At 45.2% G+C, this 60,948-nt stretch overlaps 3 protein-coding genes and 1 long non-coding RNA gene across 11 annotated transcripts in view; 2 read left to right on the top strand and 2 right to left on the bottom strand.

Annotated features, from left to right (window-relative positions):
• Positions 1 to 406: 406 nt before the first annotated feature.
• On the top strand, positions 407 to 38,157 carry TMC6 (transmembrane channel like 6). Of its 5 annotated transcripts, none has more exons than XM_077328092.1 (20): positions 407 to 510; positions 5,355 to 5,639; positions 10,694 to 10,827; positions 13,429 to 13,557; positions 13,949 to 14,107; positions 14,811 to 14,916; positions 15,087 to 15,180; positions 16,113 to 16,367; positions 17,314 to 17,507; positions 17,748 to 17,892; positions 19,820 to 19,975; positions 20,238 to 20,410; positions 22,161 to 22,242; positions 24,639 to 24,736; positions 26,303 to 26,398; positions 28,593 to 28,668; positions 30,012 to 30,145; positions 31,727 to 31,903; positions 33,538 to 33,616; positions 36,697 to 38,157. In XM_077328092.1, exons 2-20 carry the CDS (start codon positions 5,596 to 5,598, stop codon positions 36,790 to 36,792), a joined length of 2,427 nt encoding a protein of 808 aa, XP_077184207.1. In that variant the 5' UTR covers positions 407 to 510; positions 5,355 to 5,595; the 3' UTR covers positions 36,793 to 38,157. The 5 variants fall into 5 exon arrangements, with proteins under 5 accessions (XP_077184207.1, XP_077184209.1, XP_077184210.1 ...); XM_077328094.1 differs by lacking the exon at positions 407 to 510 and adding an exon at positions 1,650 to 1,849; XM_077328095.1 differs by lacking the exon at positions 407 to 510 and adding an exon at positions 4,774 to 4,918.
• Positions 22,222 to 35,038, bottom strand: LOC143832942 (uncharacterized). The gene is made up of 3 exons (XR_013229458.1): positions 34,984 to 35,038; positions 26,396 to 26,465; positions 22,222 to 22,313 (listed from the first exon to the last, which is right to left on the bottom strand). It is a non-coding gene; the product is annotated as an uncharacterized LOC143832942 (long non-coding RNA).
• Positions 38,158 to 41,912: 3,755 nt separating the features above from the next.
• On the bottom strand, positions 41,913 to 46,347 carry ARL16 (ARF like GTPase 16). 2 transcript variants are annotated; one of them, XM_077328090.1, is made up of 5 exons: positions 46,206 to 46,347; positions 44,973 to 45,031; positions 42,979 to 43,092; positions 42,469 to 42,584; positions 41,913 to 42,175 (listed from the first exon to the last, which is right to left on the bottom strand). In XM_077328090.1, exons 1-5 carry the CDS (start codon positions 46,291 to 46,293, stop codon positions 42,004 to 42,006), a joined length of 549 nt encoding a protein of 182 aa, XP_077184205.1. In that variant the 5' UTR covers positions 46,294 to 46,347; the 3' UTR covers positions 41,913 to 42,003. The 2 variants fall into 2 exon arrangements, with proteins under 2 accessions (XP_077184205.1, XP_077184206.1); XM_077328091.1 differs by lacking the exons at positions 44,973 to 45,031; positions 46,206 to 46,347 and adding an exon at positions 45,807 to 45,983.
• A 50-nt stretch (positions 46,348 to 46,397) lies between these two features.
• The window catches only part of HGS (hepatocyte growth factor-regulated tyrosine kinase substrate), a 16,756-nt gene continuing 2,205 nt past the window's right edge, over positions 46,398 to 60,948 (top strand). The window contains exons 1-19 of one of the 3 annotated variants that reach the window (XM_077328086.1): positions 46,398 to 46,567; positions 52,372 to 52,456; positions 53,354 to 53,429; positions 53,625 to 53,717; positions 54,767 to 54,890; positions 55,797 to 55,849; positions 56,337 to 56,405; positions 56,555 to 56,679; positions 56,909 to 56,987; positions 57,086 to 57,184; positions 57,604 to 57,699; positions 58,069 to 58,107; positions 58,201 to 58,344; positions 58,669 to 58,879; positions 59,469 to 59,641; positions 59,791 to 59,931; positions 60,196 to 60,373; positions 60,499 to 60,625; positions 60,872 to 60,948. The exon at positions 60,872 to 60,948 is cut by the window's right edge and continues 56 nt beyond it. In XM_077328086.1, coding sequence (XP_077184201.1) covers positions 46,531 to 46,567; positions 52,372 to 52,456; positions 53,354 to 53,429; positions 53,625 to 53,717; positions 54,767 to 54,890; positions 55,797 to 55,849; positions 56,337 to 56,405; positions 56,555 to 56,679; positions 56,909 to 56,987; positions 57,086 to 57,184; positions 57,604 to 57,699; positions 58,069 to 58,107; positions 58,201 to 58,344; positions 58,669 to 58,879; positions 59,469 to 59,641; positions 59,791 to 59,931; positions 60,196 to 60,373; positions 60,499 to 60,625; positions 60,872 to 60,948 — 2,026 coding nt within the window. In that variant the 5' untranslated portion in view covers positions 46,398 to 46,530. Of the gene's footprint in view, positions 46,568 to 52,371; positions 52,457 to 53,353; positions 53,430 to 53,624; positions 53,718 to 54,766; positions 54,891 to 55,796; positions 55,850 to 56,336; positions 56,406 to 56,554; positions 56,680 to 56,908; positions 56,988 to 57,085; positions 57,185 to 57,603; positions 57,700 to 58,068; positions 58,108 to 58,200; positions 58,345 to 58,665; positions 58,880 to 59,468; positions 59,642 to 59,790; positions 59,932 to 60,195; positions 60,374 to 60,498; positions 60,626 to 60,871 lie in introns of all 3 variants that reach the window. The other 2 variants (XM_077328087.1, XM_077328085.1) reach the window with 2 other exon arrangements.

Raw genomic sequence — 60,948 nt, 5'->3', positions numbered from 1 at the left:
CCCTTTCTCCCCGTCCCCCTCGTGGGATGCTCCACCGTGCACGAGGCCTGGCCCAGCGGCCGCTCCACTTCAAACCTTCCCTCCTTTGGGTTAAAAAGGCTGTGCTATCTGCTGTTATTTTGTTTAGAAACATTAGTTACTGCAGAGCTCTGAAGGTTAGTGTTACCTCCAAAGATGCTCAAGGATGTTGTCATAGAAATGCAGCAGACTATCAAAATAGTCTCCCTTGAGACAACCTAGCTGTAGATCTACTAGAAAATGCATTTGAACACATAACATTGTTGTTCTGTATGAAAGCATTATCATTTGTCCTTTTAGTAACGTCTCTAATAATCCTAGTTTACTGCAGGAGATTGCTTCATAAAAAAGGACTACAGCTCCCAGCATCCTTTGTAATACAGGTAAGGCACAGGGTGTGGTCTGATTGCAAGCAGGAAAGGAATTTTGAAGAAGTTTCGGTGGCAGCATTAAGATTATTTAGTTTTGTGGCAAAACTCTAGAAGTTACAAGGTCAGTGAAGCTTGAGAGTGTGGGATATTTATGGTGGGTGGGATTATGAAACAGCTATGTCTTTTATAAACTTTGAAATATTATGTTGTTTTGCCATTTCCTGTGTCAGATCAGCGACATGCAGCTATGTCCTGAATGAGGGTTGGATACCCTATGTGGGGCTGATTCTCAGTACCATGGCCGAGATTGGTTAATACAGTATAACTGTGGAGTAGGCAGAAAGAGTCAGATTGCACTCAGAGGACCCCGCTGTAATAAGCAGTGTAGTGACCTGCAAGGCTTTTCTTACCACCAGATTGGGAAGAATGCAGCTCTACAGTGCCCGCATCCATCTGGTTCTTGATGGATTAAAAATGCTGTTGGTTTATGCAAGTGGTATAATGTGCAGTTGCATCTCCTTCCCTTTTCCCTGCTAAAAGTTGAGTTAAGCTTCTTGGGGTTCTAAAACTGTAAGTTTCTGCAGAATTGTGTGCTGGAGCAAAGTAGGCATGAAAGGCAGAGTGTTTATCTTGGAGGATTAGGCAAAAAGTCCTTATCAGTGACAACATGAGGGCTTTTGCCTACAATTCCTATCCTTAGAAACTCTAGGCAGTTCTGCACTTTAAGGGTTCATTTCTTTCAACTCATACTTTGCATTATTTACTTACTGTAAAATGCTATCCAAGATGTAATGGTTCCTGCATACTAAAGAGAGTTCAGAGACCTAACCATTATGATGAAAGAACAGTTATGCCAATATTTCAGATGCAGGAAAGCACAAAGTGATTTTAAAGCCAGTCCTGCAGTTTGGTGTGTGTGTGTGTGTGGGGGGGGGAAGCAACAGACACAGTTTCTGCTTGAGAGGAGGTGAAGTCCCACCTTATCAATCAAACTCATCAAATCTAACTGTTCTGAATGCAGTGCTTTGATCCCAAAGCTATTCACAGCAATTTAAATACATTTGCTTGACAGTAAGCATGAATCCCAGCTTTAGTGTAGGAAAGCAGAATTGGGGCATGGAGTGTGTTAGATGCCCCACTGTGATGCCCAAATACAAGCTAATTGAAAGGAGGCTTTGGCAGAAAGGGCCTAGAGAAGGGGGCAGGGTGGAAGATGAGAAGACAGCCTGTGTAATGCCTGGCACAGCAGGGGTGGAGATCCCTGGAACACTTCCTTGGCCCTGCAGGCTAGCCTTGGGCAGGCAGCGTTTCCATTGTTTCAGAAGCTGCTGCATAGAAAGGGCAAGGGAGAATGTAAAATTGCCAGGAGGCGCACCAGGAAAATAGGATGTAGGCTGTACCTAATACTGGAAGCATGAAAATTCCTATGGAGTAAAAGATCTTCTGGTAGCCTTACGAAGGTAAGTAAGCTGCCTGTATTTGAAGGGTGGGAGCTACCAGTCACACTAAAGGCACACCCTGACAGCAGTTTTCCTCTTGCTTTGGTACTGTAGTAGGCAACTGGCAGCACGGGGGATTTCTTTTCCTATGGGAAAGTCCTCCAGATTATCATCTGTACCACAACCCATAATGATTGACAGGGAATGAGCTCAAATGTAAGCCTCCACTGATTGTAGCAGGGCTTCCAAATTGTAGTTGTGTCTTTTGGGTGAGGATAACAGGGCTTATTTTCCCTTCTTTTTGAGGGTTTCTGCATGATTGTGTCATCCCTGGTCAACATCTATGTTTCTATGGCTGATTTCTAAAGAGTCTTTATTTCAAAGTGCCAAAAAATGTTAGCGCTTTGGACCTTGGCTGTTTCAGATACATTGAGTGTCCCATGCACAGTCCTTACATGTATTGGGAAACATGAAGTTGTACACAAATAATAATGTGACAATTGCGTGTTTCTGATTATTTTCTCTGTGTTGGGAATATGTGTGAAGATGCCACTGAGCACAAATTCACAGACTTTTCATTCCATGTACATAGAAGGGTGCAAGCCCATGCAAATATTATGCAGAGTGATGTATAGATTGCATCTTTTTTTAAATATACGAAACATATTCTGCATAAAGCAAGTGATATAATAGATCGTAACTGCCTGGTTGCCTAGACTTGCTGCAGAGTGTGAAATTCCTGGGGGCTGGGAAGAGAAATTGTCTGTGTTTAACTCCTTTATGTCCATCTGCAGCCAGGCCAGTAGAATATTCTCCAAGGGTGGAAACATAAGCCTTAGATGGAAGGAGATGGGTGTGGCTATTTGCTTGGCTGCAGTAAAGATTTGGCAATCTGTTGGGCTGCTGCCAAAACAGGACAAAGCTATTTCGTTCACAGGGGGTGGGGAGTAGAGGCAGCCCTGACTAGGCAAACAAATGTCTTTTGTTTGCATCATTGGCACGGTCTCTGAATTCTGGTATGGAGCAAAAGGGAGCGAGCTTGGCATTTAGGGTCTGCTTCATTACTTCTCATGCAATTTACATGCAAATTGCAAGCCAGTGATGTTCTAATCTTAAAAAGTTGCTGAAGGGGAAAAGAAAATGCTAAATAGTTTGGAAAGCAATAGTGTCAAGGAAAGCCTGACATTTGTATATTGTTATTTAGTGTATTATCCTACCCTTCTTCTAGGAAGATCATGATTCTCCCAGTCTCCATTTTAGCTTCACAACAATCCTGTGAAGTAGGTTAGCAAAAAGAGGATGACAAGCCCAGATCACTTATATGTTTCATGGCAAACAGAAAATGATTTATAAGTTTAAAAAAAACTGAATCTAACTTCTATAACAGGTGGGTCTAATGATATATAATCTGTCAGGAGGAGTGAAATGGCTCCAGTGACTAGACAAAAAAGAAGGCAGGTCAACCTCCAGGTAGGGGGAGAAGAAGGTAAAAAGAAGAGGAAGAGGCAGAAGGAATATTTTATAGCCCGCTTTTCACTACCCAAATGAGATTCAAGGTGGCTCAAAATCCTTTCCCCAGAATGACAAGTGATCTCCAGAAGGCAGAAATAAATTTCCCTGGAGACAATGGCAGGTTTGGAGAGTAGACTTTAGCATCACATCTCTGCTGGACTCCCTCCCCAGGCTCTGACTCCAATTTTCCAGGAGTTTACCAACTTGAACCTGACAGCCTTCTAGCTCTAGAGGATGGAAAGGTCAGGCATTCGCTGGGCCCAAAGTCTGGCTAAGGATCTGCTTTCCCAGTGACACCATTGTGTATGTGGACACTGAACTACATTGTGATAACTGTGTTATCAGCCACTCTCATTTGCCTGTTGTAGCCAATGACTTGCTTTCTTTATGGACCAATCACAAGGCTTCCATTAAGAGCCAATCAGGTTGCTCTGTGGGAAGCCAGCAGTGTTTATAAGAACGTTGAGTAGTGTGTTACTGTTCGGTCTTTCTGGTTGGAGTTGTTGTTAATAAGGAGCTGATAACTGGAAGAAACTGTGTCTGTGTCTTGATGACCCCACAGACTTAATAGGCACCACTGTTATAACTTCACACAAAACGGCTGAGACTGTCACAGGCGGTGTGAGAGGATTCTGAAGGCAGCATGTTCTGGAAAGTAGTAGTCAGGGGTGATACATCAAGCTATAAAACCAAAAATACAAAGTGCAACATTACAACTGTGAAAGCAACAATTCAAATTAAGAGACAATAATGCACTCTGCAGTAAACAGTTCACACCCATAAAAGCAGTTAAAAACAATACTTATTAGCATCAAGGTCAGAAGAATAAAATCTGAGATAAAAGTTTAGAGTTGCACAGTTCAGATACAGCCGCCATTAAAGAACCACTGGAATTTTTTTTCAGGAGGCCAAGAATGGGAAGGCAAGGAATGCAAAGAGCTAGGGGCCACTGCGGTAAATGTGTGGCTTGCAGTATTTTCCCAAAGGATTCTCAAAGCCCTGGGGCTAGCACAGTCCTGATTTGTAGTTAGAACAAAATTATCCTTTCAAAACAGAAAAGACACAATAGAGTCATTTTGTTTGTTCTGCATTGTTGATGTAGGATGGTGAAGTAGGGGGACCTATTACAACTTTTGGTGAAAGGAATCATAAAAGAAAGTGAAAAAGTCATGGCCTTGACTAAATTTAGTGTTTTGCCAGCTTCCAGCACCTGCTTGACTGCCCAGGCGTGTAACCCTTAGTCTTTATCTTATGTATAAGCCCAGTCGCTTCCTGTTTGTGTTTTGTGAACCCTTCTCAGGCAATTTCAGAGCTCTCCTGCAACTTGCAAAGAGACAGATTGTGGTGAGGAGAGGCTTCCTGTCAGCCAGGAAACACCCATTGCCTTGTTTCTTTGCTGTTCAGGGTCCAAAGCAAGTGAAGCACTGGTGAGAGAGATCTTGATCTTGTGAATGAGTTGTGCTCCCCCCCTCTCCCAGAACGCAGGGGCTAAATTCATCTTGGACTCCAAAGCCTCACCATTGGCATGCCTCAGGCTGCAAAAAGAAAAGAAAATCCTTATCACCCTGGCAACATGTGGTGAGCATTTAGTGAACACAAAAGAATCAAAAGAAACTTCAGCCTTGGTTGCTTATCTAACTCTGTTGTTGACCAGTCAGGATTAAAAGTACCTACGGGTTAACTGGGAGACCTCCCTGTGCCCCTGCAATTTCATTCCCAGAAAGGCAGAATGGCCCTCTCTGCTCTCCCACCCAAAGGGGTGGGCGGGAAGTATGCAAGGCTGGAACTAGCTGCTGTGTTTGCATTATCTGAGTGTTGAAACGCCAAGCAAGGTTCCTGCACCACCATACTGAATCGGAGCCTTTGTCTGGACTTTGCTTCCTTCCTCTTTGTTCACAGCTGACTGGACAGCTGTTGCCTGATACAAACTTTGTATTTTGTAAGAAGTCCTGCAAGGGAAGATAGTGGGGAGGTGTTTATAGCTTTGCATTCTTTCTTTTTATGTTCCTTCTAGCGTACTGGCTTACATGTTGTGTCGGCTCCCCGCTCTTGCTTTGCTGGTCCCAGGAGTCAGTAGAAGGTCAGGCCACTTGTTCTGATCTCAAAGTCTTGTACATTTGGTGTGATGAGCCCACACAGTTCTCAAACAAGTAATATTAAATGGTACTTCCTTGCCTGGGAAGGGAAAATGAAGACGGGAAAGTGAAGACGGAAATAAACTGATAGGCAAGAGGTTGTGGATCTGAGCAATCAAGATGGCCCACACACTGAGTTTCACCTTTGGCCCTGAGAATGCCAGGTGAGTGTTACAGTTTTATTGTATATTTGATTGATGATGGTCAAGCTGCATTACCACCATTTTAAAAATGTTTTAAATATATATAGCCCAGAGTATGACAGGTTTCTTGAAAAATCTGAAAATGAAACATATATGCTTCTGTTCTTCAGAATGAGAGAGTCAAGGTGTAATTCCAGATTGTTATTTCCAGATAACTGAAATGTGATGCACATGTGGCTGATGAATAGAACATTTTTAAAGGGGAATATTTCATCTCTCTCTCTCTTTCTCTCTCTCTCTCCTACACAAAACAGTTTGTACTTCCAAGATCTAGTATGAACAACGCCTGTCTCATTACTATAGAAGTCAGCAAGGGAAACTTGCAGGTGCTTCATACTAGACATTGAGACAAATAATGACAAAGTTATTTATTATTTAAAATTATTCCACCCTCTCTCAGCAGACTCAGGGCAGATCACAACATAATTAAAGTCAAAGGCAATTCTAAAATACAATATAAACTCTAATGAAGTTTAAATTCCAATACAAACTGAATATTGCCCATAAAATATTGCCATCCTTCATGGGGGTGGGGGGTGGGGATGATATAGACCTCCTAGAAACTGTACTCTGGCAGGTGCAGGCAGAGAGGCCTATGAGACCAGTTGATAGTTATGAGAGGTCTCAACCATAGGCCTGGCAGAAAAGCGCTGTCATGCAAGCCCTGCAGAACTGTAAAGTGGTCCACTAGGACAGCTGACTGAGGATAGTTTGATCTCTTTAGGGCCAATGATCCTAAGTAGGTTTTGGTTACTAGACCTTAATGCTCTTTGAGGGCTATAACGGAAGAGGCAGTCCCAATGTGCTTCTGAATCTCCTGGATTCAGGGTGATGGCAGGGTGATGTCTCTGCTTTTTATGATGCTGTCTATATTTGCCATAGCTTTCTTCCCCAGGAGCAAGCGTCTTTTAATTTCTTTGCTGCAGTCCCCATTTGCAATGATCTTGGAGCCCAGGAAAATAAAATCTGTCACTATCTCCATTTCTTCCCCATCTATTTGCCAGGAATTGAGAGGGCCGGATGCCATGATCTTTGTTTTCTTTATGTTGAGTTTCAAGCCAACTTTTGCACTCTTCTCCGTCACCCGCATCAACAGGCTCTTTAGTTCCTCTTCACTTTCTGCCATTAGAGTGGTATCATCTGCATATCTGAGGTTGTTGATATTTCTCCCTGCAATCTTGATCCCAATTTGTGATTGCTCTAATCCCGCCTTTCTCATGATGTCTTCTGCATACAAGTTAAATAGTCAAGGCGACAATATACAACCTTGCCAAACTCCTTTCTCAATTTTGAACCAATCAGTGATTCCATGTTCAGTTCTCACTGTTGCTTCTTGACCTGCATATGAGTTTCTCAAGAGACAAATAATAAGCTCTGGTATCCCCATCTCTTTAAGAACTTGCCACAATTTGTTGTGCTCTACACAATCAAAGGCTTTAGCATAGTCAATGAAGCAGAAGTAGACGTTCTTCTGGAACTCCCTAGCTTTCTCCATGATCCAGTGTATGTTGGCAATTTGATCTCTAGTTCCTCTGCCTCTATGAAATTCTGCCTGTACTTCTGGAAGATCTCGGTCCACATATTGCTGGAGCCTATCTTGTAAAATTTTGAGCATAACTTTGCTAGCATGTGAAATGAGAGCAATGGTGCGGTAGTTTGAACAATCTTTGGCATTGCCCTTCTTTGGGATTCGAATGTAAACTGACCTTTTCCAATCCTGTGGCCATTGTTGAGTTTTCCAAATTTGCTGGCATATTGAGTGTAGCACTTTTACTGCATCGTCTTTTAAGATTTTGAATAGTTCAACTGGAATGCTGTACCACCACTAGCTTTATTGTTGCTCAGACTTCCTAAGGCCCATTTGACTTCACATTCCAGGATGTCTGGCTCCAGGTTAGTAACTACCCCATTGTGGTTATCAGGGATGTTAAGCTTGCTCTTGTATAGTTCTTCTGTATAATTTTGCCATCTTTTTTTAATCTCTTCTGCTTCTGTGAGGTCCCTACTATTTTGCTCCCTTATCATACCCATCTTTGCATGAAAGATTCTCTTCATATCTCCAATTTTCTTGAAAAGATCTCTGGTCCTCCCCATTCTATTGTTTTCTTCTATTTGTTTGCACTGTTCATTTAAGAAGGCATTCTTTTCTCTTCTAGCTTTTCTCTGGAATTCTGCATTCAATTGGGTGTATCTTTCTCTTTCTCCCTTACCTTTCACTTCCCTTCTCTCCTTAGCTATTTGTAAAGCTTCTTCAGACAGCCATTTTGATTTCTTGCATTTCTTTTTCTTTGGGATGGTTTTAGTTGCTACCTCTTGTACAATGTTGCGAACCTCCGTCCATAGTTCTTCAGGCACTCTATCAGATCTAATTCCTTAAATCTATTTGTCACCTCTACTGTACATTCGTCGGGGATATTATTTAGTTCATACCTGAGTGGCCTAGTGCTTTTCCCTACTTTCTTCAATTTAAGCCTAAATTTTGCAACAAGAAGCTGATGATCTGAACCACAGTCAGCTCCTGGTCTTGTTTTTACTGACTGTATATAACTTCTCCATCTTTGGCTGCAGAGCACATAGTCAATCTGATTTCTGCATTGACCGTCTGGTGATGTCCATGTGTAGAGTCATCTCTTGGGTTGTTGGAAAAGAGTGTTTGCTATGACCATTGTATTCTCTTGACAAAATTCTACCAGCCTGTGCCCTGCTTCATTTTGTACTTCAAGGCCAAACTTGCCTGTTATCCCGGTTATCTTTTGGCTTCCTACTTTAGCATTCCAATCCCCCATGATGATAAGCACATCATTTTTTGGTGTTGCTTCTAGAAGGTGTTGTAGGGCTTCATAGAACTGGTCAACTTCCTCTTCAGCAGCAGTGATTGGGGCATAGACCTGGATTACTGTGATGTTGAATGGTTTGCCTTGGATTCGAACTGAGATCATTCTGTCATTTTGGGGATTGCTTTTCCTACTCTCTTTTTGATTATGAAGGTTACTCCATTTCTTCTGCAAGATTCTTGTCCACAGTAATATACCTGATGGTCATCTGAATTAAATTCACCATTCCTGTCCATTTTAGTTCACTGATTCCTAAAATGTCAATGTTCAGTCTTGTCATCTCTTGTTTAACCACGTCCAGCTTGCCTTGATTCATGGATCTGACGTTCCAGGTTCCTATGGAATAAAAATCTTTACAGCATCGGACTGTCTTTTCACTACCAGTTACTTCCACAACTGAGCATCCTTTTGGCTTTGGCCCAGTCGCTTCATTGATTTTGGCGCTACTCGTACTAGCCATCTGCTCATCCCCAGTAGCATATTGGACACCTTCCGACCTGAGGGGCTCATCTTCCGGTGTCATATAGTTTTGCCTTTTGAACTTGTCCATTGGGTTTTCATGGCAAAGATACTGGAGTGGTTTGCCATTTCCTTCTCCAGTGGATCACCTTTTGTCAGAGCTCTCAGCTATGACCTGTCCGTCTTGGGTGGCCCTGCACGGCATAGCTCATAGCTTCACTGAGCTACGCAGGCCCCTTTGCCATGGCAAGGCAGCAATCCTTGAAGGGGGAAGATCAGCTTTAGATTACCTGTATTGCATGATTGTAATATCTTGTCATGCCAGTGCATAGTGGATCCTCTGAGAGCCAAAGATTAATCAGGTTTCAAGTTGCTGCATGGTAGCAGCCAAGTTAATAAATCAATTTAAATTCCTTAAAAAGCAACATCTGGCCATAGTGACCCATATCCTGTTAGCTTATTTGGATGTCCTCAGTGTTGAGCTCCCTTTGAAGTTTGTCTGGAGACTAAGGGCATTTCCGCACATTGAAAAAAGTACCGTTATGCCATGCCTCTGACCATTCTTCACCTTCTTGCTGTGTCGCTTTCATCTCCCATTTTTCATGTTTCTTACACTCCACACATCTTGCTACTGCTTAAACAGTTTCCGTAACTATTTTGTAGCTTCTGGGCTCAAATCAAGGTGCTGTTTATGAATTTAAAAGCATAGAATCATAAGAGTTAGAAGGGGCCATACAGGCCATCTAGTCCAACCCCTGTTCAATGCAGGATCAGCCTAAAACATCCAAGATAACGATCTGTCCAGCTGCTATCTGAAGACCACCAGTGAGGGGGAGTTCATCACCTCCTTAGGCAGCTGATTCCACTGCTGAACTACTCTGACTGTGAAAATTTCCCCCCTGATACCTAGCTGGTACCATTCTACATGTAGTTTAAAGCCATTATTGCGGGTCCTACCCTCTGCTGCCGACAGGAGCCATTTAATTACTGTTTAATTACATCACAGTTTAATTAAACCATTGTTTCATGTTGTGCCTGAGTCATGTTGTGCCTGAATCAAGAGACTGATGGATGTAATATGATTTGAGTTAGAAACTAGTAATGTGTGCCTGCTTCTGCTATAATAGCTCTTTGGAGAAACAGCTTGCCAGGAGTCGGCCTGTCTTATTCTCAAGGTGCAATATGAGACCTATATTTGGTTGGCAGAGTAATTAACACAGCAGTTGTATACAACCTGGTTAAAGAGTAGATAAAGGTTTATTTACGAATTAATATTCATGATAGGAAAGAGAAGTGACAGGTTCCTAACTACATCTCTAGCTGAAGTGAGGGTAAGAGGGAAAGTGTGGCACTTCCAAAAAGGGGGAAATTACCCTAAGGGTAGCAATCTGGAGACAGATGAGGAATGACACTTAACCGGAGAGAAGGTACTAAGCTCACTATCCTATCTGTCTTTTTGCTTCTCTGTTCACAAGACATTTTCCAACATATTTCATATATTACTATTATATATTTTATACTACTGTGTTGCATGTTCCACAAGAACAGCTATGGCTGAGGAGACGTACAGCCTGGTGAGATTGCTTCCCCTCTTGGGCCTGTTCATTATATATGTCTGACTTCAAAATGATCTTATGTGAATCCCCTGAAGGCTGTAATGCTGTCATCTTGGCCAATATGCTAGATGAAGAGATCTGAATCCCGATTTTCTGATTCCTGCAGCCAGGTCTCAAGTCCCTATGATGAAGGTGCTGTACATGATTCCTTCCACCAGCTAATCCAGGAGCAGAGCTGGCTGGCTGAACAGGAGATGGTGGAGATGCAGGAGATGACAAATGCCACTTCCAGGGGAAGAGGTGAGTCTTGGTGCCCATGTGCTCTGCTTACTGAACAGCGGGAAATACCTGGCTCAGAAGTTAGAGATATGTAATGCAGTTTTTTATAACTGTTCTTTTCCTCATCAGCTAATGGTTAATGCAGTGACAGAAAAAGAAAGGGAGAAAGAGAAAATGCTTCTCATGTACACTCTGACTTGATTCTCAGCTCCCAGCTACAAAGTAGCTTCTTATCTTAAACACTTATCCTGCTTTTTCAGTAATTGAATCATAACTTAATCAAATTGGGATGTCTTTGAATTCCTTGTAAAACCTTGGTGAACCCCCTATTTTTTGCTCCATTAAACAGAGACTGCTAGATCTTGAGTGCCATAAACTTTTTCCATCTGAGCCTGCAATCTGCTATGCTTCTAGAACCCAATTTGGAAAAATGGCTGACTATTTTTGCACCTTAGATGCTCCCTCTCAGTACAGAGCCTTTATGTTAGCTTGTAATAATGCCTTTATTTCTATAATTCTTTTTGCAAGATATCACCATACCCCTCTGAAAGAGAGGCTTTGCCCTTGTGGAATGGGCTTGCTCGATACAATATCACACTTTCAATATTAGAGTGCCCAATTCACAAAGTACCTCGCCAGAAATTTCTTTCAGCCATTCTGTAGAACAGGATTAATGCGAACAATGGAGATATATGCCAGCAACTCCTCAAGGACAATGATGATCCTGATACCACAAAGGTAGTCACCAAATTTCTAGAGACTGTCATCAAGGTTAACTCCAATCTATTTCATTGAAACTGTTTACATGTGCTGTTTTAATATTCTGCTCGATATTGTGATTTTGTATTGATTTTACATTCAAATTGTTTTACATATTTTATATGCCATTAAAGGTATTGATTGATTGAATTATCCTACTTTTGAATAATTTTCCTGCCATAGAATAGGTGCCAAAATTAAATGCAAATTATCAAGATAAGTGTAAAGTTCTGCATCTGGGTCAGAAAAATGAAAAGCATGCCTACTGGATGGGGGATACGCTTCTAGGTAACACTGTGTGTGAACGAGACCTTGGGGTACTTGTGGATTGTAAACTAAACATGAGCAGGCAGTGTGATGCAGCGGTAAAAAAGGCAAATGCCATTTTGGGCTGCATCAACAGAGGCATCACATCAAAATCACAAGATGTCATAGTCCCATTGTATACGGCACTGGTCAGACCACACCTGGAGTACTGTGTGCAGTTCTGGAGGCCTCACTTCAAGAAGGACGTCGATAAAATTGAAAGGGTACAGAGGAGAGCGACGAAGATGATCTGGGGCCAAGGGACCAAGCCCTATGAAGATAGGTTGAGAGACTTGGGAATGTTCAGCCTGGAGAAAAGGAGGTTGAGAGGGGACATGATAGCTCTCTTTAAGTATTTGAAAGGTTGTCACTTGGAGGAGGGCAGGATGCTGTTTCTGTTGGCTGCAGAGGAGAGGACACGCAGTAATGGGTTTAAACTTCAAGTACAACGATATAGGCTAGATATCAGGAAAAAAATTTCACAGTCAGAGTAGTTCAGCAGTGGAATAGGCTGCCTAAGGAGGTAGTGAGCTCCCCCTCACTGGCAGTCTTCAAGCAAAGGTTGGATACACACTTTTCTTGGATGCTTTAGGATGCTTAGGGCTAATCCTGCGTTGAGCAGGGGGTTGGACTAGATGGCCTGTATGGCCCCTTCCAACTCTATGATTCTATGATTCTTTGATCATTAAGAGTTGGGTCTACTGAGCACAATGAAAGCAGAATATGAACAAAGGATGCTTTTTTCATTTGATTTGCAAGTTAAATCTGTCATTTGTGCCCAATTTCACTTTATGGTATTAAATATTCAAAATATAACTAAAAGCCAGAAACTCCAAAACTAAATCTATAAGAATTTATCACAACTTCAGTTGGTTTGTTTTCCTTCAGATAATGAATCCCTACAAAACATACCTGACATATTTGAAAACTTTAGTGAAGCCCAAGGACTTATTGTTCACGATGGATAAAAAGTGGCATATTTGTATTTCAGATGCATTTTGTCGAGATGTAACCAAAACTGTACAGTATATTATTTGTGTCATCATCATGTTTTCCTTATTCTCCCAGTTTTTGGGCTGTCTGTGAACTAGGTGATGCACTTGGAATTTGGGATGATCCCTCAGTTTCCAGCCATGTGGCAATTTTCATCTTTCTACCAGAGGCTTTTCATTCGTGCACCATTTCCCCACTTGTTATAGTACTTCAACTTGATGTTTTAAGGAAGAGCTTTTGTCTTGTTCTAATGGTGTTTCTCTGTGAGTGGCTTTAGAAAGGGTCAAAGCTGTCTTAGAATCAAAGAACCATAGAGTTGATAAGGGAACTCCAGGCAGTGAAAAGCGGGGTATAAAACCCAACTTTTCTTCTTCTTTGCCTAAGTTTGGAGAGAATGGTTGAGTTCAGAAAGTTTGAGAAGTGCCAGTGTATGCTGTACTGGAGAGTAGGTGGAGGATAAAAAGTAGGTGAAGAGGTTCCCAGCTCCGACAGGGCAGCTAAAAGGAGATAGGCTGTCCACTGACGTGCACTTAAGACAAACAAGTTCTGTTTTTCTCCTTCCAGAGAATCTGGCCTATATAACTTCTCCTGCCCGCCAAACTGAGGTTAGGGAAGCAGAACAGGCAGAGGAACATCCTGACTTCTCCTCAGCTACGCTGCGCATCCTAGCCAGCATGCCCAGCCGCACAATTGGTGAGTTAAGTGAGCCTTCAAGGAAGCCCCCTTTGTGTCCTGGCCCCAGATTACCTTGTTTTGTGAGAGTGGATTTCAGAACAGGATACAAAATGTGGGGATTAAAAGATGGAGTTCAATGAAGAAAACTTTCCCCCTGATGGGCCTAGGGCTGTTAACCTTCGGATGGTGGCTGGAGATCTCCTACTATTACAACCGATCCCTAGGCAGCAGTGATCCATTTTCCCAGAGGAAACAACCATTTTGGGAAGGTTTCCTTATACCCATTTACCGTTTCCCAAACACCACTCTCCTCAAACTCCACTCCCAAAATCTCCAGGCATTCCCCATCCTGAAGAAGACAGCCCTAGAGGATCTCCTTATTTATTCCCGACCCTCATTGTGCTTGCAGGTCGCAGCAGAGGAGCCATCCTCTCCCAGTATTATAATCGCACTGCCAGACTGCGTCGCAGAAGCACCCGTCCCCCATTGCAGGAAGTGTCCCACTCCGCAAGGCCTAGCCTCCGGCAGCTTGGGATAGACCTGGATTCCAGTCGTGAAGAAGAGGATGGTGAGTCTGTTGAAAGAGCTAGGAAGATGTTGCATGCGTGGCCCTCACTACGGCAAGAAGCTGAACACAATGTCCATCCATCTTTGTAGCTGCTCTGGTAGATCAGCATTATAGGGAAATAATTATAATCCATGTGGCTTCATTCATTTTATTTTTTCATACTCGGCACCTCTCTCCAAATATTTATAAAACGTTGTTACAAACTGAACTCTCTCATGGGTCTAGAGGGGGCAATTGACGCTACAAGGTCTGAAATAGCTGTTGCCCTGAAACACAGCAGTATCCATTTAGGGAATCCAGTGGGAGCAAGGTGGCCAAGCGTCTGACATTTCCCCCCCTTTATGCTTCAAAACATCTGAGTTGTTTTAGTGTAATGGTTAAGAGAGCAGCTTCTAATCTGGTGAGCTGGGCTTGACTCCCCGCTCCTCCGCATGCAGCCAGCCAGCTGGGTGACCATGAGCTCATCACAGCTCTGATAGTGCTGTTCTGACCGAGCAGTCCTGTTAGAGCTCTCTTAGCCTCACCTACCTCTCGGATGACTGTTGTGGGGAAAGGAAGATAAGGCAATTGTAACCCGCTTTGAGATTCCTTCGGATAGTGAAAAGTGGGGTATAAAAACAAACTGCTCTTGTTCTGAAAATAGTACTATAGTTACCTGCTCTGATATCTTTCTTTTTAACTGTCTGTTTTCCTCCTTCCCTAGCCAAGCGTACTTTGCTGGTAAAAGAACTTCAGAGCTTGCCAGCAAGTCAACGTGTTAATATGTTGCAAGCGATGCCTCTGAGTCTGGCAGAGAAACGTAGCCTCAGGTGAGTGCCTGTGGGAAGGTGTGCTTCACTTTTTCTGCTCATAAGCTCTTCTTGAGCAGAGAGTGCAAAAATAAGATGCAGATGGTTCTGTGCTTGAAGGACATGCAGAGAACCTGATTACCTCCAGAAGCACAGCTTTTAAGTGGTCCTTTCTGTTTTTGGCTTTGTAGGCAGGACTCAAGCGGGTACTCGGGTACCCTGAAGAAGCCCAAGACAACAGCTCCTTTGTCACGTTGTAGCCGGCTTAAATACTACATCATCCTAGTGAGTCATGAACCTCGCCACATTCTGTGTCATTTAGGAAGGCTTTACTTTAGCACACATGCCCATGGACAGAGAGGAGTATATGTGCTTAGATCCAATGCAGATGTTGCCAAAATGGAGGCCTGACTTCACCCCTGTTGAAGATATGCTGTTGTCATCCCCTTTCAGCAAGGGAGCTAATTCCATTTATACAGACAAAATCATCCCTCATTTTTTCATACCAGCTGTACAAACATCCTATGAAATAAGATTGGAGAATATGTGTATCTTCCTTGTGAAGAAAAAATAGACTCTGAGGTCCCTGACTTTTGTAGGAAAATGTGACCTCCTGTATAAAGTTTCTATTAGGAATGTCACAGTTGTTTGGAGAACCAATGGAACAACTGCAGAAAGCTCTGACCCGTTTTATGTTTTTTTGCTAGCTCTGAAGATTCTGCTGATTCCAGCAAGGCTAGAAGGTTGTTCAAACTGTTTAGGAAGATCTTACCATGTTATTTCACTGAATAAATAAGAAAGTAATTTTTGTCAGTCACAATGGTGACAAAATGGGGTGGAGAAGGTGACTCTTGAATTCAAGTAGGTTCACAGAGCTCCCCAGTTTGGGCAAGAGTTGTCGCTTTTGTAACTCTTTTTAGGAGCTGCCCAAATAGAAATTATTCCTTGGCTACTACACAAAAGGAAGATGGAACCAGAACGTCTCACAGCTGAAGGAGAAGCTGCCACTCTTCTTTCATCTTGCAAAGGCATGATAAAGGAATGACTGCCAAGGGCAAAACGGTAGCTTTCTTTTCAGTACATGAGCACCTTAGTCTCTGCTTCCATTTTTGAGAAGGCAAAGGAGTTAGTAAGGAGGTAGTTGTTTTATTCCACACACGGTGTGCTTCTGGCTAGAATATGCTCAGCTAAAGAGAATTCTCTTGTTTTCCCTGCAGGGATTCCGAAATCTCTGGTATAGTTGGCTTTCCTTGCTCCATACTCTCCAGCCCTGGTATTATTCCCTTAAACAGATAAGTGGTCGCTTTGGATCCAGCATCCTCTCCTATTTCCTGTTCCTCAAGACCTTGATCATGTTCAATCTTTTCATATTCCTCATCCTGCTGGTTTTTGTGGTTGGCATGCAGGCCACGTACCCTCCCACCACATCTAACAACGAAACCTTCACAGGGCTTGAGCTCTTCACTGGAGCAGTGAGTATTCATACTATGAAATCAAGTTCTTGCCAGTACCAAGAGGTCTCTTCCCAATCATATTCTTCTCCCTCTCCTTCATCTAAGACCTGGCTGAGAAGTGTGCCTATAACAGGTTTTTGTGAATCTGATCTTCATCTGCATGTGTTGGATAATGTATCCTAGTGCAACTGTGCATCCAAGTATGATGGCATAGTTTTAAAAAAATCCAGACAACACCCTGCATCTTGTTGAAAGGATGGGAAAAATTGAGATCCTGTGTAGGGTAAGGATTAGGGACACCCTATTTCAGCTTATAAATCCCATCAGATTTAAACAGGCTATTGACAATTTACATGTAATTGTGTTGTTGTGATAAGAGATATAGATTGTTCGTCTCTTATTTTTGTTTTCATTGACTGGCAGCTAATATATGTGAATGAAAAAAGCATATAAGAAGATCCACAGATTCTCTCTACAGTGTTTTACCTGTCAGTCCCCTTCTACATGTGTAACTCAGCTTGCCTTGAGAAAGGCCTATTATTCACGGCCGCTGAAACGGTGGCATGGAGAACGCGGAGGAGGAAGAAGCAAAGCAAACCGCTTACGCACGGGACAGAACGCAATGGCAGCAAAACCCAGAGTATCCGATTATGCACGTGGCTACTCTGGAGCTGCTTCTGGTTGTGCCCTGGTCCCGGGAAGCTCCACTTTCTTCCGTGTCTCACTAACGCGGCTTTTTCGGCACCATACATTGACTCTGCGCCTGGTTGCCACCTGCAGCATGCATAATTGGTGATTTTAGCCGCCACCATTCCACCCCAAATGTGGACCCACTCCATGCATAATGGGCCAAAGCGACAAACATGCATGTGTGAAGCCGCCCCATGAAACCATATCCAGGTACCATCACCTGGAGAGTGACAAATCCCGCATCTGCAGCTAGCAGTCTCTCTTTTCTTTACAGGGCTACTTTAGCCACACACTGATGTATTATGGCTACTACAGCAATGTCACTCTCAATGATCCATGTGCTTCTGGCTCTAGCATCACACATTGCCAGCAATCCCAGGATGTTCATCTGCCATACAACATGCCTTTGGCTTATTTATTTGTTGTTGGGGTCTCCTTCATTGTGACATGCATTCTGCTAGTGTACAGGTGAGATGCATCCACAGCTTATTTTGCATGGTGTCAAGACATTTTCTTCCTCCTGTATCTTCTTAGGTAAAAGACCACATCTCATATTGGCTTTCACTCTGTGCAGCAATTAAAAATTATCTGGGTATCTTACAATTTCTGCATCATGCCTTGATTGGGACCTGTGCTGTGAAAATAAAACTACTCTCTGATCTATGGGGGCTGAAAAAAAATCACAATCGTTGTATCTTCTCCTTGCAGCATGTCTCGTTCCTTTGGGGAAAGCTATCGTGTGGGCAGTGCCTCTGGGGACCTGACAGTTAAGGTGTTCTGTGCCTGGGACTATAAGGTGATCCAGGCACGTTCTGTTCGACTACAGAGTGAAAACATCTGCACACAGTTGAAGGTAAGCACTGAGCAGAGGAATTCAGGTTGTAAAAGGGAAAATATTAGATCTCTGCCAGTCAAGCACTTGCAACTCCTGCTCTAGTGCAGCATAGATCTCGCATGTGAAGTTGCATTGACAAACTACTCCTGGAAGCTGACTTGTGGATATGCTTGGTGACCAAGTCATTTCAGGTTGGTATATCTGAATTATGTATCTCTAGGATTAAAAACATAGGCACTGTATCTTAGCTCTTGGGCCAGGAGGGAAAATATATATTGAAAACGATTGCTCAAAGATTTGAGGATTTAGAATTTAACTTCTAAGCTCAGCTCCCTGTAGCCCTTGCTCCCACAGTTTTTGGGGCATCCCTGTTTACTATAAAACTCTGCCCACTTAACTTTGTTTGTTGCTTGGAATGAGGGATCAAAGAAGGCTTGTTGCATGGTTCATAAGGTCAAACTTTAGAGCTGAATCATAGAATAATTTAGTGTATATTTGCTCTATAGGATGGATTTAATCTATGGATGTGAAGGCAGAAACTGTTTATTCCCAAATTTATCCCTGGCCCATTTCAAACTCTGCCAAACTGTACAGGTTTATTTCTATACACAAAACCCGTAATGGGGGAAATCTGCAAAGTTGCCTATTTTAATTACACAAACACACTGAATTAAAAAGGGTGCCATGCTCATTAATCTAGGATAATCAACTACATATTTATTTACACTGGAATAATGGGAAAGATCCCAACTTTCATCACTCCTGAGCCAGCTTGGTGTACTGGTTAGGAGTGTGGACTTCTAATCTGGCAAGCTGGGTTTGATTCCCCACTCCTCTTCCACATGCTCACCACAGCACTGACAAAGCTGTTTTGAGCAAGCACTAATATCAAGGACCTCAGCCTCACAGGATGTCTGTGGCAGGGAGAGGACAGGCGATTGTAAGCCACTTTGAGACTCTTTTTGGGAGAGAAAAGCAGCATATAAGAACCAACTCTTCTTCTTCCCTCATGTATCAAGATGTAATTCATCCAAAATTATCACACAATTTAGCATCAGTTTCCCACCACCACTATTGCACAAAGGGGTGAGTGACCATTTTCTGTGCCATAACTTGGGGAGACCTTCTGAAACAAGGCCTGGGCTTCCACGCCAAGACCCTGCCCTGGCATCTTTAGATAGTCACAAGAATAAGTTGTTTTGACTGTAGCAAACTTAGCACAGGTGTCCCACTGGAGTAAGATATTGTTTTGAAGACTGTAGTCTTCTATGCCTCTGCCTTTTCTTGCAGTTACTTTTCTGCCCTTCCTGTTCTAGAAAGGCTTATAGTATGCTCCTGTAGGCCCTGAAGTCTTTCAAGTTGTTTTCAGCAACAGAATTGCTGCTGGCCCAGTTGGGTGTATTATTTAGAGGGCTGTTCTTTCTCTCTTATGAGCCTCTTGTGGCGCAGAGTGGTAAGGCAGCCGTCTGAAAGCTTTGCCCATGAGTCATTATTTTAAGTCATTATCCTTTATTTCAGTTGGGAGCAATTAGAACAAAAACTTCTGTTTAGCACATTGATTTTAATTATTGCTACCTTGGCAGAGAGCCTCTTGTGGTGCAGAGTGGTAAGGCAGCTGTCTGAAAGCTTTGCCCATGAGGCTGGGAGTTCGATCCCAGCAGCCGGCTCAAGGTCAACTCAGCCTTCCATCCTTCCGAGGTCGGTAAAATGAGTACCCAGCTTGCTGGGGGGTAAACGGTAATGACTGGGGAAGGCACTGGCAAACCACCCCGTATTGAGTCTGCCATGAAAACGCTGGAGGGCGTCACCCCAAGGGTCAGACATGACTCGGTGCTTGCACAGGGGATACCTTTACCTTTACCTTTACTTCTTTCTCTAACGGCCACTTTGGAAGTCATTCTTAGAGTCTGCATTGAACCCTTCTGGTCGGCTTTTGCCTTTACAGGAGTGTCTGGCTGAGCGGCGGTCCAAGTCACACCCATTAAACATGTGGAAGAGGCTGCGGAGGTTGGTAGTCCTGCTGCTGGCCTGGATGATATCCCTGGGCACAGTTCTGGGTTGTGTCATTGCTGTCTACTACTTCTCTGAATATATATATGAGGTAAGTGACCCGTGGGATCTCCCATTCCGAAAGCTATTATGCTGTTAGCTGCAGTGGGTTCGTGTCTCTGATTTCTGGATGCATGATGGGGAATCTTTCACTTCTCTTGGGAAGGGGGCAATTCCTTATTACTATTTGAGTGAGTTTTCAGAAATCTAAAAGTTCTCCTAAATCCTGTTCCAGCTCAGTTAGAGTAAGGAGGAATTGGGGACGCCCAGCACTACGCCTTATGGGACAAGTAACACATTATGTGTCTCCTTAGGTTCACCATGACCGACTCACAAGAAGTGTGCAGACTGGGAATGAAGCTTTGCTCCTGGCCCTGCCTCTGCTGGTCTCTCTGATTAACTTGCTTATGCCGTATATGTACAACCTCTTGGCTGCTTGGGAGAAGCAAGAGTCTCCGGTCCTTGAGGTCTATGTAGCCATCTGCAGGTAATCCAGAGTCTGGAAGCTTAAATCAAGGAGGTCAAAAGATAACAGATATATTATTTCCACTGCATTTTCTGGGCCTAACTATATGATGAATTATTCCTAGTCTGCCCCAGGGACTGTCAAGCAGATATGTACAGGGAGCTGCTGAGTAATAATTAAATTCCCAGATAGGAGTTTCCCAATTAAGATTGGAATAATGGTATATCACAAGAGGAGGCTTAACACTCCCCCACCCTCACACAGTGTTTTCAACCTTTCAGATGAACTTTCTTGTAACTGATTGTGACACATGTATCACTTCACAGGGCAAAATACACAATTCCATGAGGCCGATTCAGGTCAGGAAACTGGTATACAGTGTGGGGAAGGAGAAACTTTAACTCTCCTTTTTCTGCATGCAGAAGTCCTGGTCTAAATTTGGCTCCAACACACTAGGGAATCCTAAAGTTTCACCTAAAAACTCCCAACACATATTTGTTTCATAGTCCGGGTGATGGACCCTGGAGCAAGATATTGGGTTGTTAAGCGTTGTGTTAGTTGCTGCTGTTAGGGGCTCTGGCAGTGGGCTTGGATCTCAACATGTGGGTCTCATATCTGAAGGCATGGGTAGCCTTTCTCTTTTGTCTGTACCAATACAAAGAAAAGACAACTGAATGATTCCCATTTCAAAGGCCTTTCTAAGGTCTCTGATGATTGGTAGTGAATGCTACAAAGCATGGAACTTTATGGAAGTTTTCCATTTGTGTTATTACCTCCACTCTTGGCATGGAAAGAATTTGAGCATTTCTTTCTGTCAGAACCACCAGTATTGGTATCAGGGCAGCAGCAGCATTCTGGAAGAATGCAGGTGTAGGGTCCTGAAAAAAAAAGGAATACTTTTAAGGTAAACAGACAATTCCTTTCTGATGTTTTTTTGTTGCTTGGAATGAGGAAACAAAGAAGGCTTGTTGCATGGTTCATAAGGTCAAACTTTAGAGCTGAATCATAGAATAATTTAGTGTATATTTGCTCTGTAGGATGGATTTAATCTATGGATGTGAAGGCAGAAACTGTTTATTCCCAAATTCATCCCTGGCCCATTTCAAACATGCAAATTCTTCCTCAGGAGGAAGTTAGCATTAAAGATTCAGAGTCAATATTCTAATATTTTTAAGACATTTTATGTTACTGCAAGAGGTGAAAGAGATGAAAGAAGAGTCTCTAGTAAAGGTTACATAAAAAGTGACCATCTCCAAACCTGCTTTCATATGCATTCAACCATTTATTTATTTATTTATTTATTTATTTACTTACTTACTTACTTACTTACTTACTTACTTACTTACTTACTTACTTACTTACTTACTTTATACCCCATCATTCTCCACAATGAGGACCCAAAGCAGTTGACATGATTCTTCCCTCCTCCATGTAATCCTCGCAACAACCCCTTAAGGTGTCTCAGGCTGAGAGTGTGTGACTGGCCCAAGGCCACCCATCAGGCTTCCATGGCAGAATGGGGGATGGGAACCTGGGTCCTTTCAGTAGCCCAGCCAACAGGAGTAGGAGGGAAGTCCAAGGAAGCTTCTCTTACCACACTGGTCATCTTGTTCTGTTGCTTGCGCACAGACTCCCATGTGTTGGAGCAAAAGAAATCCAGCCTGCATCAGCTGAGAGAAGGGTCTTTTCCTGGGACTGGTCACTGGTTAATCTGGCTGGGAGGGAAATTTCTTCATCAGGAATTCCTTTCTCTATTTTTTCCCCCATGCAGGAATTTAATTCTGAAAATGGTTGTTTTAGGCCTGCTGTGTTACCATTGGCTGAGCCGGAAAGCGACATCCTCAAAGATCACGGTCAGTATCAGTAGAGGAGAACTGTAGCCGTTGCTGGGATTCTTCTCACAATGGCTGGCCCAAATTCTTATCTAGCAGAATAACAGCAAAAGAAGCATGAGAAAAATTGCTTTGTGTGTTCAGAACAAAAATACCTTTTCTCTGTCCTTGGTTTTGCATTGGCTAAATAGCTTCTGTCATAACAGCTCATGGATGCCTGCTCTGAAAAAAACAAGCAACACAGTTTTTTGCTTAGGATGACTGAAGTTTCTGTTGAAGGTTAGGGTTTTAGGTCAAACTATCCTGTCCCTTTTTCTCAGATACAGATCTTGACCTGTCCATCCAGGCTCTGATCCATGTCCTGTGTGTAAGGTTTTCCGTGAAGATGATCTGGAAGCTGGAGCAGAATTCTAGGGAATTCTCCTTTTAGGGCAAGCATGCTGCATTGTGTTATGAATTCTTTGCTTCGTGCATTATTGATAGGCGGAGTTGTTCATGATTAAGTTCAATAGGGACCATGATTAAGTTCAATAGGGACCAATAGGGAACTTCATGATTAAGTTCAATAGGGACCTATTGATTAAGTTCAATAGGGACCAGCAGCCACATTAGGGAGCTTTATTTTTTTTTTCTTGCTGGCTCCTCATGGTTTAATATTGCCCTGTTAGCTGCAAATGTATCCCTGTTCGAGTGTTTGGTCCAAAGTGTTTTTTCTCCATCTGTTTGTTACTACCCACCTTTTAAATTACAGCTGTTTGTTTTAATCTGCCTGGGTTTTCACACCTGAAGCTCAGCCATTCACCTGGTAATGCCCTCATTAGGAAGGGGTGCTGTTTGGAAGGCCCAGTACACTGGGCACTACCTAGTTTGAGCTCCAGACCAGAGAGGTGGCAGCTAGTTAAGGCCCTTGGCTGAAGGAGGCAGATGGGAAGGGGGAGATGCGTGAGACCAGAGGGCTGTTGGGAGGCGACACAAACCCCCACCAGCCCCTCACCCCCATGACAAGAGTGTTATACAATACTTTTGAGTGCTGTGGGATAGGAAAGCATTTTATCAATCTGATTTCAACAGTACAGGGTTTCTTATCCTTCTGGTTGCACTAAGGAAGGGTTAGTATTCCCCTGTTGATCCAACAGCAAATTGAACCCCTGTCTCCTACAAAAGCAAGCGGGAAGAATTCTCTGACTGGCAAAGACCTTTCCATGTAGCAAAAATAGGCTCTGCTGAGATCTTAAAGTAAAGTAGATAAGGATTTTAAGGACAAGTGTGACTCCTTCCCATGAAATGTTGAGGGTGTGCTTGGCAGACAGAACTCCAGAAGAAGAAAACTTGCACTGAGAGGTTCAGCATTCAGATTTCTGTGTGGATGCCCACTTTGGGCATTGAGCCCATGTGGAGGAGGATGGGTGTATTTCACAGTAATGCTCCTAAGATGACTGCATCATTAGCAAACAGAAATAGGCAAGTCTTGTCACTGAGGGATCGGTCTGAGTCACAGAGTCCCTTTGCTGGCCTCTACCACCATTGATGACCCCAATGACCTTGGCCAAGACATCAGCAAGGAGCCTTTGAGCTCATTCTTCCCACACATGAGTAGCAACAGAGGCTGTAACCCAGTGCTCCCCACCTGTGTGCCTCATCTGCTGTGTGAGACCAAGTCATAAAGCAAATGGGAGTGATCAGATCAAACTTCTAAGGAAAGAACTCTCAAGCATGTGTGTGTTCGTACTGGGATTGAAAAGCCCTTTGTCTTTGTGTCTGCTTATAGAAGAGTCAGTGGGTACAGCTGGCCCTGGCTCAGTTCATATCATGTTCCTTATGACAGAAGCATTTACTCAACAAGACTGAGATCTACAGCAGTGGTCCCCAACCTTTCTGAGGTTGGGGACCAGCAGGGCATTGGGGCGCGGCCCGTGGGCCGCGCGGGCCACGCCCACGCATCGGCCGCGCCCACGCATTGGGCCGCACTCGCGGGCCGTGCCCGTGGGCCACGCCCACATGGGCGCGGCTGGCCCTGATTCCCTCTCCCCGCCCTCCCGCAGTAAGAAGCTTCCCGGGCCGCAAGCTTGCGGCCCGTGAAGTTTTTTACTGCGGGGGGAGCGGGGAGAGGGAGCTGCGGCCCGGCGCCCTGGCCTTCGCGGCCCGGCACCGGGCCGCGGCTCGCAGGTTGGGGACCACTGATCTACAGGATTGAGATCTACAGCTGTGCTGGCTACATATGATAGGAAGAGGAGTTGGAGCCTGTACCCGATCACTGCCTAGCACAGGGGCGGAGCACTATGTGTGGATGTGGGAACTGCTCCTTGATCATTTGCTTGTTTCGTAAGGACTTTTTGGAGAAGGGGAGTGTTGTGTGAACAGTGGTGGGAAGAGGCTTTCCTTCCCTAGGTTCTAATGTCTAATCCATCTTTCCGCAGTGCTGGGAGACCTTTGTAGGACAGGAGCTATACCGTTTGGTGATGATGGATTTCATTTTCACCCTCTTGGACACCTTCTTTGGAGAACTGATTTGGAGGTAATGGTCAGGCCACCCCTTTCCCAAATATTATTTTTATTATTTTCTCTTGCATGCCAGAACAAAACTGCCTCTCTCCATTTGTAGTATGCACTGTGTCATTTAGGAGCAATTGTGCACGCCTTAATTCATGTAGTCAAGAAGTAAGGGGGTAGAATTGGATCTACATTTTTAGTGCATATTTGTGAATGGAAAGAAGACTCAGACCTTGGGGTACATTTAAATTGCTTCTAATTATGGTGGAATGTGGGGCTGTGAGAGATGCCTCTTATTCTTGATAGATGCCTCCATTAAGAACAGTTTGCTGGAAACAGGGAAAGAAAGAGAAGAGGGGGAACAGAGAAAGAATCCCAGAGCATGTACTGAGACTGTTTCCATACCAGCGATATCATTTGGATTTGCATTTTTAAAGAGCTGACTTTTCTGTCCATTTCTGCATAAAATCTCACCTTTCTAAGCACAGACCCAAATTGCCCTCTGACTTACTGTGAGTTTAGGAAATTCCCAGTTACAGTAATTTCATCTGTCAAGGCAGCTTCCCAATTTGGAATTCGGGGCTTCCCAATGGGGAAATCCATGAATTTGTTTTCCCCCCCATGCCTTCCATTTTGAGTTGTTTGTGCATGCCTCTTTCCTGATCGCCATCCTCACTCCCCACTCCCTTCCTCCCCCTCCCATGGGATAGGTCCCCAAGTTCACTGCCTTCCCTTCTCCTTGCCAGCCTCTGCATCTGCCTCCTAGCACAGGGAGAGGGTGCTGGAGCCTGTCATAAGGGCAGCTGCAGGAGCCCCCTTTCTGTTCTGCTTCCCTGCTAAAGAGGGTGTTACAATGCAGCAGCATTGTAATGTGATAACTTAGGTTTCTTTAAAAAATATATCATCCACTATAACAGGGGGGGAGGTTTATCGAGGGCACGGAATGCTGGAATGAAGTGGCGCAATTAAAAGAAAGGTGTAAGCAGATACCCCTTTTTAAAGCTGTCTGTGAATTAGGCAATACTCCCAAGAAGGCTTTCTGGGAGAGGGGGGGGGGGAGAAATGCGCAGCAACTTCCCATAGTAGGGAGAGGAAGGGAAGGGGGGAGGAAGGATGGTAATGAGGAAAGGATGGCAATGAGGAAAAGATGATGTCCAGTATACCTGAGGGGTGGGGGGAGGCAATTGAGAGCACAGAATGGTGGAATGAAGAGTCACAATGAACAGAAAGGTGCAAGCAGGCACCATTTTGCAAAAAAAAAAAAAATGGGAAAAGGGAAAGGAAGCAAAGCATGTTGGAAGGCTGCTGCCTTTTGACTCTCAATGTAGAAAACATTTGGTGAATTTTAGCCAGGGAAACGAGGGAAGGAAAACCCAAATGTGGAAAGGAAAGGAAAGTGGTAACTCTTAGCATCCAATCAAAGTCCAAAATGAGGCTAAAACAAGGTATGTCTGCTAATGTGGAATCAGTCTCTGTGGAGCTGAGTTTGGAAAAAGCTTTCTGCTCATTGGCCGGTTGCAAGGAACCAGGAGGAGGCACTCAACAGCCAAGCTTCTAATTTTTGTTTTTTTAATCTCTGACTGTCATACAGAATGATTTTGGAGAGAAAAAAGCAGAGTAAGCAGAGGCCAGAGTTTGACATTGCTAGAAATGTGCTGGAGCTGATTTATGGACAAACCCTGACCTGGTGAGAAATCTTCATTCCCATTCTTCTCCCCATTCACTCATTCATGCTGCCGTTTGCTCAGTTCTCCCTGCACAGAATAGATAGAAGCACAGAGCATTTTTTTAGAAAGCTGAGTACCTTTAGAATGTGCTTAATGTGTTTAAAGAGCCTCTTGTGGCGAAAGAGCCTCTTGTGGCGCAGAGTGGTAAGGCAGCCGTCTGAAAGCTTTGCCCATGAGGCTGGGAGTTCAATCCCAGCAGCCGGCTCAAGGTTGACTCAGCCTTCCATCCTTCCGAGGTCGGTAAAATGAGTACCCAGCTTGCTGGGGGGTAAACGGTCATGACTGAGGAAGGCACTGGCAAACCACCCCGTATTGAGTCTGCCATGAAAACACTGGAGGGTGTCACCCCAAGGGTCAGACATGACTCGGTGCTTGCACAGGGGATACCTTTACCTTTAATGTGTTTATTATTAATTAATGTGCTTATTAAATCTAAACACTTGTACCCCGCCTCATCCACAGTGTTCTAGTTAACATCCAATACATCAAGAGAGCCAGCTTGGTGTAGTGGTTAGGAGTGCAGACTTCTAATCTGGTGAGCCGGGGTTGATCACCCTCCCCCCCATGCAGCCAGCTGGGTGATCATGGGCCCGCCACAGCACTGATAAAGCTGTTCTGACCGAGCAGTGATATTAGGGCTCTCTCAGCTGCACCCACCTCACAGGGTGTCTGTTGTGGGGAGAGGTAAGGGAAGGCGAATGTAAGCTACTTTGAGGCTCCTTTGGTTAGAGAAAAGTGGCATATAAGATCCTCCTCCTCCTTTCAATAGCAATAATACTAAAATAAATATCCAAGTCAGCACTAAAACTAATCAGCTCTAATTAGCCACTTTCAAAGCCTGTTGAATCTGGACTTTGTTTTCCCACAGATCTCCACCCAGCCAACCTCGGGTTTATCACTGAGGTCTGAACCAGTTTTTAGAGTTTATACCAAACTTTTTCAGGCTGCCACCCTCTCGGCTCCCAGCCCACATCCCTAGTGCTGCCCTTACCCCCCCCCCCCCCCACACACACACACAGACATACACCTCTTTCCTACTGCTAGGTCTACTGCAAATTCAAAACACACTATATGGTCCACACTTCTTTTTGGTTGTTGTGCAGTGGCCATATTTTAGTTTGGAAAACATACTTAGACACACACACATATTCTTATATCTCTAAGTTCTTTGTGAAGCCATTTTGGATCCCCATTGGGGAGAAAGACAGATGGGGAAAGAAAGAGTGAGAGAGAGAAGCAAGCAGTGGAAAATCCCATGGCTAGGAGCAAGTGGGAAAAGGCTTCTCCAGCTTTCCAAAGATGGAGACTTTTGGGGAAGGGTTGCCAACCCTGAGTTAAGAAATTCCTGGGGTAGAGCCTGGAAAAGACAAAAATTGAGTGGGGAGGATCTCAGCAGAAATATGATCCCATCTAGCCCACCTTCTTCAGGAAGCTAAGCAGGGCTGGCCCTGGCCAGCACTCAGCTGGGAGATCACCAAGGACATACAGGGTTGCTACTACCCAGAGGCAGGCAAGGGCAAGCCACCTTGGAACGTCTTTCACTAGGAAAATGCAGCCATAGCAGGAAGTCAGACTTCTGCCCCCCTACTGCCCCCAAATTCCTCACCCCCCCCCCTCGTGGGGTGTACCACCTAGTTTGGGAATCCCTAGCTTATACAGATGAGGTTTTTTTTTCAGTTGTCTGTCTCCAGTAGAACTTAGAGATATGCAGTTTCCAGGCTGCAAGCTGCTTTAGAGGTAAAAAAGCATCTTGAATTAGACTTGGAACTTCAACAGGATCCCATCATGCTTCTGCCTCCCCACTCTGTGAGGATGCAGGCTGTGACATTTGGCTCTGGGGTTCAAACCACCCAAGGATAGCCTGTGCATTACACGTTATAAAGACTAAATGCTGGAGGGTACAAAAACATAACAGTCTCATCTATGCTTTCCAGGAAGGGGTAAAATTGGCCGGTGCCCACTTGCCTCCATCCCCACATTATTTGTACTTTTCTTTCCTTCAGCTCATAGCAGAACATTGCAGAGTCTATGAAAATACTGGAATTATGCAAAACAGCTCGCAAGATTCTGATTGCAAACGGGGGGGGGGGGGGGGTTGTTTTGTGCGCACCACACAAGCTTGTTCTAACAGTCTTTTGTCTCCCTTCCTTCCAGGCTGGGGGTCTTCTTTGCCCCAATCCTCCCAGCTGTCCAAATCCTCAAGCTGGTGCTCTTGTTCTATATTAAGAAGGTAAGGAGCTGCCCATCTCCTACCAGCAGCAATGTACTTTCCCTTGAGGCTGCTTTGGCAAGCACAAGCATAGAGGAGCATCACGGAAATGCTTGCGGGCTGCATTGAGGGAAGGGCATTTCCAAACCATAGCTAAGCACCAAGCTAGATGTATGTTAGCTTTTTTAAGGAGTTGAATCTAGGTTCCCTGTAGCTCGTAGCTGTAGGAAATGTGTCTCTAACAAATATACAGGAAAGCCCAAGTGGGCTTGGAACAGTCACAGGGGGAGGGAGGGCTCCTGCTTCGCCCACCCCCAGGCCCTCAGGCAGACATTTCTTGTTGGAGTGGCAAAGTTTTTGTTAAGGGGACTGGCCAACCTGGGTTAGCCAATCTCCAGGTGCAGGCTGGAGACCTCTGCCTGCATCTGGGCATGCAGCTGGAGCAACTGGCCGCCAGAGGCTCCTCCTCCAGCATGGTGGATGGGCTTTGCCTTAGCTTCTGCCACATGCCTGCTGGCCAACGCCACCCATGGGAAGACAGCTGGAATTGCACCTAGTGCTGGTGCTGCTGGGCTCCATTCACGGCCTGACCTCCATCGCTGCCACTCAGTTGCCTCCTCCCCGACCTCTTGCTCTGGCTCCACCCCCCACTGCCCCAAATGCCTTTGTCCGGCCACTGTGTGTTGGTCCTCAGCACCTAGTGCGGGCATACCAGGGAGCCCTCCCCACCTCAGAAGCACCCACCGCAGCCTCTTGCCTGGCTCTAAGGCACTGCCACCTAGTTGGGTGGGTGAGCAACCATGTGAGGCACTGCTCCTCCTGCCCCCCGATGCCTATGGGCCGCCCTCCTCACATACCACTTTCCATGCCACAACAGTGTTGCGTGTGTGTATTATTTTCCTCATTTTCCTGCTCCAAGTGGGGACCTGGACTCAGCTTTTTAAGAAAACGAACAACTCGTTTTTTTCTCAACTTTTAGAGTAATAGTTAAAAGCAGTGGAAATTTATCTGGGGCTCCTGTCCCACAGCAACCAATCTACCTTTGCTTTGTCATCACTGATAATAAGATGAGAGGCAAACCTCCTGTAATGTATGTAGTGGAGCCTTATCCTGAAAAGCCAGTTCAAGGTGGCTACAGTTTGGAATGGAATAACAGCTGGAGGTTAACCCTTTGGCTGCTTGCTGGGCTTCCCAGGTGCATATTCACGGGCATTGACTGTCGGACCCCTATTTGGAATTCCTTAGGGGTTCCAAATGGGGTGAGTCTCCCCTGTACTGTTGCTTTCTGGTGAAGCTCCAGTTAGAATCGTTTGTAGGTAAGAAGTGGTGAAACAGTTTGAACCATTTGGCTTTCTCCCTCCCAGACCAGCTTAATGAGAAATTGCCAGTCTCCCAGTAAACCATGGCGTGCATCTCACATGAGCACCATCTTCATCACTTTGCTGTGCTTCCCTTCATTTCTGGGTGCTTCCATATTCCTCTCCTACACCATCTGGTCGTGAGTAGCTTTTCTATGCAAATGTAACACCTGCTGCAGTTAGAAAGTCCCAGATACAAATGGAATAGATTGGGACAATTATGGGAACCTGCTTTTGTCGTCACTCCTCTATAATTCCAGTCGCATCTGACTTGCTTGGCTATGTGTCCTTAACTCATACGAGGCTGATCCTGCATTGATCAGGGGATTGGACTAGATGGCCTAAATAGCCCCTTCCAACTCTATGATTCTGAAGGCATCAGCCCTTTTTCAGAATAGCTGCTTTCTCACCTAGTACATGTATATTGTCAAGAGAGTAGAATAGCTGTGATGGGTGTTCTGAAGCAGCTGAAAAGTGTCTGCGAGAGGCAGCGGGCAGCAGGAGGCAGGCAGTGGCAGCAGTAGAGCCATGGCAATGGCTGCCTCCATGCTGCTGACTGTTGTGCGCATGCATTGTGCAGGGGGTTAGACTAGATGACCCTGGATGTTCCTTCCAACTCTATGGCTCTAACTGCGTTTTTAAAAAACATTTACCTTTTCTTCTATAATTCCCCCCACACACTTTTTTGATAATTGTTGCTAATTATTTTAATCCTGTTCTTTCTCAGGGAGTTTGCAAGAGTCAGTCATTGTCTCCTTGCCTCATTTTGTCCCCCAGAACAACTACGTGAGGCAGGTTCAGCTGAGGCACAGGGACTTGCCTCTTTCAGGACTCCTGATGTCACTGGTGACTTTTGTACCTACTTTTGTGAATTTGTTACAGCTGTATCTTGTGCTATTTTTACATTTTTTTCAGAGCCTTGGAATGCTTATTTATTTATAATATAATTTTTAACCTGCCACTCTCGTGACTGGCTCATAGTGGCTACCAATAACATAAACCCACAATTAAACCCCCATAAAACATAAAATCCAGTACAGCATATTGGCGGTGAACTAAAACCCCCTCCCCTGCTCACAGAAGAGGCATAACACATTGCCGGGGGTGGGGGTTATAAGGTGTAGCATAGATCTTATTCGTTCAAGAGGGAACCCAGATCTTAGCAGCCCTGAACAAAAGGCCTGGTGGAAGAGCTCCATCTTCCAGGCCCTGTGGAACTGCGTGAGCATTCCCCATTGCACAACTTTAGCATGGCAGCCAATGAGTGGCTACTCTTTCCCATCCCTCCAGCATCCCTTACAGCAGGGACATGTATCTGGCTTGCCTCAGTCCGTGACATGATTGGTGTGCCTGGTGGTGTGCCAAGACTGTGTGAGTTTCACACTATGAGTCAAAACTGCTTGGGGTTTCCCCCCCTTCTCATGTTCTGGAATGTCCCTAAAACTTCATTTCTTGGTTTGCATTTCAAATTGGATTAGGCTGATCCAAGAAGCAGATCCAATAGGATCTGGGAGACCCAGGTTCAAATCCCCACTCAGCAATGACATTGGGTGGTCAGTCACTGTCTCTCAGCCTAGCCTACCCCACAGGATTGTTGTTGAGATGAATGATGGCAGGGTGAATGATGCTGTAAACTCTTTTGGGGTACATTGCGGGAGAAAAGTGGGCTATAAATATATTTAAATAAGTATGTAGCCGATGTATGCTTTGTGTGTATTCAGAGTGAAACCGTCAGAGAGATGTGGGCCCTTCCAAAGCCTTCCAACTGTCTATGATTCTGGGAAGATGTGGGTGACACAGCTGGAGAAATCTAATCCAAACCTTAGCTGGTTTACATGGATCCATCAGCACATGATCCAAAACACCTTCTTCCTCTTTGTCATCTCTGGGATTTTATTGTAAGTAAGAAGAATTTCACTAGGTATCTAAGCCTGAGAAATCCTGTCCCCTCCCAGCTCAAAATGCCAGCAGTCTGAGGAACACAATTTTACCTAGTATGGAGTACACATGATCCCATCATGTAATTAAGATGAATGGAGAAGGAGTATATGCCCTTTCCCTAGTCCAGGGGTAGTCAACCTGTGGTCCTCCAGATGTTCATGGACTACAATTCCCATGAGCCCCTGCCAGCATTTGAATTGTAGTCCATGAGAATTGTAGTCCTTGAACATCTGGAGGACCACAGGTTGACTACCCCTGCCTAATCTATCCCCAGCAAATGCTCCAGTTCATAAGTGATGGTTTCTCCAGTTATGGTTTCTGTTCCTCAAATCAAGCTGTGACACCATGAATGGTGTTTGCTAAAGCACATTCTTCATGATTGATACAGACATTAGAACATATTGATAGACATTCAATATGTCTTTAACTCTGTGCCAATGAGGCCATTATGAGCCTCTCGTGGCACAGACTGGTAAGCGGCAGAAATGCTTTCTGAGGCTGTCTGTCTATGAGGCTGGGAGTTCGATCCCAGCAGCCGGCTCGAGGTTAACTCAGCCTTCCATCCTTCTGAGGTTGGTAAAATGAGTACCCAGCTTGCTGCTGGGGGGTAAAATGGTAATGACTGGGGAAGGCACTGGGCAGGCCACCCTGTATTGAGTCTGCCATGAAAACGCTGGAGGGCATCACCCCAAGGGTCAGACATGACTCGGTGCTTGCACAGTGGATACCTTTACCTTTAATGAGGCCACATAGGCTGTTCTAAATACACGTTCCGCGCTACACAGTAGAACCGTAGACATGTCAGCAGTGTGTTTCTGCTCAGGCAAGCATATTTGCTGTCGCTCCCAAAGGCCAGGACACCAAGAGGCTCTTTAGAAAGAGATCTCAGGAGCACCAGGAGTCAAAGCATATGTGAAGGAGATCACATATCTCCATTTGTCCATGGTAGGTAAATTGCATATACAAGCACGCTTGCCCAGCTTCAGTTTGGATCAGAGCTGCATGACAAGGAGAGAAGATTTAACTCTTCAACCCTTGTGGAAAAAAATCATCCGATCATTATGTGTGAATTTTAAAAGAGAAATGAAGACAGATGGATACACACTCCTTTTTTGCATGAGAGAAAGCAGGCAAGAGCCCTCTAATGGGCTAGCAACAACTGAATAAGATCTGGCTTAGTTGGTTCTCCTCTATGTACACGTATCTAAGGAATTAAATTGCTTCATCATCTGCCCCATGTGACCAAAATCTGAATCAGATGTGCACAATTTACAGTTAACAGAAAAAGAGGTCCCTGTATCATGGTTGGGTTTATTTTGGCCTTTTTGACATACCAGCAGCAGGAATTGCTAATGGTCAAGTGAATCCTTGCCTTTTTTAGCATTGCTGTCTGTACATAGACAGAATAATTCCTGCCAGTCGGCATCTGTGGTGGACGGTTCCTTATCCTGGATGTTTTAAGGTTGATCTGGCATTGAGCAGGGGGTTGGCTTAGCTAGCCTGTATGGCCCCTTCCAACTCTATGATTCTATGACTGCTGCTCTCAGCTCCTCAGCTGTGAACTTGACATTCCACATGCTTGTGATTGCAGATCTGTGATCTACCTCAACATTCAGGTGGTGAAGGGTCAACGGAGAATCATTTCCCTCCTGAAGGAGCAGATTGCCAATGTGAGTTTTGTAAGGATTCTACAATCTTTAAGGGGTTGATTGTTGAGACTGAAACGTATCGAAGGGCAAAGAAATACTGCTTGCAATTGTATCACGAACAAGCTTTTTCCTGCTTTTTTACATTTCTGCAAAAAACAGGATTCCATATAAACACATGGGATAAAAGGTGGCCCTGTGTCCTTCAAGCCTTACTTTGGATTATAAGAAAACCCACAGCAGTGGTATACCAAAGGCAGGGCAGTTGGTGTTGTACAGTCCAGGTGCAGGCCTGGAGCAGGTGCCCAGAGCCCGATCTCGATATCAGTTTAAACAAGCCTGGAAACCTCCCTTCTCTTAGCTGAAAATGCAAAACCCGCCCAATGCTGATCCAACTCCCCCCCCCCCCATGTTGTGTTGGTGCCTGGGTTATTTTTCACTCATGGCTCCTCCCCCCCCCCCCATTCCACAGAAGGGCTTTCCAAGACCTACACTTGAGGAGTAAGCCCCACTGTGCTTAGCGAGCAATCCTAAGCAGGTCTACTCAGAAGTAAATGTAGTTTTACTCAATGGAGCTTACTCCTTGTTTTTAGGATTGCAGCCTCAGGAGTGAACAAGCACAAGATTGGACCCTAAAGTCTTGCTATCTGGAGGCCTGGTTCAGAATAGAACTGATTTTGCTGCTTTAGAAAATATTTGCTCCAGTAATAGTATTGAATTCAGAATGGTGCATGTAATCTGTTCTCCTGGTTCCCCTGATGGCCATCCCAGGGACACTGTTCAGCAAGCAAGTTCCTTGTGACTTACATCTGGATAGACCTTAGGCTCGCTGACTTTGGATTTGATCTCCTTCTGCCCCCATAAAAATTTATACCCTCAAAATTCCTGTTTGAATTCCATTGTTATAGGAATTCATATCAAATATTTGTACCAAGATGGCTTGCAAGAATCAAAATCTTGTTTGTTTTAAGATGAATATAAAACATTTGGGGGGAGGGAGAACTAGAAAGTTGCTCTGGCTGAATCAAAGCTGATCAGTTTCTGCAGATGGAAAGTAGGCCACAAGGGAGAGGCTCAGTGGCAGAGGATCTACTTAATCATAGAATCAGAGTTGGAAGGGACCTCCAGGGTCATCTAGTCTAACCCCCTGAAAAAACCCCTGCTTGGCATGCAGAAGATCCTAGGTTCTGTTCCCAGCATCTCCAGTTAATGGGACCAGGTGGTGGGTGCTGTGAAAAGGGCTCTGCCTGAGACCCCAGAAAGCCATTGCCTGTCTGAGTAGACGATACTGACCTTGTTGGGCCAAGGTATAAGGATATTCAGAACTTAGTATAAGGCAGCTTCTTGTGCTCAATGGCTGGCATCAGAAGAGCCCATTTCCGGCAGCTCACCTTAAACATTTCTGTTGTTCTAGGAAGGCGAAGACAAGACGTTTCTCATTCAGAAGCTTCATGCTGTGTATGGGAAATGAGAATGCAGCAAGTGAGGATGAGGTAAGCCCCTGGCAGTAAATCTCATGGCAGTGACAGGAGGCTGTGCTCAGAAAAGATAAACCTAGTATGCTCTTTGCTTGGGGTCTACCCAGACTGTGGGTTCATGTCTGCACATTCTGTGCTCAGAGCCAGACTGCCTGCTAGATAAGAAGCAGCTTCTGAATAGGCATGTGCATGCAGAAAAAATCTAGACCCTTTGGACTCAGCTGGAATTGTTTGGGGCCGAATCCAAATCACCCGAAATGCTCTTCACTGTATTGGATTCGGACAAATCTGGACTGAATTGTTTTCACCTTCCCAAACAGTGGAGAGCATCTCTGCTGCCTGAGAAGGGATGGGGGAGTATGCTAAGCTGCTGATGTGTCATGATCAGCTGCTTGGTGGGCCCTTTAAATGACTCCACCTTCTCAGGCAGTGCCTGAGAAAGCAGGGGGAGGCTGATTTGGCCCGTTTAAAGTGCAGGGATAAGTGATTCAGCTCAGATAGCTCCAAAAATTTGGCTTATCCAAACCAACTCACGCATCCCTACTTCTGAATGATGTGTAATGCCATTGTTTCTTTTTGATTTAGTCCCATTTGCAGCAAACGTAGTACCAACTATTGCAGCAGGCAGAGCAAGGCAGCAGGGGAATGACCTCCCTCTAACTGTAACATTCCAAATTCAGCAGCAAACAGGTTTTCACATTTTGAGCTGGCTGTTGCTGGCTCTTTTGCCTGCTGCTTGTATTTTACTCAGTGGATGTGTATAGCCACACAGAGAAGATGCTAACCTGTTTCCTTTGTGAGAGGTCTTTTTATAGAAAACCATCTTGATGGAAGCAAGTTGCATGATGAACCACTTATGTACTGGGAATTTCACTGTCCCAGCTTCCGTGCAGGAGCACAAATTGGGGTGGATGAGGTGCACTGGACCAAATGTTCCCCCGTGTGGGTGCAGGGTGGGGCAACCTACCACAACTAAATCTCCAGCCTGCAGCCCAGCATGAAATCTCCAGTGCGTAAACGGTCATAGGGAGACTAGCTTGATGATATGGGAGCCAAACTGGGCTCCTGCTAAATTCATGCAAAGCGGGTACCTACAGTTTAAAACACAGCATAGCTGGGTGAACAGAGTTACCTTTTATTTTGCTATCTAAAATAGCCTCTCCTTTTCTGCCCATGGGTCTTATAAGACAAACTGCTGAAAAAGGGGAGAGAAGTGTTCAGGTGGCACAGGTTCAGCACCCACTCCTAGCCACTCATGCTATGCTTTAAATGCCCCCACCAGCATTAGAAGAATGCAACATAGGCCACATTCAGCCCCATGAGTTATGCTGCTGTAAATCTAGTTTTATTTCTTTTGTTTAGTTTGCCTCTTGGTACTGATGACTCAAATTCTTCCATTCTCCAACTGAGCCACAAGGGGGCACACATATTTCCTCCCATGAGACTCCTGAGATCCCAAGATCTTTTGCTAACAGCCTTTCTGGGAAGAAACAATAAAAGAAGGGGGGGGGGAGGTGTATTCTGCAAGCAGCTAAGCAGTACATTAAGAGCATTATCTAGATTATAAAATTGTCACGACCACTTAGCACTGTTGATAACAACTCAAATTTCCCTTTCCGTAAGCAGGTCCTTACAGAACATGCCAGAAATGCTGCCTGGGTGCTGACAGTAGAAATATTGGACTTTCTCAGAATGCCGTGTGGGATCATCCCATGCTTTTGAAAACATCAGCCTCCAGTTGTTGGCCTCCATGCATCTTCATTGTCAGAAATTTCACAGGAACCTTTTGTAGAAGAATTTCCTTTCCTGGTTTCTGGTGGTGAGTCCAGCTTCTGCAGACAGACAAATGAGCAATCACCTTGTACGTAGAGCCAGACTTTTCTGAACTACTACTTGAATGGTAGTAAAATTGATGGTTTTCAGAAGAAAAGACCCACTGACTGGATTTTTATGGATTGAATAACTTTTTTTGCTCTGAACTTTCTGTAGTGAATTTACAGGGTCATAAAAGTATAAAACAAACCTTATGACAGGATGTTAGCAGAAGTGTGTGTGTGTGTGTGTTCTATCAGGGATCTCATTTGGTGCTTTTTAAAAACATTTTTTTGTAAATTTCTCATATAAATCTCATTCCCTTTTAGTTTCCTCCTTTGTTGTTAACTGGTTTGGTTGGATTGTATGCATTGTTGGGTGAAGCATGCAAGACCTGGCTGTCCAAAACAGTAGGATATCATAGGTTGTGGCCACAAAATCCCCGATCCATCTGTACATTTCCCCATATTTCTAAGTAAACAAAAAAGAAAGAATGTGGCATGATCATTATCACTGCATTACTAAATTAATGAGAGAAGTACAGAGCAAGATAAAATTCGGCATCTTGCCATCTGCGGTTCAGTGGCAACTTGGTTAAAACTGCCTAGGAGCAGTCTGGGCCCAATGGCCTTGGTGGCTCTAGCCCTTGCTCACTACTGGGTTATAGTCTGTAATGAGGACCAAGCAGTTGAGGGTTTGTGATCGGATCTCCTAATACGTACTTTGACCTGAAAAAAGCAGCTTGAGGGGATGGTATTGAATAGTGGCTGCACCCCTGGGGACACAGGGTTAACTCCCTGTGCTGCTAATGGCTTCAGTAGAGATGAGAGGAGAGAGAAAATTACCTGTATTATACCCAGTTTTGCCCCACTTTAGGAACTAGTGGCAGCTGGTGGGACATAATTTCTGTCATATAAAAGTGCACAAGGAAAAGTTGGATTTTAAAGGGGGGCAAATCCCACTTGGGCATCCTATCTGAACAACCTACATGTGCTTATCAAGGACAAATTACATGTTGAGATCCCATCTCAAATCCACAGTATAATGGATGGCTTGGCCCTGGCAAATATTAGCCCTCTGGAACCTTTAAGACTAACCAAGTTTATTTCAGTATAAACTTTGTTCAGTCATATCTTACTTCTTCAGATGCAAATGTAATGAAAATTTTACACAAATATTTTCTTGTCCCAGTGATTCGGCATTCCCCCCAATGCTCCATAAATTAACTTGAACATCTGTAGAGAAAGGCAGGATAAATATATTTTAATATTTTAATACTGTGTATATTGTGTTTTATTGCTATATGGGTGGTTTTTCTAATCCCTGCCCCATCCCTTGACATGCAAGGAGACAAAGGATCATATCCTGACTTCAACACTGAGGTTGTGCAACACCAGATCAATTAACCTCAAAGCCTCTACTCTGCAACCATATTTCGCAGAGCATGTGGTAGACCTGGCATGTATGACTGAGACCTTGGTGAGGGAAGATGAATCTGTCTCCCTGAAAGAACTTGACCCTCATGGGTTCTCTGTCCTTTGTTGGTCACAGACCTCAGGATGGGGAGGAGGTGATCTGGAACTGAGAGGCTCTTTCAGAGCACTCCCTGTGCCAACGATCCTAGATATTGAATATGTTGGCCTTGGGTAGGATGTGGCCAACAGCTTGGCCATTTGGGTGATGTACTGACTGCCTAATGCACCACCAGATGCCTTGTCAGGCCTACTAGAGGTGGCAGCTGCTTAGGTGTCGCAGTACCCCAGACTGTTAGTTCTGGGGGATTTCAATGTCCACATAGACTTGTTGGAAATGGCACAGATGTAGTGCCATACATGGCAGCACTGGGGCTCTTGCAGTTTGTTGCCAATCCCACACCATGAGTCTTTGGTATATCTTTGGCATGGGGTTGAATATGGACTTAATAGCAGTAAAAGCCATTCCATGGTCAGACCACTACACCCTGAAGGACTGGCTCAACGTCCCAACCCCACCCTGTTTGGGTGGAGGGTGTATCTTAGGCTGCCCACAGAAACTTACAGATCCAGAAGGATTCCTGAATGCTCTGCAGCAGTGGTCCCCAACCTTTTTATCACCGGGGACCACTCAACGCCTTTTACTGAGGCCCGGTGAGGGGTGGGTAGTTTACTCCTCTACTCTCAACCACTGTCCTAGCGCTCTCTATTTGCTATGGTAATGTTTAAACATCCCTTCAAAATAAGATACAGACATGCCACAACAATGAAGTGTGTTGTAAAACAGTGGTCCCCAACCTTTTTTTGGCTGGGGACCGGCAGGGCGACGGCAACGCCCGCATGCGTGGCCGCGCCTGCGCAGCGTGCATGCGGAGCCCGGCCGCACACGTGCGCTGCGCGCCCGAAATTGCGCATGCGCAGCACTTTCACGCATGCGTGGCACTTTCACGCATGCGCGATTTCGGCCACGCAGCGCGCATGTGCGCATGCACGGCCCGGCCATGCCTGTGCAATGCGCAGCCCTTATTCCCTCTCCCCCCCCTCCCGCAGTAAGAAGCTTCCCGGGCCGCAAGCTTGCAGCCTGGGAAGTTTTTTACTGCGGGGGGGGGGCAGGGAGAGGGATCCGTGGCCCGGCGCCCTGGCCTTCGCAGCCTGGCAGCGGGCCGCGGGCCGCAGGTTGGGGACCACTGTTGTAAAGGACTGGGGGGGATGAAGTAAAGGGCGGGGGGGAGAAGGCGTCCTTCGGGGCCCACCTCCAATTAGTCGAAGGACCACATGTGGTCCGCAGCCCACAGGTTGGGGATCGCTACTCTGCAGGATCCAATGCCCCCTGGTGACTCATTGGAGGACTTGGTCAGTGACAGGCATAGCCGTATGCTGACCGCCATTGATGAGATCACTCCCGACATCCTCTGTGACCCCACCTTTAACAGGCTCCCTGATATACATAGTTGCTTTGTAAAAGGAGAAGGGAACTGAGACAACTAGAACAAGTCTGGAGGAAGACCTCGAATGAGGCTTTGAGAACATCTTATGGGATGTTTATGAGGGCCTATGATATGGTGGCAAAAATGGTAAAATGAGATTCTTCCGCAGCTTCCAACCCCCTGTGCTGTGCAGGACACTCTCAACCCAATCGCTCATCCACTGTAACCTGCCACCTCCTTGAACCTTCACAGAATCAGCCTCTCCCTCAGATGGCTATCCAGCCTCTGTTTAAAAATCTCCAAAGATGGAGAACCCACCGCCTCCCAAGGAAGCCTGCTCCACTGAGAAACCGCTTTGTCAGGAACTTCTTCTGGAGGTTTAGACATAATTTCTTTTGCATTAATTTCATCCCATTGAATCTGGTCTGTCCCTTCGGGACAAGAGAGAACTCTGCTCCATCCTGTACATGGCAGCCTTTTAAATACTTGTCATCTCTTCTCCAGGCTAAACAGACCAAGCTCCCCCAACCTTTACTCATATGTCTTGGTCTCCAAACCCCTCACCATCTTTGTTGCCCTCCTTTGGACATGCTCCAGTTTGTCTACATCCCTTTTCCACTGGGGTGCCCAAAACTGAACATAGTACTCCCAAGTGAGGCCAAACCAACGCAGAGTAAAGCAGTACCATCACCTCCCATGATCTGGACATGATACTCCGTTTGATACAGCCCAACATCCCAACTGATGCTCAACAAGCAGAGATCAGGTTTCCTGGTAGAAGTGGCAGCTTTGGAAGGTGGACTCCATGACATATCTTTGCTAAATTCCATCCTTTCCCCAAACTACCCCATTCCCAAGCAACCACACCCAAATCTCCAGAAATCTTCCAGGCCAGAGATGACAACCCAGCATAATACCCTATATGCACAGCTCCATCTGCACTAAGAAAGATATTACTGCTGGCTTGCTAAGGCAATAGCAACAGAATACAACTGGAGTTCTGTGAATCATCCATCATGTAATTGAGAATGCTGAAAAAATATTCTGGGGTTAGCCCAGTTATAGCAAACTTTCTCAACAGAGAATACCCAATATGCAGTATCCAGAACCACCTAAAGCTATACTGAGGTTGGCTATTAATTATTTTGGGGTTTTAAGTGATTATGCCCTACTTACTCCAGCATGGCTTTGCTGGTAGTAGCCTCTCAGCTCCAAATTTATTTTCCCATGTCTATTGTATTTAAAAAAATAATTCACTCATGACACCCATTAATTTTTAACTTTCATTCCATGAGTTTCAATGGAAGACACATACCCAGATGTAGTCATTTTGTTTTCCTTTGTACTGGAATGAAATTTTATATTTATTTATTTATTTATTTATTTATTTATTTATTTATTAATTATATTTGTATACCGCCCTCCCCGAAGGCTCAGGGCTATTCACACAAAATAGAACAGAAATAATACAGATAACTTAGATTAACAATAATGAATGAAGTGAAACAACAAGCAACATCGACGAGTTAAAAAATTAAATATTAAAGTACCTCCTTCTGATAGCCCAGTGGGTTGGACAGAATTATGGTGGGTACCATAGGAGGGAGGGCTCAGGGGGATGGGTCCTTAAGAAGTGGTGGTTCTGGTCAACTTCTACCAAATGCTTGGTGGAGGAGCTCCATTTGCAGACCCTGATCTCTGGGATCTCGTTCCACCAGGTGGGGGCCAGGATGGAGAAAGCTCCAGCCCTGGTTGAGGTCAAGCGAGCTTCCCTGGGTTGTACCAAGGGTTGTAATATAAGGCATCCTCCCTACAAAATTTCATGTACATAGGGAAAGACTTTAGGATCCCATGAAACAAATCTCAGCAATTGTGCATTTGTTATGTGAGCAAAGAATTATCCATAGGAATTCTAAACCACAGAAGAATTTTAGAATGGCAATGAGTACAGGGTTACTTGACTTCTGAGAAATGAAGACCTTAATAAAAGATGGATATGACTGAATGGATTTTACTTCCCATTCCGCAGCAGCATTCTCTGCCTACATTCTAGTACAAGTACTAGTTTAACCTATTGCACTAAAATGTTGAGAAATTTACTTCCAAGTTCAAACCATATCAATGTCCAGAATTGCATTTTTTTCTTTAATAAAGAAATAAATTGAATGCTGTGGTCCAGGTTTCTTTCTTCTGGGCTACGCAAGGCACCACAGGCGAGAGGGTCATCTGAAATCATGCAGGACAGAATGAAGCCACTGTATCACTCCAGGTAAGCCAGTGCCATCACGTGCACTTGTCTCCACAATGGTGATGGGCTGCTTGGCACAGGAAATAATGTCTTGAATTCGGAATAATGATTTCATCTCTACCAGGGACATGTAGCAGGGTAGGTCACTAGAGCAGAGGTAAAGAGAGTAAACAATGATGGACAAATTCCAGAGGATAGCGAGATTAGTCTTTAAGTTGCCACAAGACATTTTGTTGTTGTTGATGATGAAGAATTGGTGCCCTTCCCTTCCAAAAACAACCCCCCTGGATTCTACAAATCTATTGCAGATTGCCATTTCCTAATATGCTAGCGGTAGGTTTTCTTCTTCCCACCCCGAGATTTACAGCCAAATCTGTTAAATTCATTAAACTCTTTTCCCATCCTCATTCCTCTTGTGTGAAAATTAAAAATTCCTTACATCTTATTGAAAATGATGAGGACAGGGACTGATGTTAGCTCTTCAGCAGAGAGGAGTGACAGGAGTTGAACACAGGAAGAGGAAATCTGGGTGGGTCTGGCAGCATCAATCACATACTGTAGGAGACATTCAGAGAACACAGCTGAAAAGACCAGGAGCTACTTGCTGCAAAACATTATCATATAAAACACCAGCAGAAAAGGGAGAAAATGAATGTGCACCCTTCAGATTCCAATGAAGCATTAGAAAGATTGCTAAAGTCGGATTTTCCTGAAATTATCAGTTGAGAGATTTTTAAAGTAGAAGCACTGTAAATAGCAGTTTTGTAGTGTCAGCATGACAAAAGATATAAACAAACTCATGCTGTGGCCATAAGAGTTATTTAAATGTTGTCATGGAACTTCAGTGCTACAAGCATGGGAACAAACTGTCACAGGGATGAGAGTGAAAAAGATTACTCTGTCCTATGACACACTGATTAGCACTTAGATTATGAATCAAGGCACTCACCAAAACACAGCAGCAGTCACTGTAATAGCTAGACCAAATGGGCCCCATGCATCCTCCCAGTTCTCGGACTGTGATTCTCTTTCCGATTGAAAGATCAGTAAGGTTTGTGCCCACCTGCAGAATGACAACAGCTGGTCAGACTTTTAAACTGGTGTGCTGCTGAAGCTGCCCCTATGGCATTTAGCTAAATGGCATTTAGCTAAATATTAACTACTCTAGCTGATATTACACATCCAAGGTCTCACACAGATTTCTTGCCCAACCTGTAAACTGAGATATTTTCAAATGCCAAGTTTTGAACTTGGAGCCTTCTGCCATTATGATCTCCATGACAGAGATGGTCCTCTGAGGATGCTGGACAAAACAGTGATACAAATGCAGCACAAACTTGCAGATTATTACATTTGAAGGCTGCCCTGTGAAAAATGTCATAAACTATTTGAGAATGTGACATTTTAGCCTCCGTTCAAAGGCCCTCAACATGCAGTATGGAATTATGGAAACTGTGCTGACACTCAAGCCCTCAGCAAACTCATATGGCCCTATCCTGAGGCAGCTTTGCTTTATCTTCAGTCTTAATGAGTACTCACAATTAATTAGTACTCACAATTAGGGTGGCAAACAGGTGCTTTGTTCTATTTTTAGACATTCTTCCAAAGCATACCTATGTGTGAATCTGACCTTTGTTCTGGGTCAGGGTTAATGCAGAATATAGGAAGATGAGGAAGTAATAGATTTCAAGGGCAAAATTATATAGTTGTTGTTTAATTATACCACTGGGAGCAACTAACAGTGCCAAGGTAAGCAGATCTCATTCAGTGGGGCTTACACCCTGAAAAATGTTCAGCTCCAGCTTGAGAAATTCCTGGAAATTTGGGGGTAGTTCCTGGGGAGGGTGGAATTTGAAGAGGTCAGGGAGCTCAACATGGATGTAATATACAGCCTACCTTCTAAAATAGCCACTTACTTATCTCTGTAATCTGTAGGTAAATTGTAATTCCATGAGAACTCCAGGCTTCACCTGGATGCTGGCAACCCTAAGCTGTTTTTCAGAAGATCTGATGTAGTTTGCATGAGTTGTATGTGCAGAGACCTTGAGGGTACATGCATCTGCATCCATAATGCTTTAAGAAGACTCACTAATGGTCTCTTGCTTGGGGGATGGAAAATCCTGAAGTCAGGGTTACCAAATGGTCAGGAGAAAAGTGTCCCATGTCTTTACGAAAGGCTACAAGCATAGCAATGGACAGTTGGAAGCTTTGTATGGCATAGAAATAAAATAATATCATCCAGCAAATAACATCTCATTTAGCTCTATTAGTAGTTTGAAGTGTTAGTCTCAGTGGGCAGTAGTCACTTAACAGGCATTTAGCTCTATTAAAAGAACAACCCTTTTCTCTCTCCAAATTAGCTGGCTACCACACTGGTTTTTAACTAGAACTCCCCCTCTCTGAAGTATAGTTCCCCAGTTTGCAGTGGCATGCACTTTTCTTGAGATCTGAGTGTCTTTGAGGGGAAACGGGAAACAGTGGAAACAAAGTTATGTCCCTGTACTGGTCAATTCTCAAAAAAGGCTAACAGGAAAAGAATAATTTTGCAATATGAAAAGAGAGAGCCCTGAATCTATTAGGATGCAACATATGCAGTAATCACATCCACAATGCACTACAGAGTTAGGCCATTGTATGCTATACCCAAGAGGGGGAAACAATGGAATAATAGCCAGCAGTCATAGAATATAGATAGGCACAGGCATCTCAGTACAGTTGGTCTCCATTAAAAGGCAACTTTCTCCAAAACCACACAAAGACAAGCATGACTAATAATGTTGTTTGATTTCCTTGGGTCTAAAACGTTGTTACCCAAGACTGCAGCAACGTTTCTTATACCGTGCTTCAGATTTAGCAATGCACTCAGAAAGTCCAGCTTAATTTGAGTATTGTAGTCAACCTGCGCCAGTCAGAACCACTCATTCGAACACAGAAGGCCCATACCGTTGGCAGTGTGGGGGGTGGCTCTCCTAGATCCTTGGCGCCATCTCGGGAGCTCAGCTGTTAAAGAGTCTGTTAAGGAAGCTAGAAAAGGGATGACTAGATTTAAAGGTAAAGGTATCCTCTGTACAAGCACCGGGTCATGTCTGACCCTTGGGGTGACACCCTCCAGTGTTTTCATTTATTTATTTATTTATTTTATTTATTTAGATTTATATACCGCCCTCCCCGAAGGCTCATAGCAGACTCTATACAGGGTGGCCTTGCCAGTGCCTTCCCCGGTCATTACCATTTACCCCCCAGCAAGCTGGGTACTCATTTTACTGACCTCAGAAGGATGGAAGGCTGAGTCAACCTTGAGCTGTCTGCTGGGATAGAATTCCCAGCCTCATGGACATAGCTTCAGACAGAATGTCTGCTGCTTATCACTCTGTGCCACAAGAGGCTCAGACAGCAAAAGTAGGCCCTGGCCAGATATTTCAGACAAGACTGTATTGCATTGTGGCATAAAAAGTGTCCTGTTGGGTCAGGCCAGTGGTTCACCTAATCCAAGTATCCCCTTTTACATAGTAATCAAATAGCTGCCAACAACAAACAGGTCATGAAGGCCAAGGTCTGTTCCTGAAGCTGTATCGGAGTACTGATATTCAGACATTAACTGCTTCTGGATTTCACTCCAATAGAAAGATTTCTGCAGTATGAGCTTCAGAGAGCCAAACCTCCTGATTATTCAAATAGACAGATGTGGAGGTTTGCCCTAATCATCGCAGCTAGTAACCACTGATGGAACAAATCCTCCATGCCCTAGTGGCCGTTCGAGCATAAGGTGCATCAAACCTGCTTGTATCTGAGACGGCAGGAATGTCGCCCTCCAGGTGGGGCCTGAGAATCCCCTGGATTTACAGTTCATCTCCAGACTGCCCTGGAGAAAATGGATGCTTTGGCGGGTGAACTCCATAACACTATACTCCACTGAGGCCCCACGCACTCCCACCCCCAAAGTCTCCAGGTATTGCCCAATCCAGAGCTGGCACCCCCCCCCCCCCGGTTCCAGAAGCCTCGCGCGCGTGTTGCAACAGGCTCTCCTCCGCCTCGGTAAGCATTAAGCACCGACACGAGGGTCAAAGCGGCCTATCCCGCCCACCACCCGACAGGCCAGCTAAGCGGGCCTCGGCCTAAACGACCCTCCTTCGCCGCCTCCCCCGGCGCCATTCTCCCTCTGCGGGGGCGGGATATTCTGCAGCCGCTTGACCAGCAGGGTCTTGCCGGCGCCCGAACCGCCCAGCAGCAGGAACGTGGAACCGCCGCGGCCGGCCGTTGCCATAACAACGCCGCTCGCCCGTCCTCCTTCCCTCCCTCCCGTCCTCAACCAATGAGCCGTGCGAAGGACCGGAGGGACGCCAAGGTCACGCGAATTACAAGCGGACCAATCGCCAGTCAGCGGCACGGGAAAGCCTGCCTCACTGCTAAGCGGAAGCCGGAAGTAGGGCCTAGGCTGCGGAAACGGGTCCGAAGCGAAACATCCATCTACGGTCGGCCCGGTCTGGAGAAGGGAAGCGCAATGGGGCGAGGCGGAGGCACTTTCGAGCGGCTTCTAGGTACTGGATCAGGCGGGGGGAGGGCGGGAGCGCGCGCGAGAGCGAGGCCATCCCCGGTGCAGACCCCTTGACCCGCCCCTTAACCTGTGACCTTTATTCTGATTCCCTTGGGAGGGGGGAAGCGGTTGGGGGAGAGCCCCGCGCTTCCACCCTCACCCCTCGGCATGAGTTGGGGCAGCTGCTCGGCTTAAATGGCCCTGTCTGCTCCCTGTTGACGGGAGGGCTCGACTCTGCATCAGGGCTGTCGTTTCTTTTGTCCCGCTTGGAAAATCTGCCAGACTTCAGCCCCTTAGTTTGAGGGCCAGGGGAAGGTAGCGAGAGGGTTGTAAGCGGGTTGTGTGTGTGTGTTTATTGGGCAGCTTTGTAAGCGTTGTTGGCTTCACTACTCTGCGAGGTGACGAACAACCAGGAAGTCACGGGGTAGGGAGTGAAATTAGGACTGAGTCAGGAGAAGACGTGACTATGCACTAAAATAAATGTTAGATAACAAAGCACAGGAGATCGGCTGTGAAATGTAGGCAGCTTGCTATTTTCTGAAAGTGAGATGGAGCTAGTTGGTTTGATTCCTATTACATGATATTATCAACAAGCAGGAACCTGCAAGGGCTTCTGGGAGTGCTTCCCACACCCTTTGCTCTTAAGCTTCCTTGAAAGCTCCTATAGCCAGTTCCTCTTTCCTGCCTCCTGTCCTTCCCATCCCCAGCCAGCTTACTTTTATCTCCCTTCCCCCATACTTCAGTTTTCTGCCCTTCCATCCCTTTACCTGAGAAAACCATGATCCAGGTGTGCAGTACTGGTTTCCAGGATGAGCTCAGTGGGGAATCCACAAGAACTCGCAAAGGGCACACATTTTCCCCAGTCTCAACTTCCCCAGCCTGTTTCCTTGTTCCCTCCACTTGGCAGCCTCAATATCAGGCTTTCTCAACTTTTTTACCATGAGAAACCCCTGAAACATTCTTCAGACATTGAGAAACCCCAGAAGTGGTGTTGTTGTGCAGAATATGGTTGGGAAGTGTAGCTGTGTATATGCTGTCTCAGGGTCCTTCTTCCCACCACTCCAGGCCCACCACTGGGGGGTGCAGGTCAACATGATGATATATTGTCATATCACCGGATAAATGTTTAGCAAATTTAAAAAATATATATATTAAAATTAACTCCCACCCATCTGGGAAACGTCTATGGCCGTCAAGAAACCCTGGGTTTCACGAAACCCTTGTTGAGAAAGCTTGCTCTATATCCTGTTGCTGCATTTTTCTCTCCTTGATTTTATCCTCAGAACAACCCTATTAGCAGGGGCAGAGAGGGAGCAAAAAGCCCTGGGAAATGGCCCTTCCCCCAACTTGTCTTGGCCCCACTCCAAAGGAGGAAGAGGTAGTCTGTCTGACTATGCCTCTTCTTCCCAAAAGCCGGAGGGAGGGAAGAAAAGGTAGCCTGCTTAACCAATTAGCTGGGTGCTGCTTTCCTTGACTCGGGCAAGTCTAGAGCAGATCAGGTGCTCCCTCCCTCACCTTGCATGGGGCGCAACTGGGCCAAACCAGGGAATGGCCACTGTATCACTACAAGGCTTTGTTGGGCTGACTACCACTACTCTCTGTCTTGCATTGTGCCTGGCTCAGCCAGGCCAGCTACTGACTTGCATGGGGCTCAGCCAGCCACTGCAATCTGCTATATCTTTCATGGGTCTTGGTTTGGCAGGATGCCAGTCTCAGCCTCGACTCGAGTGGGCTGAGGCAGGCACGGCCATTTCTACTGTCCTGCCCATTGCTTGGGTTACCTTTAAGCCGGGCTTTGTCTTGTCCTGCCTCATTTTAGCCTGGCAAGGCACCACCTCTGCTGCCTTGAGTGGGTCAGGCTCAGCTGTTCTGTCAGAGGGCTGGCTGGCCCACAGGAGGTGTCCAAGTGATCTTAATTGTCATGCCCTGCCTGTGAGGTAAATCATGCTGAAAATATGTAATTGTCCCAAAGATACCCAGTGAGTTGTTGTTGTTGTTATGTGCGAAGTCGTGTCCGACCAATCGCGACCCCATGGACAATGATCCTCCAGGCCTTCCTGTCCTCTACCATTCCCTGGAGTCCATTTAAGTTTGCACCTACTGCTTCAGTGACTCCATCCAGCCACCTCATTCTCTGTCGTCCCCTTCTTCTTTTGCCCTCGATCGCTCCCAGCATTAGGCTCTTCTCCAGGGAGTCCTTCCTTCTCATGAGGTGGCCAAAATATTTGAGTTTCATCTTCAGGATCTGGCCATCTAAAGAGCAGTCAGGGCTGATCTCCTCTAGGACTGACCGGTTTGTTCGCCTTGCAGTCCAAGGGACTCGCAAGAGTCTTCTCCAGCACCAGAGTTCAAAAGCCTCAATTCTTTGACGCTCAGCCTTCCTTATGGTCCAACTTTCGCAGCCATACATTGCAACTGGGAAGACCATAGCCTTGACTAAACGCACTTTTGTTGGCAGGGTGATGTCTCTGCTTTTTAGGATGCTGTCTAGATTTGCCATAGCTTTCCTCCCCAGGAGCAAGCGTCTTTTAATTTCTTTGCTGCAGTCCCCATCTGCAGTGATCTTGGAGCCCAGGAAAATAAAATCTGTCACTATCTCCATTTCTTCCCCATCTATTTGCCAGGAATTGAGCGGGCCGGATGCCATGATCTTTGTTTTCTTGATGTTGAGTTTCAAGCCAACTTTTGCACTCTCCTCCTTCACCCGCATCAACAGGCTCTTTAGTTCCTCTTCACTTTCTGCCATTAGAGTGGTATCATCTGCATATCTGAGGTTGTTGATATTTCTCCCTGCAATCTTGATCCCAATTTGTGACTCCTCTAATCCCGCATTTCTCATGATGTGCTCTGCATACAAGTTAAATAGGCAAGGCGACAGTATACAGCCTTGCCGAACTCCTTTCTCAATTTTGAACCAGTCAGTGATTCCATGTTCAGTTCTCACTGTTGCTTCTTGACCTGAATATAAATTTCTCAAGAGACAAATAAGATGCTCTGGTATTCCCATCTCTTTAAGAACTTGCCACAATTTGTTGTGTTCCACACAATCAAAGGCTTTAGCATAGTCAATGAAGCAGAAGTAGACGTTCTTCTGGTACTCCCTAGCTTTCTCCATGATCCAGCGTATGTTGGCAATTTGATCTCTAGTTCCTCTGCCTCTTCGAAATCCTGCCTGTACTTCTGGAAGTTCTCGGTCCACATACTGCTGGAGCCTAGCTTGTAGGATTTTGAGCATAACTTTGCTAGCATGAGAAATTAGTGCAATGGTGCGGTAGTTTGAACATTCTTTGGCATTGCCCTTCTTTGGGATCGGAATGTAAACTGACCTTTTCCAATCCTGTGGCCATTGTTGAGTTTTCCAAATTTGCTGGCATATTGAGTGTAGCACTTTTACTGCATCGTCCTTTAAGATTTTGAATAGTTCAACTGGAATGCTGTCACCACCACTAGCTTTATTGTTACTCAGACTTCCTAAGGCCCATTTGACTTCACATTCCAGGATATCTGGCTCCAGGTCAGTAACTACCCCATTGTGGTCATCAGGGATGTTAAGCTCGCTCTTGTATAGTTCTTCTGTATAATTTTGCCACCTTTGTTTAATCTCTTCTGCTTCTGTGAGGTCCCTACCATTTTGGTCCCTTATCATACCCATCTTTGCATGAAACGTTCTCTTCATATCTCCAATTTTCTTGAAAAGATCTCTGGTCCTCCCGATTCTATTGTTTTCTTCTATTTGTTTGCACTGTTCATTTAAGAAGGCATTCTTATCTCTTCTAGCTTTTCTCTGGAATTCTGCATTCAGTTGGGTGTATCTTTCTCTTTCTCCCTTGCCTTTCACTTCCCTTCTCTCCTTAGCTATTTGTAAAGCTTCCTCAGACAGCCATTTTGATTTCTTGCATTTCTTTTTCTTTGGGATGGTTTTAGTTGCTACCTCTTGTACAATGTTGCGAACCTCCATCCATAGTTCTTCAGGCACTCTGTCTATCAGATCTAATTCCTTAAATCTATTTGTCACCTCCACTGTGTATTCGTCGGGGATATGATTTAGTTCATACCTGAGTGGCCTAGTGCTTTTCCCTACTTTCTTCAATTTAAGCCTAAATTTTGCAACAAGAAGCTCATGATCTGAACCACAATCAGCTCCTGGTCTTGTTTTTATTGACTGGATAGAACTTTTCCATCTTTGGCTGCAGAGCACATAGTCAATCTGATTTCTGTGTTGACCGTCTGGTGATGTCCATGTGTAGAGTCGTCTCTTGGGTTGCTGGAAAAGAGTGTTTGCTATGACCATTGTATTCTCTTGACAAAATTCTACCAGCCTGTGCCCTGCTTCATTTTGTACTCCAAGGCCAAACTTGCCTGTTATCCCGGTTATCTTTTGGCTTCCTACTTTAGCATTCCAATCCCCCATGATGATAAGCACATCATTTTTGGGCGTTGCTTCTAGAAGGTGTTGTAGGGCTTCATAGAACTGATCAACTTCATCCTCTTCAGCAGCAGTGGTTGGGGCGTAGACCTGGATCACTGTGATGTTGAATGGTTTGCCTTGGATTCGCACTGAGATCATTCTGTCATTTTGGGGATTGTATCCCAAGACTGCTTTTCCTACTCTCTTATTGATTATGAAGGCTACTCCATTTCTTCTGCGAGATTCTTGTCCACAGTAGTATACCTGATGGTCATCTGAATTAAATTCACCCATTCCTGTCCATTTTAGTTCACTGATTCCTAAAATGTCGATGTTCAGTCTTGTCATTTCTTGTTTAACCACGTCCAGCTTGCCTTGATTCATGGATCTGACGTTCCAGGTTCCTATGGAATAAAAATCTTTACAGCATCGGACTGTCTTTTCGCCACCAGTTACTTCCACAACTGAGCGTCCTTTCGGCTTTGGCCCACCCAGTGAGTTACCAGGGCCAAATAGGGATTTGAGGTCCTAGTATGAAACTGTAACAAGTACACCACACTGGCTTTCATGAGGTGGCTACTGTCAAGCATCAGCAAGTAGCTAACTCTACATGAGCCATGAACAACAGCAGGCGCTCTCCCAGACAGTTTCCAACTCCTTCCATACATAGCAGTGCTGATGGGGCTCCCAGGAACTGCTGCACCAGCCACAGGGCTCCCTTCCAGTAAATACTCTGCACATGCACAGAGAATGTTTTTGTAAAGATTTTCCAGCAAACCTGGAGGCTGTCTCTGGTTTGGAGAAAAATCTCCACTTGCACCTGATCCACCAATTTAGATATTCTCAGATCTGCCCAAAAATGAGAAATAGGTATATCGATAGATGATTATGTACTTGCTGCTCTAGAGTAATGTAAACAAAAAAGAGGTGTTCCAAGGAGTGCATCATCCATTTTTCTCCAGCGTGGGAGTCATTTCAGAAGAGAGAAGGAGAGGCTAGGGTAACAGGATGAATATGCACAAATACAGTTACCAGTAACGAACCTTTGTTCCAATTATGGATGAAGAAAGCAGAGTTAAACCAATACTATATGAGTTCTTGGGAAAGAGGCATTCTGGGCATGGAGCCATTTGAGTTGAATAGCAGAGAGATTACAGCACTGCGGGAGGGGGGTGCAGTTTGAAGGACAAGTAGCTGCTAAATTGTTAAAACTTGGGACATTCATCCAGACAGCTGATCACCTAACAAAATGAACTTAGCTCTAAATAATAGTCACATGGAAAACTGCAAGCAAGTGTCAAACAGACCTGGACATAGCTGTCCTGAGCTCTTTCCAGCAATGATCCTTTTACCACTTGATCATCTCCTGAAGTCCTAATGATTATTTCTATGTCTTGCAGATAAAGCTACCAGTCAGCTTCTTCTAGAGACAGACTGGGAGTCCATCCTGCAGATCTGTGATATGATTCGTCAGGGTGATACACAGTAAGTTCCATAATCTATGCCAGCCTTTGTGTTCGTCACTCTGGATCCATCAAGAATACATTGTGGTCACAGTTGTATTCTTGACAAAAGGCAGAAGGCTAGGAGGGTGTTATCTCATTGTTATCTTTACAACCACCTTGTACAATGGGATAGCCTGAGGGGCTGTGGTGATTATCCATGAAGTAAGGATTTGAATTTGTTTTGTCCTAAATCCACTTCAGCCATTGGATTACAGTGGCTCTCTAGAAGACTAGCCATCCAAAGATGCCCTCTAGGTTAGTGAAACACCAGTGTCAACAAAAGTGCTATTACTAAAGATAAAATCTATTCTAGATAGTTTGTCTTGCATCTGGAAATTGGAAATTCTTTGAATTCTTACAAGCTGTTGGCAAAGTGGATTCAGTCCAGGCATTTCCCACAGTTCTTAAGAGTAGAAACACTTGATAGAAAATGGAGCATATTTTTCTTTAACCACATAGCAGTTCCTGCATTTGAATACAACACCCATATGTACAGACTGCTCAGTAATGCTGTGTGATTAATTTTGACTAGATTGACTTTTTTAGCTTACAGGTCTGTGAACTTCATATATAGCACTTGTCTTTCTTGCATCCTTCACAAAGTTTGTAGGTATTGTGAACATTGATGTTCTTTTTACTGGTACAGTGAGGGGCTGTGGCTCACTGGAAGAGCATCTGTTTGTTATACTGAAGGTCCCCAGGTTCCATCTCTGGCATCTCCAGTTAAAAGGTTCATGTAGGAGGTGATATGAAAGACCTCAAGGATCTGATTCAGTTCATATGTAGGGATTTTAGAATAGCTTACAAATGATAATCAGTGTTCATTGCAGGCTCAGTTTAGACTAAGCTGGTATTCTGTCTGTTTTTTACTGTTCAGGGCTAAATATGCTGTGGGTGCAATAAAGAAGAAGGTCAATGACAAGAATCCTCATGTGGCTCTGTATGCACTAGAGGTAACCTGAAGGGAATGCTTCTCTATTGATCAAAGTCACTCTTCTTTGGCAACTGGGGGAATTGTTCTCCCCTATTCTTTTAACAAGTGCATCTGGCACACTTAAAGAAGGCCTTATGCTCCTATCATTCTTTTAAATAAATTCCTTGAACTGTGGTCAGGGACTCTACATATTCTTTGCATATCATCCTTGTAGGTTTTGGAATCTGTTGTAAAGAATTGTGGTCAGACAGTCCATGATGAAGTGGCTAACAAACAGACCATGGAGGAACTGAAGGAATTGCTAAAGGTAGTAACATTTTGATCCTTTCCTCTTTGTAGGGTATCAGGGGAAGGAGAACAGAAAACCTTGACCGTCATGTATCTAATTCCCATTCACACAATGGGGTCATTTGTGAATTGCCAGTCAACTCTCTGTAGCGTTTCTGTCTATCTGATAAATGGAGCTTCAAGCTGGAAATGAATCTGCACTTTCAGGTCCATGCCCCACCTCTATCATCTGACTGTCAGGGACAGGAAGAAGCATTTGGGGGAAGAAAGCATATCAAATTTTGCTGCTTTGTTCACTTTTTATGCTATTAAAAACTGAGGTGTGTTGCCTAATAACAGTCTCATCTAGCCTGAGTCCATCTACAACATCTAGCTTCTTCATATGATTTCAAAAGAGTGCTGGTCCTGACGTCAACAAAAGGAATGTCATCTTATTCATATGAATGGTGTTCCTCACATCTGACTTGTAATAGTTTTAATTTTAAAAAACAAATTGCTATTACTATTTTAACTGAGTAAATATGATACTGACTTTCAAGAATCTCATTTCCATGTTCTTTCTATAATTCCCAGCAAATGACTGCCTGGAAAAAGAGTTCTCTATCAAGTGATTATGTAGATATTATCCATTATTTTTGCCCAGCACATTGAAATTTTGGTATCCTGCCACCGAACTGTTTGGACTGTTCTCAGTCAGTTTTCAACTAAGATTTGAACTCTCCGTTTTGTTTAGGCTAAATGATACTTAATACCAAGAAATTTATCTCTTTATGTATATTTATTTATTGTGTACTACTCTTATGAAGACAAAATTATTATTCATTGGCAGTAATGTTACACACACCTTCCCATGGCTTTAGTTCTTGACCCATCTAAAAGTGAAGTCAGTTTTTGAGCCTGCTGTGCAGAGGACAGTTGAGAGAAACAGGGGAGGAGGATATGCTTCCATCCCTCTTTTATAATGCTATTTCCAAAATACATGTTGTTTTATGTGGTTTTCTTGAAGGCTGTATTTACTATGGTCCCATGGGGTTTTGTGCATGATCCTGATTGTTTCTATTTCTGCAGAGACAAGTTGAGGCCAATGTTCGTAATAAAATTCTCTACTTGATCCAAGCCTGGGCTCATGCCTTCCGCAATGAGCCCAAGTATAAGGTGGTACAGGATACTTATCAGATCATGAAGGTCGAAGGTAAGGACTAATGAGGGCCCCTCATGGGTGGGGAACATAGCAGGCTGCAGATATCTGGCTAGCGTTTATGAGGAAGAACCACTGTAGGAAGCACTGACTCATCAGATAATGTTGCTGTTCTCAGTGCAAGAAGTACATATACATTTATTGCATTTTGTGTCAAGGATCTGTGATTATTTACTTGCTAAGGCAGTGGTTCTCAACCTTCCTAATGGCATATCCCTTTAATATACTACCCTTTAATGCACTACCCCAACCATAAAACTATGCAAGTGTACTTTCACAGAAATTAAACTGAAACTGACCAATGGCATGAAGATCCACTGTTCGTGATTGTATATAAATTGGGTTTTTTTCCGGGGTTTCTCAGTTCAGTTCTGCCTCTTGTTCCACCATGCCAATCTCGCTCTTCCACTGCTCCAGACAGATGCTCTATCTCAATCTACCCCACAAGGTTGTTGTGTAGATGGAGCCCCCTCAGCCAAGCTGTTTGCCCTGCTGCGACCTCTGTGAAAGGGTCATTCGACCTCCAAAGGGGTCCTAACCCCCATCTTGAGAACCACTGTGCTAAGGAATAAGCCCCAAAGGAACAATGGCTGCCACTTGATTAGAAAGAAGTCAGTTGCAACCTTACAGCCTTGCATATTATGTTGTGAGTAAAAAAAATCCCATAAAATTGCATTCTAGATGGTTCTCTAGGCTATGCCAAGCATCTTAATCCCATCTTGCTTGTATAATATGATGCCCTTAGGTTAGAAAAGAGCAAGATTAGGATACGTTAATAGTTTGCATTATTTGACAACAGCAGCAGAGCTGGGGATAGAACTTGTGCAGTCCATCAGGTCTGTTGTACAAGTGCCCAGGCTATAGTGGTTGCAGTTCAAAACAACAATGTTAATCTTGCAGGTCATGTTTTCCCAGAATTCAAGGAGAGTGATGCCATGTTTGCAGCAGAAAGGGTGAGTATTTGAAGTAGACGAGGGGGAGATCCTGTAAAGGGAAATTACTTGGGTTTAGCAATTATGCTCTATCAGTACTGTTTCCAATACTGTGTTTTTGTGAGAGATGTGAGCATTCCAGCTGAACCATTCCCCGCTGTGATACATTGACTGTAGCAGCAGACAGCAAATGTATTGGGTATCGTGCTGCATCTGTAGCGTTGGGCACAAGAGAACTGTTAATTTCCATCCTTTCTCCTCTCCCTCTCCACTGCCAATTACTGTATGGCTCCCATGGGGTGTACTGCTCCTACAGTCATACTTTATACAGTCACACAGCAGAACAGCCCACTCCCTTCTCCAGTGCCTACATCTTCTGGGATAAAATTACATTTCAAGAAGAATCCTCTGTTTTTAACCACCCCTTTAAAAACTGAGCTAATATGTACCATTCTCCCATCGCTGACCTGTCCACAGCTATGATCTATCATTTCTTTCTTAATGACAGGCTCCAGACTGGGTGGATGCGGAGGAGTGTCACCGGTGCCGAGTCCAGTTTGGAGTGGTGACTCGCAAGGTGGGTGGTGTAGCTCCCTGTCCTGGGCACCCTTTGCCGTGATGACATGACAAAGGCCATGTTTAGGCTGCAGGAGGGCACAGGAACCATAAGCTGGTGTTTCTCTAGCATGGTTAGCTGCTACTTTGACCTGTCTGCTGTGTTCATAGCATCACTGTCGGGCATGCGGGCAGATCTTTTGTGGAAAGTGCTCATCCAAGTACTCTACCATTCCCAAGTTTGGCATCGAGAAGGAGGTGCGGGTGTGCGAGCCCTGCTATGAGCATCTCAACAAGTGAGTATTGGGGCTTGGCTAAGAGAGCAAACTTGGTACTGAACTTTTGGGAAGAATGACATGTTGATATTCTTCTTTTGTGCTTATGCCTTAATTGTCTAGCCCACCTTTCCTCAGAATACACGGTTTGAGGATTTCTCTCCCCCCATAAACACACGGTGAGATTAGGAAGCCAGCTGTTGTGCTCTGGTCATAACCTCAGTGCCCCTCTCTTCCTCTCTCCATGTAGAAAATCAGAAGGGAAAGGAACTGGCAGCACAGAGCTCCCCCCAGAGTACTTGACCAGCCCTCTTTCCCAGCAGTCTCAGGTAAGCACTTGGCTATGTTGGATAAATGGGGGCTCTTTGCTTTAACCAGTCAGTTCCTCTTCCTGGTTGACATTGATTACTGCTTGTTCTGGTCACAGCTGCCCCCAAAGCGTGATGAAACAGCACTGCAGGAGGAGGAGGAACTCCAGCTGGCAATTGCACTATCCCAGTCCGAAGCAGAGGAGAAGGAGAGGATGGTTTGTGTTGGGACAATAATGGGGGATCCCATGCATGAATGCTCTTGAATCTTTTTGGCTGCTTAGAACATTTCTGGGAGTGGAGATTGTGAGGGGGGCTGTAAACTAGGATCTCTTGCTCGTAACCAACCAAGAAACTGATTCCAGGGAATGTGTTTTTAAGACAAGGGGAATAATTTAAATGTTATGCTGGTTTTTGCCTGTCTCCAAATTAAATCAAGATGAACTAATTTCCACTCTAATGGCAAACCTGCCTGCCACGTATTATAATGAGATGCACAGCCATGGAGTGTAGTTTGGCTGCAGCTCTGCTGAGGCCAGGCTTAACACCCATGGCCACTCCTTCCATGTCAGTGACCAACTGTGTCATGCTGGGGATCGAAATCCACTCCCATACTCTCTTGTGCTTTCCCCTGCAGAGGCAGAAAACAACATATTCCACATACCCCAAGGCTGAGCCAACACCGATCACTTCATCAGCCCCTCCAGTCAGTACCCTCTATTCCTCACCTGTGGTAAGTATCCACCCAGGTGGAGAGGTTTGCCCTCAAGGGAACAACCCTCAGCACTTTTTGGCTATATCCTGGAAGCCATTCAGATCAGCATGCTCCCTGCTGTGATTCAGACAGCTCTCCCATCGCTTGTAAAACTTCTGTGGTGTTTTGCCAAGTTATAGACCACTGTGAAGATGAGGGTGTGTATGTGTGTTCCTATTGTTTTCATCCCACAAGTGTCTAAGGCTACCCGTGCCTTCAGGCTCAGAAGAAGGCATTGTGCTATCTCCCATTGCTCCTGTTTCTTGGGAAGCTCCTAAAGAGGAATGGTGGGTGTAGGGGTGCTCTTGCTTTCTGCAGTGGAAGTTAATTTAATATGTGTCATTTCAGAATTCCTCTGCACCTCTAGCTGAGGACATTGACCCAGAGGTAAGGTCCCGGACCCACTAAACCAGTTTGTAAACGGTCATAGTGAGACTCCGACATCTCAGTTCTTTTCTGTTTCCCAACGTTTCCTCACAGTTGGCTCGGTACCTGAACCGCAACTACTGGGAAAAGAAGCAGGAGGAAGTCCGCAAGAGCCCTACTCCATCAGCCCCACTCTCCATGGGAGAGCCAGCTGCTCAAACCAATGAAATCCAAGTGGCTCCACTCACTGTGGTAGAAGTAAATAACAGTCTTTTCTCTTACTATATGAATGGGTGCTGCTCAGTAATGGGAAAGTAGGCATAGCTGTTTCTGGTTTGAAGTGGTGCCTCTAGTTTTCTTGGATCCCAAATTGGCTTACCAAGTCTGTTGTTGTGTTCTTACGGGGATGGGATCTCGGGCTTTGATGGGAGACACATCCACTGAACAGTCAAGGCAGGGGAAGAGAGTGGTAAAGTTGGGTAGGCAGAAACCACTTTGGAAAAGTTTTATACCAGAATTGCAGGTAGAGTTGAGCTGGGATTTGGGGCTTCCAGTTGACGGTCTCTCCTCTCTCCATAGCAGCAATATCAGAATGGTGAGACTGATGAGAGCCATGAGCAGTTCCTTAAGGCCCTCCAGAATGCTGTCACCACCTTTGTCAACCGCATGAAAAGCAACCACCTGCGGGGCCGGAGCATCACCAATGACTCAGCAGTACTCTCACTCTTTCAATCCATCAACAGCATGCACCCCCAGCTTCTGGAGCTGCTCAACCAACTGGATGAGCGTCGCTGTATGTCACCAGGGCCCCAGTTGACACTGTAGGCTGGGAGGGTTGTAGCAGAGCTTGGGATCCTCTCTCTCTCTCTCCACAAAGCTGATCAGCTTTCTTGAGAGCCACTTGGTGTAGCGGTTAAGAGTGGCGGACTCTAATCTGGGAAACCAGGTTTGATTCCCTGCTCCTCCACATGCAACCAGCTTGGTGAGTGGGGCCAGTCACATTTCTCTCCTATTTCTCTCAGCCCTGCCTTTACCTCACAATGGGTAAGTTGTGGGGAGAGTAACGGAAGGCTGTTGTAAGCTGCTTCTGAGTCTCCTTTGGGGTAGTGAAAAGCAGGGTATAGAAAACCAGCTCTTCTCCTCCACCTCCTTTTCCTTTCTTCCTCCTTCTCTTCCAAAAGCAATGTGTACCTAGTGCTGTCTTTAGGGTCTGGATGGAATGGGGAGATAGGTTGATACCTTTGGCCTTTGCCAGGCAGCCTTTCTGTTTGTTCCTGTAAGAGCTACAAATCTGTAGGTGCAAATTCAATCTCAAATCCTAAGGGAAATGTGGGTACAAGTGGGCCATGAGCAGGAACCCTGACAGTGGTCCTTCCCATTAGTGTACTACGAGGGACTTCAGGATAAACTTGCCCAGATCCGGGATGCGCGGGGAGCCCTGAATGCTCTGCGGGAGGAGCACAGAGAGAAGCTGCGCCGTGCGGCTGAAGAGGCAGAGCGGCAGCGGCAGATCCAGCTCGCCCAGAAACTGGAGATCATGCGGCAGAAGAAACAGGTGAGGCCTGTCTGTGATAGTGCATGCCCCTGGGGAACCTGATGTCAGCATTGGGTTTGCCATTCCTCATGAATGGTTGGCCGGTGGTGGGCCCCTAGGGCAGTTTTTGAGACCAGATGACTGATGGTGTGTCCTTCCATTACATACAGGAATACCTGGAGATGCAACGGCAGCTGGCCATCCAGCGCCTTCAGGAACAGGAAAAGGAGCGCCAGTTACGGCTGGAGCAACAAAAACAAACAATCCAGATGAGAGCACAGATGCCTGCTCTCTCGCTGCCTTATGCTCAGGTATGAGAGGTGGAGAGGCCAGAGATTACTCTCTTCCCTGTCCTTTCCCTGTCTGATATACCAATGCAACAGCATGTATGGGGAAAACTGCAGTGATGTTATACAAATTGCAGTTTGGGTGGGATGTTATCAGACAGAGGATGGAACTTCTGCCAAGTTTATCTTCTGCAAGCCATGCTGGGAATCCTTTTGGCTCAGATGGTGAGATAGAAATGAAATGGCCATGTTGCACCCCTCTCTAACACTGCTCAATGTCACTTTTAGCTCCAGGCCATGCCAGCTGCTGGTGGGGTGATCTACCAGCCATCAGGCCCCACCAGCTTCCCGGGCACTTTCAGCCCAGCAGGCTCCGTGGAAGGGTCTCCTATGCACACAGTGTACATGAGCCAGCCAGCCCAGGGCAACACTGGTCCCTACACTGCAATGCCCGTGGCAGGAACAGGTGAGCCAGTTGGGAGGAAGTGCTGTGCAAGTTCAACCGAAGCTCCTGAAACCAGGCTAGTAGATCAGTCGGGCTATCATCTCCTCCCCAAGCTGTACTTGTCCCGCTCTGTATTCTTGTTTCAGATCCCAACATGGTGAGCACCTACATGTACCCCGCCGGCACCAATAGTGCTCAAACAGCTGCACAGGGGCAGGCTGTGCCCACTACTAATCCCGCTTATTCCTCCTATCAGCCTACACCAACCCAGGGCTATCAGGCAAGTTGGCTCACTTCTGCCCCAGAGCAGGAACTTGCACCCCAGCTCTCTGTAGGCTCCTGTGGAAGGCGGCGGTGGTGGTGGGGAAGCACTAGCTTTGCTGGCTTGCAAGAAGCCAAGGGTCCTGATCTGGCTTATGAGTGAAGTCCAGTCCATAGTGAATGACATGCCGTTTCCCTGCTGCCAAGCTGCAGCATGCTCTGAGATTCTGCATCCTTTCCTATTGCTGTCTTCTCCACCTTGCAGAATGCCGCTGCCCCCTCACAGACCCAGGCTATGCCTGCCATGACACAGGCTCCACAGTCAGGTGGCACAA

The sequence above is a fragment of the Paroedura picta genome, chromosome 3 (genome assembly GCF_049243985.1).
Source record: "Paroedura picta isolate Pp20150507F chromosome 3, Ppicta_v3.0, whole genome shotgun sequence".
Classification (NCBI taxonomy): domain Eukaryota; kingdom Metazoa; phylum Chordata; class Lepidosauria; order Squamata; family Gekkonidae; genus Paroedura; species Paroedura picta.
This window is presented reverse-complemented; position numbering and strand designations above follow the sequence as displayed.

Bases quoted from the DNA above. Each gene is read 5' to 3' on its own strand.
- TMC6 (XM_077328092.1), top strand. From the start codon at position 5,596: ATGGCCCACACACTGAGTTTCACCTTTGGCCCTGAGAATGCCAG. The intron at 13,558-13,948 runs GTGAGTTAAGTG...TTGTGCTTGCAG, and splicing joins CATGCCCAGCCGCACAATTG to GTCGCAGCAGAGGAGCCATC. The intron at 22,243-24,638 runs GTCAGTATCAGT...ATCTTTCCGCAG, and splicing joins CGACATCCTCAAAGATCACG to TGCTGGGAGACCTTTGTAGG.
- ARL16 (XM_077328090.1), bottom strand. From the start codon at position 46,293: ATGGCAACGGCCGGCCGCGGCGGTTCCACGTTCCTGCTGCTGGGCGGT. The intron at 45,032-46,205 runs ATATCCCGCCCC...AGACTCTTTAAC, and splicing joins GCTGGTCAAGCGGCTGCAGA to AGCTGAGCTCCCGAGATGGC. The intron at 42,176-42,468 runs GTAAGGAATTTT...CCTCTGCTCTAG, and splicing joins CTCATCATTTTCAATAAGAT to TGACCTACCCTGCTACATGT.